The sequence below is a fragment of the Oncorhynchus keta genome, chromosome 13 (assembly GCF_023373465.1).
Source record: "Oncorhynchus keta strain PuntledgeMale-10-30-2019 chromosome 13, Oket_V2, whole genome shotgun sequence".
NCBI classification, from domain to species: Eukaryota; Metazoa; Chordata; class Actinopteri; order Salmoniformes; family Salmonidae; genus Oncorhynchus; species Oncorhynchus keta.
The window spans coordinates 34,112,705-34,184,793 of record NC_068433.1 but is presented as its reverse complement, the minus strand read 5'-3'; the positions used below and the strand labels follow the sequence as shown (position 1 = coordinate 34,184,793).

Genomic DNA, 72,089 nt, shown 5'->3' with positions numbered 1-72,089 from the left:
GCCACCGCCTTGATGTTAGTTGAGAACGACAGGGTGTTGTCCAGGATCACTCCAAGGTTCTTAGCGCTCTGGGAGGAGGACACAATGGAGTTGTCAACCGTGATGGCGAGATCATGGAACGGGCAGTCCTTCCCCGGGAGGAAGAGCAGCTCCGTCTTGCCGAGGTTCAGCTTGAGGTGGTGATCCGTCATCCACACTGATATGTCTGCCAGACATGCAGAGATGCGATTCGCCACCTGGTCATCAGAAGGGGGAAAGGGAGAAGATTAATTGTGTGTCGTCTGCATAGCAATGATAGGAGAGACCATGTGAGGTTATGATAGAGCCAAGTGACTTGGTGTATAGCGAGAATAGGAGAGGGCCTAGAACAGAGCCCTGGGGGACACCAGTGGTGAGAGCGCGTGGTGAGGAGACAGATTCTCGCCACGCCACCTGGTAGGAGCGACCTGTCAGGTAGGACGCAATCCAAGTGTGGGCCGCGCCGGAGATGCCCAACTCGGAGAGGGTGGAGAGGAGGATCTGATGGTTCACAGTATCGAAGGCAGCCGATAGGTCTAGAAGGATGAGAGCAGAGGAGAGAGAGTTAGCTTTAGCAGTGCGGAGCGCCTCCGTGATACAGAGAAGAGCAGTCTCAGTTGAATGACTAGTCTTGAAACCTGACTGATTTGGATCAAGAAGGTCATTCTGAGAGAGATAGCGGGAGAGCTGGCCAAGGACGGCACGTTCAAGAGTTTTGGAGAGAAAAGAAAGAAGGGATACTGGTCTGTAGTTGTTGACATCGGAGGGATCGAGTGTAGGTTTTTTCAGAAGGGTGCAACTCTCGCTCTCTTGAAGACGGAAGGGACGTAGCCAGCGGTCAGGGATGAGTTGATGAGCGAGGTGAGGTAAGGGAGAAGGTCTCCGGAAATGGTCTGGAGAAGAGAGGAGGGGATAGGGTCGAGCGGGCAGGTTGTTGGGCGGCCGGCCGTCACAAGACGCGAGATTTCATCTGGAGAGAGAGGGGAGAAAGAGGTCAGAGCACAGGGTAGGGCAGTGTGAGCAAATCAAATCAAATCAAATTTTATTTGTCACATACACATGGTTAGCAGATGTTAAATGCGAGTGTAGCGAAATGCTTGTGCAGAACCAGCGGTGTCGTTTGACTTAGCAAACGAGGATCGGATGTCGTCGACCTTCTTTTCAAAATGGTTGACGAAGTCATCTGCAGAGAGGGAGGAGGGGGCGGAGGATTCAGGAGGGAGGAGAAGGTGGCAAAGAGCTTCCTAGGGTTAGAGGCAGATGCTTGGAATTTAGAGTGGTAGAAAGTGGCTTTAGCAGCAGAGACAGAGGAGGAAAATGTAGAGAGGAGGGAGCGAAAGGATGCCAGGTCCGCAGGGAGGCGAGTTTTCCTCCATTTCCGCTCGGCTGCCCGGAGCCCTGTTCTGTGAGCTCGCAATGAGTCGTCGAGCCACGGAGCGGGAGGGGAGGACCGAGCCGGCCTGGAAGATAGGGGACATAGAGAGTCAAAGGATGCAGAAAGGGAGGAGAGGAGGGTTGAGGAGGCAGAATCAGGAGATAGGTTGGAGAAGGTTTGAGCAGAGGGAAGAGATGATAGGATGGAAGAGGAGAGAGTAGCGGGGGAGAGAGAGCGAAGGTTGGGACGGCGCGATACCATCCGAGTAGGAGCAGTGTGGGAAGTGTTGGATGAGAGCGAGAGGGAAAAGGATACAAGGTAGTGGTCGGAGACTTGGAGGGGAGTTGCAATGAGGTTAGTGGAAGAACAGCATCTAGTAAAGATGAGGTCGAGCGTATTGCCTGCCTTGTGAGTAGGGGGGAAGGTGAGAGGGTGAGGTCAAGAGAGGAAAGGAGTGGAAAGAAGGAGGCAGAGAGGAATGAGTCAAAGGTAGACGTGACTTGGACTTGACTCGACCCGTTCTACTTGGGTCTCGACTTGAGACTTGGACCTTGTGACTACTGGACTACTGCTGTACATACCTTTTCTATTCATATACAGTGCCTTCAGAAATATTCATACCCCTTGACTTATTTCACATTTTGTTGTGTTAGTCTGAATTCAAAATATATGTATATTTTTCCATCTTTGGCAGCGATCTGTGTGTCTCTAAGAGCTTTGCAAACCTGGATTGAACAATATTTGCATATTTTTAAAATTCTTCAAGCTCTGTCGAGTTGGTTGTTGAACATTTGCTCGATTTAAGTCAATCTAACTTGGCTTAGCGTTCAGGAAAACTCAACGTCTTCTTGGGAATTAACTCCAGTACCTTCGAAAAATATTCAGACTCCTTGACTTTTCCACATTTTGTTTCCACAGCCTTATTCAAAAATGTTTTCCCCTCATCAATCTACACACACTACCCCATAATTTCAAAGCAAAAAAAGGTTTTTAGAAAGTACTTTGTTGAAGCACCTTTGGCAGCGATTACAGCATTGAGTCTTCTTGGATATGATGCTACAAGCTTGGCACACCTGTATTTGGGGAGTTTCTCCCATTCTTCTCTGTAGATGCTCTCAAGCTCTGTTATGTTGGATGGGGAGTGTTGCTGCACAGATATGTTCAGGACTCTCCAGAGATGTTCGATCATGTTCAAGTCCGGGATCTGGCTAGGCCCCTCAAGGAGTCTTGTCCCAAAGCCACTCCTGCATTGTCTTGGCTGTGTGCTTAGGGTCTTTCGCCCCAGTCTGAGGTCCTGAGCCCTCTGGAGCAGGTTCTCTCTGTACTTTACTCCATCTTTCCCTCGATCCTGACTAGTCTCCCAGTCCCTGCCGCTGAAAAATATCTCCACAGCATGATGCTGCCAACACCTTACTTCACAGTAGGGATGGTGCCAGGTTTCCTCCAGGCGTGACGAATGGCATTCAGGCCAAATAATTCAATCTTGGTTCCATCAGACCAGAGAATCTTGTTTCTCAAAACTCCAAGTGGGCTGTCATGTGCCTTTTACAGAGGAGTGGCTTCTGTCTGGCCACTGTACTGTAAAGTCCTGATTTGTGGAGTGCTGTTGAGATGATTGTCCTTCTGGAAGGTTCTGCCATCTTCACAGAGGGACTCTAGAGCTCTATCAGAGGTCATCTCAGGCCCTTCTGTTTCCCCGATTGCTCAGTTTGGCTGGGCGGCCAGCTCTAGGAAGAGTGTTGGTGGTTTCAAACTTCTACCATTTAAGAATGATGGAAGACACTGTGTTCTTTGGTGACCTTCAATGCTGCAGGCATTTTTTCCATACTCTTTCCCAGATCTGTGCCTCGACACAATCCTATCTCTGAGCTCTACGGACAATTAATTCGACCTCATGGCTTGGTTGTTGCTCTGACATGCACTGTCAACTTTGGGACCTTATAAATAAATATATATATATATATAAATAAGAGAAGTGTGCCTTTCCAAATAATTTTGAATCCATTGAGTTCACCATTGGTGGACTCCAAATTGTAAAAACATCTCAAGAATGATCAATGGAAACAGGATGCACCTGAGCTCAAATTCGCGTCTCATAGCAAAGGGTCTGAATACTTATGTGAGTAATGTGTTTCTGTTTTTTATTTTTAATAAATTTGCAAACATTTCTAGACACCTGTTTTTGCTTTGTCATTATGGAGTATTGTTTGAATATTGCTGAGGAACATTTTGTATTTAATACATTTTAGAATAAGGCTGTAACGTAACAAAATGTGGAAAAAGTAAATGGGTATGAATAGTTTCCGAAGGCACTGTATATTTTGCCTTGTGTTTTAGGTTACTGTCTTGCTGAAAGGTGAAAGCCGACAACCAGGTTTTCCTCAAAATTTGCCTGTGCTTAGCTCTATTCCGTTTCTTTTATTCTAAAAAACTCCATAGTCCTTGCCGATGACGAGCATACCCATAACATGATGCAGCCACCACCATGCTTGAAAATATGAAGTGGTACTCAGTGATGTGTTGTGGAGGATTTGCTCCAAACATAACGCTTTGTATTCAGGATATAAAGTGAATTTCTATGCCACGTTTTTGCAGTTTTACTTTAGTGCCTTTTTGCAAAAAGGATGTTTTGGAATATTATTTTATTCTATACAGGCTTCCTTCTTTTCACCGTCATTTAGGATAGTATTCTGGAGTAACTACAATGTTGTCGATCCATCCTCAGTCTTCTCCTATCACAGCCTTTAGAGTCTTGACGCAGTGGTGCATTTATCTAAGTAACATAGTAAAAATATCACCACCAAATACATCAGTTTAAGCTGGGGATGTTTTTTTTGCATGGGCTGCATCTCAATCCACTACAGCCATCTGTGGTGGCCTTCCGCATATACAGTGGAAGGTAGCCAAGCTACAGCGGTGTTTGTCCAGACCATGAGATCCTGAAAATCGGTTTTCTCGCAAAAAAGTATTTAGTGTCCGAACGGTTTGGCCTAATTATTATGACCACTCTATGGAAAGGGGGACTCTCACGGACATGGCAGTGTTCTCCGTTTTTACTCTATGACCCACACAAGTGTCACGGGACTCATCTGAAGGTGACCAGTACTGGTTAAAGTATGGAGGTCGTTTTGTGCCTAACCCAAAAAAGAGGGTAAATATCTGCTTTAAAAAAAACTTTAATATTTTCTGAGCTTTCTTATGCATCAATTCAAAGTTTTATTTGTCACGTGCACCGAGTACAACAGGTCTAGTAGACCTTACAGTGAAGTGCTTACTTACAGGCTCTAACCAATAGTGCAAAAAGGTCTTAGGTGAACAATAGGTAGGTAAAGAAATAAAAACAACAGTAAAAAAGACAGGCTATATACAGGAGCGAGGCTATAAAAGTAGCGAGGTTACATACAGACACCGGTTAGTCAGGCTGATTTGAGGTAGTATGTACATGTAGATATGGTTAAAGTGACTATGCATATATGATGAACAGAGAGTAGCAGTAGTGTAAAAGAGGGGTTGGTGGGTGGGACCCAATGCAGATGGCCCAGTTAGCCAATGTGCGGGAGCACTGGTTGGTCGGCCCAATTGAGGTAGTATGTAAATAAGTGTATAGTTATAGTGACTGCATATATGATAAACCAAGTAGTAGCAGCAGCGTAAAAAGTGGTTGGGGGGGCTCACAATGCAAATTGTCCAGGTAGCCATTTGATTACCTGTTCAGGAGTCTTGTGGCTTGGGGGTAAAAACTGTTGAGAGCATTTTTGTCCTAGATGTTGCACTCCGGTACCGCTTGCCATGCGGTAGGAGAGAGAACAGTCTGACTGGGGTGGCTGGGGTCTTAGACAATTGTTAGGGCCTTTCTCTGACACCGCCTGGTGTAGAGGTCCTGGATGGCAGGCAGCTTAGCCCCAGAGATTTACTGGGCCATACGTACTACACTCTGTAGTGCCTTGCGGTCAGAGGCCGAGCAATTGCCGTACCAGTCAGTGATGCAACCACTCAGGATGCTCTCGATGTTGCAGCTATAGAAACTTCTGAGGATCGCAGGACTCATGACAAATCTTTTTAGTTTCCTGAGGGGGAATGGGCTTTGTCATGTCCTCTTTTCATGGGTGTGTTTGGACCATTCTAGTTTGTTTTTAATGTGGACACCAAGTAACTTGAAGCTCTCAACCTGCTCCACTACAGCCCCGTCGATGAGAATGGGGGCATGCTCGGTCCTCCTTTTCCTGTAGTCCACAATCATCTCCTTAGTCTTGGTTACGTTGAGGGATAGGTTGTTTTTCTGGCACCACCCGGCCACTCTGACCTCCCTATAGGCTGTCTTGTCGTTGTCGGTGATCAGGCCTACCTACCACTGTTGTGTTGTCTCCAAATGTAATGATGGTGTTGGCCATGCAGTCGTGTGTGAACAGGGAGTAAAGGAGGGGACTGAGCATGCACCCCTGGGGTGCTCCACTGTTGAGGATCAGTGTGGCAGATGTGTTGCTACTACCCTCACCAACTGGGGGCGGCCCATCAGGAAGTCCAGAATCCAGCTGCAGAGGGAGGTGTTTAGTCCCAGGATCCTTAGCGTAGTGATGAGCTTTGAGGGTACTATGGTCTTGAATGCAGAGCTGTAATCAGTTAATAACATTCTCACATAAGTGTTCCTTTTGTCCAGTTGGGAAAGGGCAGTGTGGAGTGCAATAGAGATTGCATCATCTGTGGATCAGTTTGGGCGGTATGCAAATTGGAGTGGGTCTCGGGTTTCTGGGATAATGGTGTTGATGTGAGCCATTACCGACCTTTCAAAGTATTTCATGGCCACGGACATGAGTGCTACGGGTCTGTAGTCATTTAGGCAGGTTGCCTTTGTTCTTGGGCACAGGGACTATGTTGGCCTGCTTGAAACATGTTGGTATTACAGACTCAATCAGGGACATGTTGAAAATGTCAGAGAAGACACCTGCCAGTTGGTCAGCACATGCTCAAAGCACACTTCCTGCTAACCCATCTGGCCCCGCAGCCTTGTGTATGTTGACCTGTTTAAAGGTCTTACTCACATCGGCTACGGAGAGCGTGATCACACAGTCGTCCGGAACAGCTGATGCTCTCATGCATTCATCATTGTTGCTTGCCTCGAAGCAAGCATAGAAGTGATTTAGCTCGTATGGTAGGCTCATGTTACTGTGCAGCTCGCGGCTGTGCTTCCCTTTGTAGTCTGTAATAGTTTGCAAGCCCTCCACATAAGACGAGCGTCGGGGCCGGTGTAGTTTGATTCAATCTTAGCCCTGTATTGACGCTTTGCCTATTTTGATGGTTCGTCGCAGGGCATAGCAGGATTTCTTGTAAGCTTCCGGGTTAGAGTCCCGCACCTTGGAAGCGGCAGCTCTACCCTTTAGCTCAGTGCGAATGTTGCCTGTAATCCATGGCTTCTGGTTGGGGTATGTACGTACAGTCACTGTGGGGATGACGTCCTCGATGCAGTTATTGATAAAGCTGATGTGGTGTACTCCTCAATGCCATCGGAAGAATCCCGGGAACATGTTAGCAAAACAGTCCTGTAGTTTAGCATCTGCTTCATCTGACTACTTGTTTTATAGCCTGAGTCACTAGTGCTTCTGCTTTAATTTTTGCTTTTAAGCAGGAATCAGGGGGATAGTTGTGGTCAGATTTACCGAATGGAGGGTGAGTGAGAGCTTTGTACGCGTCTCTGTGTGTGGAGTACAGGTGATCTAGATTTTTTTTTTTCCCCTGGTTGCACATTTTAACATGTTGATGGAAATTTAGTATAACTATATACACAAGTATGTGGACACCCCTTCAAATTGGTGGATTTGGTGATTTCAACCACACCCATTGCTGAATGGTGTATAAAATTGAACACCAAGTCAGTTAGTCAAATTTTTGCCCTGCTAGAGCTGCCCCGGTAAACTGGAAGTGCTGTTATTGTAAAGTGGAAACGTCTAGGACTAACATTGGCTCAGCAGCGAAGTGGTTGTCCACATAGGCTCACAGAAAGTGATCGCCGAGTGCTGAAGTACGTCTGTCCTCAATTAACACTCACTACCAACTTCCAAACTGCCTCTGGAAGCAACGTCAGCACAAGATTTGTTCGTCGGGAGCCTCACTAAATTGGTTTCCATGGCCGAGCAGCCAGACACAAGCCTAAGATCACCATGAACGAAGCCAAGCGTCGGCTGGAGTGGTGTAAAGCTTGCAGTAAGTGGAAATACACTCTTTAGTGATAATTCACGCTCAACCATATGGCAGTCCGATGGATGGATCTGCATTTGGTGGATGCCAGGAGAACGCTACCTGCCCGAATGCATAGTGCCAACTGTAAAGTTTTGTGGAGAAGGAATAATGGTCTGGGGCTGTTTTCCATGGTTCGGGCTAGGTACCTTAGTTCCAGTGAGGGGAAATCTTAACACTACGGCATTCAATGACATTCTAGACGATTCTGTGCTTCCAACTTTATAGCAACAGTTTGGGAATGGCCCTTTCTTGTTTCAGCATGACAATTGTGGGATCCTGTGTTTTACATTTATAGCCATTACCATATATGATTAAATATTATCTGATGTTGGTTGTGTGAGGTATCTGCATTTGTGCACTGGCGCATCAGTGCACAAATGCACAACCGTAAGGCTCTCCAGAGGGTAGTGAGGTCTGCACAACGCATCACCAGGGGGGGCAAACTACCTGCCCTCCAGGACACCTACACCACCCGATGTCACAGGAAGGCCATAAAGATCATCAAGGACAACAACCACCCGAGCCACTGCCTGTTCACCCCGCTATCATCCAGAAGGCGAGGTGCATCAATGCTGGGGCCGAGAGACTGAAAAACAGGTACTATCTCAAGGCCATCAGACTGTTAAACAGCCACCACTAACATTGAGTGGCTGCTGCCAACACACTGACTCAACTCCAGCCACTTTAATAATTACATTTACATTACATTTAAGTCATTTAGCAGACGCTCTTATCCAGAGCGACTTACAAATTGGTGCATTCACCTTATGACATCCAGTGGAACATCCACTTTACAATAGTGCATCAAATCTTTTAAGGGGGGGTGAGAAGGATTACTTTATCCTATCCTAGGTATTCCTTAAAGAGGTGGGGTTTCAGGTGTCTCCGGAAGGTGGTGATTGACTCCGCTGTCCTGGCGTCGTGGGGAGTTTGTTCCACCATTGGGGGCCAGAGCAGCGAACAGTTTTGACTGGGCTGAGCGGGAACTGTACTTGCTCAGTGGTAGGGAGGCGAGCAGGCCAGAGGTGGATGAACGCAGTGCCCTTGTTTGGGTGTAGGGCCTGATCAGAGCCTGGAGGTACTGAGGTGCCGTTCCCCTCACAGCTCCGTAGGCAAGCACCATGGTCTTGTAGCGGATGCGAGCTTCAACTGGAAGCCAGTGGAGAGAGTGGAGGAGCGGGGTGACGTGAGAGAACTTGGGAAGGTTGAACACCAGACGGGCTGCGGCGTTCTGGATGAGTTGTAGGGGTTTAATGGCACAGGCAGGGAGCCCAGCCAACAGCGAGTTGCAGTAATCCAGACGGGAGATGACAAGTGCCTGGATTAGGACCTGCGCCGCTTCCTGTGTGAGGCAGGGTCGTACTCTGCGGATGTTGTAGAGCATGAACCTACAGGAACGGGCCACCGCCTTGATGTTAGTTGAGAACGACAGGGTGTTGTCCAGGATCACTCCAAGGTTCTTAGCGCTCTGGGAGGAGGACACAATGGAGTTATCAACCGTGATGGCGAGATCATGGAACGGGCAGTCCTTCCCGGGAGGAAGAGCAGCTCCGTCTTGCCGAGGTTCAGCTTGAGGTGGTGATCCGTCATCCACACTGATATGTCTGCCAGACATGCAGAGATGCGATTCGCCACCTGGTCATCAGAAGGGGGAAAGGAGAAGATTAATTGTGTGTCGTCTGCATAGCAATGATAGGAGAGACCATGTGAGGTTATGACAGAGCCAAGTGACTTGGTGTATAGCGAGAATAGGAGAGGGCCTAGAACAGAGCCCTGGGGGACACCAGTGGTGAGAGCGCGTGGTGAGGAGACAGATTCTCGCCACGCCACCTGGTAGGAGCGACCTGTCAGGTAGGACGCAATCCAAGTGTGGGCCGCGCCGGAGATGCCCAACTCGGAGAGGGTGGAGAGGAGGATCTGATGGTTCACAGTATCGAAGGCAGCCGATAGGTCTAGAAGGATGAGAGCAGAGGAGAGAGAGTTAGCTTTAGCAGTGCGGAGCGCTCCGTGATACAGAGAAGAGCAGTCTCAGTTGAATGACTAGTCTTGAAACCTGACTGATTTGGATCAAGAAGGTCATTCTGAGAGAGATAGCGGGAGAGCTGGCCAAGGACGGCACGTTCAAGAGTTTTGGAGAGAAAAGAAAGAAGGGATACTGGTCTGTAGTTGTTGACATCGGAGGGATCGAGTGTAGGTTTTTTCAGAAGGGGTGCAACTCTCGCTCTCTTGAAGACGGAAGGGACGTAGCCAGCGTAATAATGGGAATTGATGTCAAATCTATCCCTAGCCACTTTAAACAATGCTACTTAATATAATGTTTACATACCCTACATTATTTCTCATATGTATACATATATACTGTACACTATATCATCTACTGCATCTTTATGTAATACATGTATCACTAGCCACTTTGTTTACATACTCATCTCATATGTATATACTGTACTCGATACCATCTACTGCATCTTTCCTATGCCGCTCTGTACCATCACTCATTCATATATCTTAATGTACATATTCTTTATCCCTTTACACTTGTGTGTATAAGGTAGTAGTTTTGAAATTGTTAGCTAGATTACTCGTTGGTTATTACTGCATTGTCGGAACTAGAAGCACAAGCATTTCGCTACACTCGCATTAACATCTGCTAACCATGTATGTGACAAATAAAATTTGATTTGATAAATATGTATCCCAGACGAGATTAAAGAATGGGACAAAGTGAATATAAGTCAGTGCTTGCGTCCGTAGCAGGTTGTATGGATTTGAGTGGTTACATACAATACATGTTGACAGAATGGCTTCGAGACAGTTGCTGTATACCCAGGTACGGCCCTTGCTACCGGAACCACTAAAGACCCCCAGAATTCAGTCAGGATGCTACATCTAAAATGTAATCCATTTTACATTCAGTATAACAAAGTCAACAGTGTGAATACTTTCTGAAGGCGCCGTACTGTCCACACCATATACAGTTTATTCGGAAAGTATTCAAACCCTTTTGACCTTTAGCCACATTTTGTTACATTACAGCCTTATTCTAAAATGGATTATATAATTTCCCCCCTCAATCTACACACAATACCCCGTAATGACAAAGTAAAACAGAAATACCTTACTTACATAAGTATTCAGACCCTTTGCTATGAGAATTAAAATAGAGCTCAGGTGCATCCTGTTTCCATTGATCATCCTTGAGATGTTTCTACATCTTGATTTGGACAAGATTTGAAAAATTACACACCTGGCTATAGAAGGTCCCAAAGTTGACAGTGCATGTCAGAGCAAAACCCAAGCCATGAGGTCGAAGGAATTGACCGTAGAGCTCAGAGACAGGATTGTGTCGGCACAGATCTGGGGAAGGGTACCAAAACATTTCTGTAGCATTGAAGGTCCCCAAGAAAACAGTGGCCTCCATCATTCTTAAATGGAAGAAGTTTGGAACCACCAAGACTCTTCTTAGAGCTGGCCGCCCAGCCAAACTGAGCAATCGTGGGAGAAGGGTCTTGGTCAGGAGGTGACCAATAACCCAATGCTCACTCTGACAGAGCTCCAGAGTTCCTCTGTGGAGATGGGAGAATCTTCCAGAAGGTCAACATTCTCTACAGCACTCCACAAATCTATCCCTAGCCACTTTAAACAATGCTACTTAATATAATGTTTACATACCCTACATTATTTCTCATATGTATACATATATACTGTACACTATATCATCTACTGCATCTTTATGTAATACATGTATCACTAGCCACTTTGTTTACATACTCATCTCATATGTATATACTGTACTCGATACCATCTACTGCATCTTTCCTATGCCGCTCTGTACCATCACTCATTCATATATCTTAATGTACATATTCTTTATCCCTTTACACTTGTGTGTATAAGGTAGTAGTTTTGAAATTGTTAGCTAGATTACTCGTTGGTTATTACTGCATTGTCGGAACTAGAAGCACAAGCATTTCGCTACACTCGCATTAACATCTGCTAACCATGTATGTGACAAATAAAATTTGATTTGATAAATATGTATCCCAGACGAGATTAAAGAATGGGACAAAGTGAATATAAGTCAGTGCTTGCGTCCGTAGCAGGTTGTATGGATTTGAGTGGTTACATACAATACATGTTGACAGAATGGCTTCGAGACAGTTGCTGTATACCCAGGTACGGCCCTTGCTACCGGAACCACTAAAGACCCCAGAATTCAGTCAGGATGCTACATCTAAATGTAATCCATTTTACATTCAGTATAACAAAGTCAACAGTGTGAATACTTTCTGAAGGCGCCGTACTGTCCACACCATATACAGTTTATTCGGAAAGTATTCAAACCCTTTTGACCTTTAGCCACATTTTGTTACATTACAGCCTTATTCTAAAATGGATTATATAATTTCCCCCCTCAATCTACACACAATACCCCGTAATGACAAAGTAAAACAGAAATACCTTACTTACATAAGTATTCAGACCCTTTGCTATGAGAATTAAAATAGAGCTCAGGTGCATCCTGTTTCCATTGATCATCCTTGAGATGTTTCTACATCTTGATTTGGACAAGATTTGAAAAATTACACACCTGGCTATAGAAGGTCCCAAAGTTGACAGTGCATGTCAGAGCAAAACCCAAGCCATGAGGTCGAAGGAATTGACCGTAGAGCTCAGAGACAGGATTGTGTCGGCACAGATCTGGGGAAGGGTACCAAAACATTTCTGTAGCATTGAAGGTCCCCAAGAAAACAGTGGCCTCCATCATTCTTAAATGGAAGAAGTTTGGAACCACCAAGACTCTTCTTAGAGCTGGCCGCCCAGCCAAACTGAGCAATCGTGGGAGAAGGGTCTTGGTCAGGGAGGTGACCAATAACCCAATGCTCACTCTGACAGAGCTCCAGAGTTCCTCTGTGGAGATGGGAGAATCTTCCAGAAGGTCAACATTCTCTACAGCACTCCACCAATCAGGCCTTTATGGTAGAGTGGCTAGACGGAAGCCACTCCTCAATGAAAGGCACATGACAGCCCGCTTGGAGTTTGCTAAAAGGCACCTGAAGGACAGACCATGAGCAACAAGATTCTCTGGTCTGATGAAACCAAGATTGAACTCTTTGGCCTGAATGCTAATCGTCACGTCTGGAGGAAACCTGGCACCATCCCTACTGTGTTGGCAGCATCATGCAGTGGGGATGTTTTTTAGCAGCAGGGATTGGGAGACTAGTCAGGATCGAGGGAAAGATGAAAGGAGCAAAGTACAGAGAAATCCTTGATGAAAACCTGCTCCAGAGCACTCAGGACCTCAGACTGGGGCAAAGGTTCACCTCCCAACAGGACAACGACCCTAAGCACACAGCCAAGACAACGCAGGAGTGGCTTCAGGACAAGTCTCCGAATGTTCTTGAGTGACCGAGCCAGAGCCCGGACTTGAAGCCGATCAAAGATCTCTGGAGAGACCTGAAAATAGCTGTGCAGTGGCGCCTCCCATCCAACCTGATCTGCAGAGAAGAATGGGAGAAACCAAATATAGGTGTGCCAAGCTTGTAGCGTCATACCCAAGAAGACTCAAGGCTGTAATCGCTGCCAAAGGTGATTCACCAAAGTACTGAGTAAAGAGTCTGAATACTTATGTAAATGTGATATTTGGCAGCCCCCCGCACCCTCTCTGATTCAGAGGGGTTGGGTTAAATTGGGGAAGACACATTTCAGTTGTACAAGTGACTAAGTAACCCCCTTTCCCTAGTTACATACTATTTTTTTTAAACATTTGCAACATTTTTTGTCATTGTGGGGTATTGTGTGTGTGTGTGTAGATTGATGGAAAAACTATTTGTTCCATTTTAGAATATGGCTGTAACGTAACAAAATGTGGAAAAGGTCAAGGGGTCTGAACACTTTCTGAATGCACTATATTCATAAAGCATGTTGAGTTGTTTTTATGCATGCCTGCATCCTGGGGAATAGGGGAGCGCATACTTACCTTTTGGCCTTGCATGCTCGTCTTCAAGTCCTTTTCATGCACTAAGAGAGGTCGGCATATTTTTCTTCCGAAAAAATGTATGTAATAAGCACAAACGTCACGACACACAGTATTTTGTTCATGAATATTGGTGTATATTTGGTGTTTACTCAAGGTTGTGGTCAAGATTCAGTTATAATTGTATTTTTTAGGATGATATTAACAAGCTTGCTAATCTTTTATATGTGTGAATGATGGCTATCTCCTTGACTGATCCCTGTCCTTTGTATTGTGTGTAGAGAGAGGCGACAACTTGGCCAAACATATTTGTGCTCTACAAATGTTTTGTCTTTTCTTTTGGATGGATTCTGATACATTAAAACAGCCTGATCTCTGAAGTCCAAGTCTTCGGGCCCAATCCATCACACACACAACGCAGAGCTACGGCGGTGCAGTAGTACAGTACCGACTACATTGGTGCCTTCTAGACCCGGATTCATCGCTGAGCAATGTCAGCTCAATCACTGCGGCATTATTGCTCTGGAGACTATTTACATGATTGAGTTACTCATATCGCCATGTGGCGAAAAGTGGAACTGCAGTATATTTTATTTCTGGTTTCATTTATTTCATTTAAACGATGTATTGTGAGGGATGTTTATATTTAACAAACATAAACATGAGCGTACCTTAGAGAAAAGCATACCACCTGTAATGGTTTCACAGACACAAGCCAAGGCGCCATCTTTCCCTGCCCAGCCCTTCAGGCATAGGGAATGCAGGGTTTGTGGCTCAACAGATCACTCCACTGTGATGCACTGTAGACATGGGAACCTATGCCTCTGGTGATTTCCCCCAGATCATTGGAAGTCAAATTGTTCAAAACAGGAGGAAATCTATGCCAAAACCAATGGTGCCCAACACAGTAGCAGAAGAAACCCACCACAGCAGTAACCGTTAAACTGACACGCCCACAAGTGAAAGTGGTAAATGTGAGTGTTCAATTGTCTGCCGCCAAGAAAGAAAACATGAGTTTGTGCACTGATGAAAAAAAAAAAAAAAACTGAACATTTTTACATTAGATTGACAAGAGGTTGAGGTTTTACATGGGAAAGTGCAGCTTAAAGGGGAAAGTGCAGCTTAAAGGGGCATGCTTGACATTGAATCTATGGACTGTAGATTGAGTGAAATCACTGTGCAGATGTGAAATGGCTAGCTAGTTAGTGGGGTGCGCACTAATAACATTTCAATCGGTGACGTCACTCGCTCTGAGACCTTGAAGTAGTTGTTCCCCTAGCTCTGCAAGGGCCGCAGCTTTTGTGGCGCGATGGGTAATGATGCTTCGAGGGTGGCTGTTGTCGATGTGTGCAGAGGGTCCCTGGTTCGAGCCCAGGTAGGGGCAAGGAGAGGGACGGACGGAAGCTATACTGTTACACAGAGAGCCCTTACTCGGTATTATTAAGCAGGTTCCCTTACTCGGTATTAATCAGGCCACTCGTTAGTGGGTTGTGGGGGGAAGAAAATGCACTTACATCGGGTGGATGGTACACACCCTTTACCACACCAATGGACTGTGCACAATTCCTGGAAGCTGAAAATGTCCCAGTCCTTCCTGCATGAGTACCAGACATGGTACTTCCTTCCTGGTGAGTACCAGACATGTCACCACCCGTTGAGCATGTTTGGAATGCTCTGGATTGACGTGTATGACAGCGTGTTCCAATTCCTGCCAAAATACAGCAACTTTGCACAGCCATTGAAGAGGAGTGGACAACATTCCACAGGCCACAATCAACAGCCTGATCAACTATATGCAAAGGAGATGTGTCGTGCTGCATAAGGGAAATGGTGGTGACACCATATACTGACTGGTTTTCTGATCCACGCCCATACATTTTTTGAAAGTTATCTGTGACCAACAGATGCATATCTGTATTCCCAGTCATGTAAAATCCATAGACTAGGGCCTAATGAATTCATTTAAACTGACTGATTTCCTTTTATGAACTGTAACTCGGCAAAATCTTTGAAATTGTTGACTGTTGAAGGTCTATATTTTTGTTCAGTGTCTACATTTCTCAAGTCTTCTTTGCTACCTGGACAACTTGGTCTTTGCACCCACCGAGGAAATGGCTCTGCAGCACCTTGAAGTTGTGTTTCGCCGTCTACGTGCCAAAATCTCGAACTAGCACCCAACGAGAACAGTGTGCCGGGGGACCCTGAAAAGGTGGAGGCCATTACCAAGATGAGCCAAGCTCAGCTGATGAAAGTGGAATGATGTACTCACTCTGCGCGGAGCCTGAAATCCTTCTTGAGTATAGTATTATTGTCACGCCCTGACCATAGAGAGCCTTTATTTTCTATGGTAGAGTAGGTCAGGGCATGACTGGGGGGTTAGTCTAGTTTATATTTTCTATGCAGGGTTTTAGTTTTGTTTTCTATAATGGTGATTAGTATGATTCCCAATTAGAGGCAGCTGGTAGTCGTTGTCTCTAATGGGTGATCATATTTAGGTAGCCTTTTTCCACCTGTGTGTTATGGGATATTGTCTTGAGTTAGTGCACGTAGCATCTCGTTAGTCACGGTTCGTTATTTGTTTTGTTCTAAGTTTTCACTTTAATAAATTATGTGGAAACCATATCGCGGTGCAGCTTGGTCCAACCATTATTCTGACGTACGTGACAATTATATTACCAGCATTTTATTCCTAACCGTTCTGCCATAGCTAAGCCCTCATTTGTAACTCAATGGGGGTCAAAAGAAAAGCAGAAGAGATGGGAAGAAGGACAACAGTGGGATTTTCCGCAAGTTAACACAATCGGATTGAACTGAGGAGTGTGTCGTTGCATTCCAGAAGCTGAAGGATGCTCTTCTGAACTGTCATGCTGCTTCACCCTGACTTTGAAAGGCTCTTCATTCTCTTCAGGGACACCTCTTTGGATGGTCTCGAAGCTGTGCTTTGTCAATTGCCCAGAGAAGCAAGTCCCATACAGTACCATTCGTAAGCAGACCCTGAGCAAGTAGCAGAGAAGTTATCCAGTACACAGACTTTAATTTCTAGCACTGAAATGGAGTGTGTGTGAGATATTCCGTCACTGGCTTAAAGGGCAACGAGTTCACTATCTGGACAGATCGTAACAATTTAACATGCATCATGATGAAAGAAACCAAACTGGATGCTTTTGAGCAAACTTTGATCTGAAGTGCATCCCAGGCATCAAGAATACAGTAGCAGATGCTCTGAGCCGCGCAGAGACTGATGAGTGAGTCGTAGCAAGAGCACTTTTGCGCGAGGCTGTTGGAATGGTGAATGATGATGTCCAAGATGCCTTCTGGTGAGTTTCATAACCCCAGGAGATAACCTCCTTGACCACTGCTAGGCAAGTTTAGTGAAGCGGTCAGTCACCACCAGAACATAAACTGAGTTCTTCTTACGGTCTTCCACTGTCCAAAAATCCAAACACACCAACTCCATGGGAGAGCAGGTATTAATGATCTCTGATGGGGTCTGGCTGCTGGCTCTGGAGTCTTTGTTAGAACTTATCTCTGGCAGCATTGTACATACTCCTTGATGTCTCTCTCCATTGCAGGCCAGAAAAACACCTGTCTGGCTTGGGCTAGAGTTCTAGCTTGGCCTTGATGTTCTGCAAGGTTGCTTTGAGTCTCAATGCCTCTGGTAAGATGTACTGGAAATATATCCGGTTGTGTGGCTCTCCCTAATGACACGGTACAGAGCTCCCTCTCTTAGGATCAAGTGGTCCCACTGCTTCATCAGTAACAATACTTTGGAAGAAACAGCATATCAGTCACGTCTAGTGGGCCGTTTCTTGTTGAAGATGACAGAGATAACCTTGTATATCACAGGGTCTTGCAGCTGGAGATCTCAAAATTCCTCATGTTCAGGCAAAGTATCAATATCAGGAGGTATCAGCTTTTGGATGATGGAACAAAGCTGGATTGTTTGCATCTCAGTTGAGCATTCCCAGTCGGTGCTGACATAGCTATACTCTATCACTTCAGCAGCAGCCACTCAATGTTAGTGATTGCTGTTCAACAGTCTGATGGCCTTGCTTTGATGCACCTGTACTAACCTCGCCTTCTGGATGATAGTGGGGTGAACAGGCAGTGGCTCAGGTGGTTGTTGTCCTTGATGATCCTTTTGGCCTTCCTGTGACATCGGGTGGTGTAGGTGTCATGGAGGGCAGGTTGTTTGACCCCGGTGATGCGTTGTGCAGACCTCACTACCCTCTGGAGAACCTTACAGTTGTGGGCGGAGCAGTTGCCATACCAGGCGATGATACAGCCCGAGAGGATGCTCTCGATTGTGCATCTGTAGAAGTTTGTGAGGGATTTAGGTGACAAGCCAAATTTCTTCAGCCTCCTGAGGTTGAAAAGGCGCTGTTGCGCCTTTTTCACCACGCTGTCTGTGTGAGTGGACCAATTCAGTTTGTCTGTGATGTGCATGCCGAGGAACTTAAAACTTACTACCCTCTCCACTACTGTCCCGTCGATGTGGATGGGGGGGTGCTCCCTCTGCAGTTTCCTAAAATCCACGATCATCTCCTTTGTTTTGTTGAGGTTATTTTCCTGACGCCACATTCCGAGGGCCCTCACCTCCTCCCTGTAGGCCGTCTCGCCGTTGTTGGTAATCAAGCCTACCACTGTAGTGTCGTCTGCAAACTTGATGATTGAGTTGGAGGCGTGCATGGCCACGCAGTCATGGGTGAACAGAGAGTACAGGAGAGGGCTGACAATGCACCCTTGTGGGGCCCCAGTGTTGAGGAACAGCGGAGATGTTGTTTCCTACCCTCACCACCTTGGGGCGTCCCGTCAGAAAGTCCTGGACCCAGTTGCACAGGGCGTGGTCGAGACGCAGGGTCTTAGCTTAATGACGAGTTTGGAGGGTATTATGGTTTTAAATGCTGAGCTGTAGTCGATGAACAGCATTCGTACATAGTTATTCCTCTTGTCCAGATGGGTTAGGGCTGTGTGATTGCGATTGTGTCATCTGTGGACCTATTGGGGCGGTACGCAAATTAGAGTGGGTCTAGGGTGTCAGGTAAGATGGAGGTCATATGATCCTTGACTAGTCTCTCAAAGCACTTCATGATGATGGAGGTGAGGAGTTGGGGTGATAGTCGTTTAGCTCAGTTACCTAAGCTTTCTTGGGAACAGGAAGAATGGTGGCCCTCTTGAAGCATGTGGGAACAGCAGACTGGGATAGCGATTGATTGAATATGTCCATAAATACACCAGCCAGCTGGTCTGCGCATGCTCTGAGGACGCGGCTAGGAATGCAGTCTGGGCCGGCAGTCGTGCGAAGGTTAACACATTTAAATGTTTTACTCACGTTGGCTGCGGTGAAGGAGAGCCCACAGGTTTTGGTAGCGGGCCGTGTCGGTGGTACTTTATTGTCCTCAAAGCGAACAAAGAAGCTGCTTAGTTAGTCTGGTCCTGTCATGTGGATGCATTTTCTTGGCAAAGGAGAAATATTTATTAACAGGGATGTAAACAAATTTGTGCACAATATTTTAGAGAAATAAGCTTTTGTGCATATGGAAATTTCCAGGATCTTTTATTTCAGCTCATGAAACATGGAACCAACAATTTACATGTTGCCTTCATACACACGTATCTATCTATCTATATACATTACCAGTCAAAAGTTTGGACACACCTACTCATTCAAAGGTTTTTCTTAATTTTTACTATTTTCTACATTGCAGAATAATAGTGAAGACATCAAAACTATGAAATAACACATGTGGAATCATGTAGTAAACAAAAATATGTTAAACAAATCAAAATATATTCAAAGTAGCCACACTTTGCCTTGATGACAGCTTTGCACTCTTGGCATTCTCTCAGCCAGCATCATGAGGTATTCACCTGGAATGCATTTTAATTAACGTGTCTTCAAAAGCAATAAGGAAAGAAATTCCACAAATTAACTTTTAACAAGGCACACCTGTTAATTGAAATGCATTCCAGGTGACTACCCATTGATGCTGGTTGAGAGAATGCCGAGAGTGTGCAAAGCTGTCATCAAGGCAAAGGGTGGCAACTTTGAAGAATCTCATATTTTGATCGAACACTTTTTTGGTTACTACATGATTCCATATGTATTATCTCTCAGGTATCTGCTGTGCGGTGGCGTCTTGTGTCTTCTCTCCCACTGTCCACCCCCAGTGGCCGAGTGTGGGACCCTTGTGGGGTCGGCCCCGGGGTGGCTCGGAGGCGCCTCAGCTCCCTGACGTACTCCCTCTCCAGTAGGAGCTGCTGCCTCTGGGCCTGGAGCTGGTCTTGAAGTCCCCTCAGGGAGTGGGCTCTCTGGATCAATCAATCAACCAACCAACCAACCACTGAATCAAACCAATCGATCAATCCATCAATGAATCAATGCATTCATCCATCTTTTGGCTATACCTGGATCAGCTGCTGCAGCTCCTCCCTCAGATGCTGGTTTTCCAGGGACACAGCTCTAGTGTGGGACATTAGGCAGCGAGATGCCTCCTAGGGGGAGGAGAGGGGGTGGGTATGGAGGTGTGTGTTTGTGTACACATGTTCTTGTGGCTGTGCGTACGCATGCATGCATGTCTATGCATGTGTGTGTGTTACTCACCCTATTAGCAGCGAGGGCCAGGGCCTGTATTTTTTGTTTGGCCTGTGCTTCGTACCTATAATAATAAAAATAATACATTTACAAAGGAATTTACAGTCATGCACACACACTTTTTCCATTTACCTCTCTTTCTCACTGAGGAAGCCAGCCTTCAGGGCCTGCAGGGATTCAGAGTGACGACAGTGCATACTGGTCACCTCCCTCTCTAGCTCTGCTATACGCCCCAGCTGCTGCTGCTGCAAGCTCTGTCACACACACACAATATTAAAGCACACACATGAATAGCCATGTCTATACAGTATACACACACACTCACATATGCATATAGCCATGCAAAGGGTACTAATATAAAATAACATTATAATAAAATGTGTAATATTAGTAGATCATATATTCTGTACACTAAGTTGTTGTGTGTGAGGAGAGGAAAGGAGAAGTAAGAGGAGATGAGAAGGCAGAGGAGAGAATGAGAAGATGGGTGGGGGGTAGGAGGAAAGGGTGAGGAAGTGTCATACTTTAAATTCCCGGAGCTCAGCAATCTCAATATTTAACAGCGCCAGTTCATTCTCCTTCTCCAGAATCTCCTTCTTCAGCTCTGTTAGGATAGGTTAGATTAGAGTTAGCTTCCTGCTCTCTGCTCATTGGCCCCTGGCACTTCCTGCTGACTCACCATTGGCCTGTTCCTGGTATTTGTCCAGATTCTCCTCCCTCTGTCTCTTCAGGTTCTCCTGCGCCTGGTGGTTTTGGTCGCTAAGGGTGACGATGGCACTCTGACGCTTCTGGGTCCGCTTGGACATGTACGACATGTACTCTTGCTGAGAAGGCGAGAGATAGGGTCAGGAGGAGAGGGATAAGGAATTATATGCATTGTCACTTTACCCCTACCTACATGTACAAATGACCTCAACTAACCTGTACCCCTGCACATTGACTCGGTACCGGTACCTCCTGTATATAGCCTCGTTATTGTGTTACTTTTTAGTTTTTATTTCATTTTATTTAGTAAATATTTTTTTAACTCTATTTCTTGAACTGCATTGTTAGTTAAGGGCTTGTCAAGTAAGAATTTCACAGTAAGGTCTACTAGACCTGTGGTATTCGGCACGTGACAAATCAAATTTGATTTGATTTTATAGGGAGGGAGATGGGAAAGAGAGAGATGGGGAGAAAGAGAGTGTCAGCCTTTACTGTCACTCACGCTCTCCATGCGAGTCTGGTTGGCCTCATTCTGTAGGAACTCATTCTCACGCCGTCTGGTACAGCAGCCGCAGTTAAGGGAAGTGAGGAAAGTATTCTTGAGAAGCTATCGCTATCACATGAACAGGGGTGGGTCAATTCTAATTGACGGCAGTTAATTCAGGAGGTAAAATGAAATTCAAAATTCCCATTATTAAAGAAGGGCATTTTTACAATTATTTTCAATGATAACTGAAATGTAGAAGCTATTTATTTCAAAAGTTTTTAATTCAAGACTACTTCCTGATTTAAATACTTTCAATTCTAATTGTCCCAAATACTGGAACGGAGGGTAACTATTTTAAAAGGGCCCTTCACTTAAACAAAAATGGATGCAGATTAATTAACAGTTTACAATTTAGCGGACTTGTGTGTGTCTGTGACAACTAAATCCTGGCTGTCTACCTGCAGTGTACAAAGTGAAAGCTTTGGGAATCGTCCTGGACTGGGACGCCATCTGCCAGACCTTCTGAACAGGTGGTCTTGTGCAGACAACTTCCAGGAATAGTGTTCATTATGTGGCTTCATCAGTGCCTGCTCTAGTAAGGCAGAAACAGACTGCTTGAACTGCATTTGTCTTTATGGCCAAATGTCACATGTTCTGGTTATCATTTGCCCAGTGGGCCTGTATAAATTGAATTGGCAGATGTGTTAGAAATGCCTGGGCCGATTTCTGGTTCCACTCTGTCACTGTTGTGAAGTCTGGGATTTAAAGGATACAACTTTTCCACTTTCCTCTTGAGGTTGTTCAAGGTGTCGGTTAGCTTGTCGTACCTGTAGGTTACAGGAAGTGAAGTACAGAGTCACATGATGACAGGCAAGCAGACAGACGGGTAGGCATAGAGAGAGAGAGACAGGCAGATAGGCTAGCAGGCAGACAGACAGACATGTCTCACTCTCTCTGAAGCAGAGCCTCACTGTCAGACCCAGGGTGTTCTGAGTCCTCTACTCCTTGTCCAGCTGTATCCTGCTTAAGGGCAGACTCTCCTTTCTTCTTAGGGGGCATTCTAGTTGCCTACACACACACACACACACACACACACACACACACACACACACGTCATCTATAGGGATCATTCTTTGCAGAAACAGTGACATTTGATTGAATGGCATCATCATGTTCCATATCGCTGCTTTACCGCTCACCACATCTCACCAGTAGCCTATGTAACGTTAGCCAAGCATGAGTCCACCATACCGCCGCCCACGCTTGTTAACAACCCGGTTACAAGAGAGCACTGGGGCACCGAAAGCGCTGCGAGTTAGTTAGCTAGCTAACCGCATCAGTAATGATCACTGATCAGACTACACTCAACGCTGGCTGTGCTGTTCGCATTTGTTGGCTCAGCTCTCTATCAACTTTCCATTGGGTGTAAATATAGCTTTGAATACATCTCTAGTTATAAAGTGTAATTTGATAGCTACAAAAGTAGCAAACATCTAGTTATGTCTCACCTTCACGTTTGTTTAAAACGCTCCCTTGTTGCCAAGACAACTACATTGACAACACATTTCTACAGGGAAGTCACGTTCCCTAAAAATGAAAACAATCAAGGTCCTAAAGACCGCATTTATATAAAAACACGGATCAGTCCGAGCATGGAGTTACAATGTTACATATGTTCCACTGACCGCATTTGCCCCGCTGCCGAACTTGACCCATCATTACCACGGTTCGGTGATCTGATTTCACATTGCATTACCGTAAAGATCTGCTCAAAAGGGCAACGGACAGACAATCGCTCTACTATCATGCTTCCAGCGGGCGGCTTTGCCTTGCCTGACAGCCGTTTACTTTGGCAATAAACGTCAACATTTGTATTACAATACAGCTCGTTTATATAAATAAAACATATCTCCTATAAATAACAAATAGCTCGGCATTTTGAAGATTACAACGTTTCATATCAACACAGACGAGGAAATTAGTATCCTCCATTCCTCACATCTTGCATTTGCGTGCAGGAGGTGAGTGCGCCTGTGCGGGGGTTGAACTAGCTGAGCCAGCCGTGGCGGCACAGATGGAAAGGATGGAAATGGAGAACTACTCCGGCGCTTGACCTGAGACGGTACTAGGAAACGTTCGGTAGGCTAGGCTACTGCTCCGGTCGGTTGGATTGCTGGAGAGAGGCGAGGCGCACGGTGAAAGCAGGGGCGACACAGACAGAAAAGATGGACGGGAGAAGCGAGTTCCTTTGCGGGGTTGTGGAAGGTAAGGACAACGGTCGTCTGGTTATCTGATCTTTTAATGTTCACGGAGAAGTTCATATGAAATACCATGCATAAAAAACAATATTTTCAGTGTTTGTAAAGCTTTTAAATGTGGTTGCTATTGTAGCCCTATGATCAATCAGACATAACCTCACATTCATCTTTTATTCTCGTGATCTTCATTTTCTCATCATTGGTGTCCCAGTTAGTTTGCCATCTATCAAGCCTGCTACTCCAGTTTTCGAGTATCACCAAAAGCACACATTTTTGTTGTAGCCTCTGACAAAAAAAACACCTGAGGTGCGTTCAGTTCACTTCAACGTTTGCTACCTTGCAGAGCGGTTTGTACTGACAGACACGTTTATCCAAAACGTTCTTGAACAGACTTTGAGGTACGTTTGCTCCCGTTTGGTGAGTGTGTCTTAAAGCAACGAGTGACATATTTAAAGGGCAGTGGCCATGCTAAAATCCTACCTCAACCCACAAACCAACCTTCCCTATGTTCAATTGATCATTCAGTACAGCACCTTTTCCATTCAATTGAATGTTCCATAACCTAAAAACTTACTGAACGCAGCCCTGATTCAATTCATTGTGGGCCTAATGTTTATTTGACAAGTTGAATCGGGTGTGCTTGTCCAGGGTTAAAAAGGTGTACTGTTGGGGGTACTTGTGGACTGGAATTGGGAACCACTGAGCTAGTCAGTCAGTCTCTCTCTTGTGTTCTAAGGTGAGAGATAGAGACAATCTGAAAGGAGCATGGAGAAAAACATTGATAGAAAAGATAATGATGTGACTGCACACAGCTGGATCCAGAATACCCCCTCCTCACTACTGACCAGTAGCGGTGCATGGGTAAAATCACTGTGGAACCACAGAGATTTAGAACCACAGAGAGTTACTGCAAGTCGCAAAGAAAAACAGGAGCTGCTTCCACTATTCCAGGACCATTTAAATTTCAACATCAATATAATTAATATAACCTCTGCTTTTTAAAAATGTTTTATTTCACCTTTTATTTAACCAGGTAGGCTAATTGAGAACAAGTTCTCATTTACAACTGCAACCTGGCCAAGATGAAGCAAAATAGTGCGACACAAGCAACACAGAGTTACACATGGAATAAACATTTACATTTACATTTAAGTCATTTAGCAGACGCTCTTATCCAGGGCGACTTACAAATTGGTGCATTCACCTTATGACATCCAGTGAAACAGCCACTTTACAATAGTGCATCTAAATCTTTTAAGGGGGGTGAGAAGGATTACTTTATCCTATCCTAGGTATTCCTTAAAGAGGTGGGGTTTCAGGTGTCTCCGGAAGGTGGTGATTGACTCCGCTGTCCTGGCGTCGTGAGGGAGTGTGTTCCACCATTGGGGAGCCAGAGCAGCGAACAGTTTTGACTGGGCTGAGCGGGAACTGTACTTCCTCAGTGGTAGGGAGGCGAGCAGGCCAGAGGTGGATGAACGCAGTGCCCTTGTTTGGGTGTAGGGCCTGATCAGAGCCTGGAGGTACTGAGGTGCCGTTCCCTCACAGCTCCGTAGGCAAGCACCATGGTCTTGTAGCGGATGCGAGCTTCAACTGGAAGCCAGTGGAGAGAGCGGAGGAGCGGGGTGACGTGAGAGAACTTGGGAAGGTTGAAACCAGACGGGCTGCGGCGTTCTGGATGAGTTGTAGGGTTTAATGGCACAGGCAGGGAGCCCAGCCAACAGCGAGTTGCAGTAATCCAGACGGGAGATGACAAGTGCCTGGATTAGGACCTGCGCCGCTTCCTGTGTGAGGCAGGGTCGTACTCTGCGGATGTTGTAGAGCATGAACCTACAGGAACGGGCCACCGCCTTGATGTTAGTTGAGAACGACAGGGTGTTGTCCAGGATCACGCCAAGGTTCTTAGCGCTCTGGGAGGAGGACACAATGGAGTTGTCAACCGTGATGGCGAGATCATGGAACGGGCAGTCCTTCCCCGGGAGGAAGAGCAGCTCCGTCTTGCCGAGGTTCAGCTTGAGGTGGTGATCCGTCATCCACACTGATATGTCTGCCAGACATGCAGAGATGCGATTCACCACCTGGTCATCAGAAGGAGGAAAGGAGAAGATTAATTGTGTGTCGTCTGCATAGCAATGATAGGAGAGACCATGTGAGGTTATGACAGAGCCAAGTGACTTGGTGTATAGCGAGAATAAACAAACATACAGTCAATAACGCAATATATACAGTGGGTGCAAATGAGGTATGATAAGGGAGGTAAGGCAATAAATAGGCCATAGTGGCGAAATAATTACAATGAAGCAATTAAACACGAGTGAAAGATGTGCAGAAGATAAATGTACAAGTAGAGATACTGGGGTGCAAAGAAGCAAACAATAAAATAACTAAATAACAGTATGGGGATGAGGTATTTGGATGGGCTATTTACAGATGGGCTAGGTGCAGTGATCTGTGAGCTGCTCTGACAGCTGGTGCTTACAGTTAGTGAGGGAGATATGAGTCTCCAGCTTCAGTGGATTAAAAATTATATATTTTTTGTCTGGAGCAGTTTGGGTCTAGAGTGTCTCCCCCTTTTGAAGAGGGGGATGACAGTGGCAGATTTCCAATCTTCGGGGATCTCAGACGATACCAAAGTGAGGTTGAACAGGCTAGTAATAGGGGTTGCAAATTACTGTTTGAAAAAGCTAGCCTTTGCTTTCCTAACTGCCTGTGTATATATTGGTTCCTAACTTCCCTGAAAAGTTGCATATTGTGGGAGCTATTTGATACTAATGCAGTACGCCACAGGATGTGTTTGTGCTGGTCAAGAGCAGTCAGGTCTGGAGTGAACCAAGGGCAATATCTGTTGCTGGTTCTATTTTTTTTAATGGGGCAAGCTTATTTAACTTCTTATGGCTGGGGGGCAGTATTGAGTAGCTTGGATGAATAAGGTGTCCAGAGTAAACTGCCTGCTACTCTGGCCCAGAAGCTAAGATATGCATATTATTAGTAGATTTGGATAGAAAAACACAAATCCAACCAGGAAGTGGGAAATCCTGAGGTTTGTAGTTTTTCAACTCTTTGCCTATCCAAGATGCAGTGTAAATTTGGTCCGATTGCACTTCCTAAGGCTTCCACTAGATGACAACAGTCTTTAGAACCTTGTTTGAGGCTTCTACTGTGAAGGGGGAGAGAATGAGTGCTGTTTCAACCAGAGGTCTGGCAGTGCCATGAGCTCAGTCTCGCGCACGACCGTGAGAGTTAGCTGCTTTATCGAACAAAACATGCATGTATTGTGTAACATGAAGTCCTACGAGTGTCATCTGATGAAGATCATCAAAGGTTAGTGATTCATTTTATCTCTATTTCTGCTTTTTGTGACCCCTCTCTTTGGCTGGAAAAATTGATGTGTTTTTCTGTGACTAGGTGCTGACCTATTATATTTGTTTGGTGTGCTTTCGTCGTAAAGCCTTTTTGAAATTGGACACAATGGTGGGATTAACAACAAGTTTATCTTTAAAATAGTGTAAAATACTTGTATGTTTGAGGAATTTTAATTATGAGATTTCTGTTGTTTGAATTTGGCGCCCTGCACTTTCACTGGCTGTTGTCATATCGATCCCGTTAACGGGATTTCAGACGTAAGACGTTTTAAGATGATGAGGAAAGCACTTTTTAAAGAACAATCAGACATTCTCTACTGATGGAATGAGGTCAATATCCTTCCAGGATACCCGGGCCAGGTCGATTAGAAAGGCCTGCTCACTGAAGTGATTTAGGGAGCGTTTGACAGTGATGAGGGGTGGTCGTTTGACCGCAGACCCATTACGGATGCAGGCAATGAGGCAGTGATTGCTGATATCCTGGTTGAAGACATCAGAGGTGTATTTGGAGGGCAGGTTGGTTAGGATGGTATCTATGAGGGTGCCCGTGTTTACGGATTTGGGGTTGTACCTGGTAGATTCATTGATAATTTGTGTGAGATTGAGGGCATCAAGCTTAGATTGTAGGATGGCCGGGGTGTTAAGCATGTACCAGTTTAGGTCACCTAACAGCACAAGCTCTGAAGATAGATGGGGGGGGGGGCAATCAATTCACATATGGTGTCCAGGGCAGAGGGAGGTCTATTGCAAGCCGCAACAGTGAGAGACTTGTTTCTGGAAAGGTGGATTTTTTTAAAAAGTAGAAGCTCAAATTGTTTGGGAAACAGACCTGGATGGTATAAGACAGAACTCTGCAGGCTATCTCTCCAGTAGATTGAAACTCCGCCCCCTTTGGCAGTTCTATCTTGTCATTTTTGTTGTTGTTGGCCTTCCTAAACCAGGATTCAGACACGGCTAGGACATCCGTGTTGGCAGAGTGTGCTAAAAGCACTAAATAAAACAAACTTAGGGAGGAGGCTTCTTATGTTAACATGCATGAAACCAAGGCTTTTACGGTTACAGAAGTCAACAAATGAGAGTGCCTGGGGAATGGGAGTGGAGCTAGTCACTGCAGGTCCTGGATTAACCTCTACATCACCAGAGGAGGAGTAGGATAAGGGTACGGCTAAAGGCTATAAGAACCCGTCTTCTAGTATGTTCGGAGCAGAGAGTGAAAGGAGAAAGTTTCTGGGTTTGTTAGAATAGATTCAAGGAATAATGTACAGACAACGGTATGGTAGGATGTGAATACAGCAGAGGTAAACCTAGGCATTGAGTGACGATGAGAGAGGTATTGTCTCTAGAGACACCATTTGAACCAGGTGAGGTCACCGCATGTGTGGGAGGTGGAACAAAAGGGTTAGCTAAGGCATATTGAGCAGGGCAGGAGGCTCTACAGTGAAATAAGACAATCACTAACCAAAACAGCAATGTACAAGGCATATTGACATTAGGGAGATGCATGCGTAGCCAAGTGATCATAGGGTCCAGTGAGTTGCTAGGTGACCTGGAGGCACGGTGATTCGGACAGCTAGCAGATGGGCATTCAGGGGATGTTGCGATGGAGGAGGCTATTGAAAAAAAAAACCTTGGGCGGATTACGTCGGTAGTCCAGTCGTGATGAATCGGCGGGGCTCCATTTCAGCAATGAAAGGGGTCCAGGCCAATTTGCAAAATAGGTATTGTGGCCCAAGGAGTGGCTGATGGACCTCTTCAGCTCGCCGGGAGATGGGCCTAGCATAGGATAGCTCCAGGCTAATTGGTGCTTGCTTCGGAACAGAGATGTTATCCAGGAGTAGCCAATCGGATAGCAGCTAGCTAGCTGCGATGATCCAGGTGGAAAGGTTCAAAGCTTGCGGTAGGAATCCGGAGATATGGAGAAGAAGTCCTATGGGTTGAATCGCACTGTGCAGACTGGCAGGAGTTGTCCGGCCTAAAGGTTAGCTGATGACCGCTAGCAGTGGTTAGCTGACTACTAGCTTGTAGCCAGCTAGTTAGCTTCTTTTGGGGGTTCCGGTTCTAAAGTAAAGAAAATAGCAGATCCATACCACATTGGGTTAGGCGGCTTTCATGTTACGGTATGTTGAGGTTAAGAAAAATGTGAAGAAAAAATATATAAAAAGATGTATACATGGGACACGACAAAGACGCCTGACTGCTAAGCCATCTTGGATTTTGATTAGTCTAATACAGTGATAGCTAAAATATACCAAAAACAATTTAGTCCAATCAATGTAAGCTAAATATGATGTGGCTGTCCATAGTTCTGATTTCTGTGTGCGTGCAAGTAGAAAAACATGTTGACTCACCCTACTTGTAGGGAAACACCAATGCCATCCTCCGCTCTTTCATTTTGACCAAACGGTCTATCACTCTGTCATACAGTACAAGCTTACATTTGGTTGTCCTAGGCTACCTGGCTAAAATGCAAAATAGGTATTGCCAACTTCCATTCATGGGCAACATTAGCTAGTTAACATTGGCCTTCTACATATAAGCTACATATTGTACGTCCATCCTCTCAGGCCAGCATCACAACAACGTATGAATTAATGGTTGGATCAGAATCTCTGTTATAATCATTGGCCAGTACAGATAAGTCCAAATCCCTATATCCGTCCATGACCAATTTAGGAACGGGCTAATTTTAGCTAGCTAGCTAGCCACCGGAAGACAACAACACAATGAGATGCAACAATTCAAGTTTTTCTGTCAATGATGTGTGCTCTCAATGGAATTTGATAGGAGTGATGCCAAATCCAAGCTGGCTTCCCTTGACACATTTTTTTGGTGCACCAGGACTATTCACAGTTGAACTCTGCTGATTGGCAAAAAAAAAATAAGTTGTCAAAAGTTGTCCAGATGCTCGCTAGCTTCTCTTCAATACAACCAGTGGTAACATACTCGTTTGGACCAGACAGCTTCAGATAGATGGCCTACACGTAGAGAGACAGAGGGGCGCTATTTCGCTCGCTTGGATGCTTTCCCCTGTGAGATACATTCAGCCTCTTGTGAATTTAATGATAATTCTGAAACACAGAGTGATGAAAGATACATTTTTTTTTCTTTCTAAATCTTCTTGGTAATTTTTTGGGGGAAGCCTGGCTTCCCTTGGTATTCATGCATACACGCTACTGACCCACTTACCTTCTTACACACAAGCATGCACTCAGTCAAAGTTAAAGGTGCTGCATGGTCAATCCGCCATCTGCATTGTCCTTGCAGCATTTACTGTGACATGGCATCTGCAGAAGTCAGGGCATTCCTACTTCTTGCGCTCCGCAGAGCAGCGCATAGCTGTTGTGAAGAAACTTGTCAAGGAGGTGAGTTTGTGTTTATACAGGACTTCCTGCCCTCACCTACCATCAACCAATCATGTTAATGCTGAGCTATACGGCTCCCTCAGCATTGTTACAATATTTTAGAGGCGCATAGCAATGCGTTACTGAGCTCAATTTGGCCTCTGCATGCCTCCGGAGGCTCCGCAATTGCGTCACACCATCCATATGGCGCCTCCGAACACAATTTTGGATCAAGCATAACATGGCTCTTTTAATCACACTACCCAACTAGCACATGTGGTTCTTTTGAAGTTATGGGAAGCTATGTTTTTGGTTTCACATTGGTTGTGAGAACGAAGTCATAGGTTCCCTGACCTGTAAAACGTAACTTATTAAAAACGTTACAAGAACAGAAGTGAAAACTTTGTCTGTTATTTTTAGGTTGCAGGGAGGTTCTGAGACTGTTTTACTCCGGTTCCTTAAGTTTTCCTGGGAGGTTTTATTAACACTCTGAGAACGGAAATTATAGGTTACTTTTAATGACTGACTTTCTTAACTTTAAATGAATGTTTCAGTAAGACTTTTAGCATGTTACTATCTTAATATGGTTAACTTTTTTAAACTCCAAGCACAGATGGGAAACATTATTCATTCGAACACATTTATTTTTTATTTTGACACGGCATCAGTGAGATTCGAGACCCCATTTCAAAGAAACAAGCACTCATTAAGATCAGGTATGGCTAATTAGTGGGCGTGGCCAACACACGTAAACACACTTATGGCCTAAACTCACCATAGGTGAGCGTGCAAGTGATTTTATTTTAGAATACATTGTTTTGAATTATAATGACCCAACCGAAGCTGGGCGGAGGGTTGTCTGCTTTGACCTATCGTTCAATTAGAACATGTTTCTATTTTTGCGTTTTACTGCTGGTGCTGTAGTCACACAAAATATTCTAAATGTTGTCATTTTTTTATTTATTTCTAGCTCATTTGAATTGGAAGAGGTAGCTAAGGGTTGAGGCTTTACATACATGCTAAAATGAAACAATTCATTCACTTATGGAAACACAACATCGCAATCAGCAAAAATGATTGGAGATATGGACTATCCTGCTAGCAAAAAGTTACTGCTCCGCCTGGCTGGTCCTTTCCACCTGCCTCACTCTGCTTGCTCCGCCCGCCTGCTTCTTGTGAGTTTTTCATTTTAACGAGACAGAGGATACAGAGTTTTGTTGACGCTGAGAACAGGATGTATACGTCACAGTCTTAACTTTCCATGAACGTTCTTTCTTCATGTTATTAGAATGTAATTTAGAGCTTATTGATGTAATGTGTACAATCCGTTTTTTTTATTCACAGAATATTAAACAGAACCATACATTCTGAGAACATCGATCAAGCCACATTTTTTTTAGTATGTTCCCAGAATCTAATAAAAATGTGACATTAAATAAGAACCACATGGGAACTTGTGGAAGTACTGAAATTCCCACGGAAGAATGTTGTTTCTTAAAACCTCTTAAGGTTAGGCGGGACGCAAATGTCTGAACTGGCCAATTGCCAGGTGAAATGAAGAGCACCAGATTAAAATAAAATTCTAACTTTCATAAAATCACACATCTAAGATACTCAATTCAAGCTACACTCATTGTGAATCCAGCCAACATGTCCGATTTAAAAAATGCTTTTCGGCGAAAGCATAAGAAGCTATTATCTGATAGCCTGCACCAGCAGTGAACAAAGGAGCTAGCATATTACAACACTGCAGGCGCTACACAAAACGCTGAAATAAAATGCATTACCTTTGACAAGCTTCTTTTGTTGGCACTCCAATATGTCCCATAAACATCACAATTGGTCCTTTTGTTCGATTAATTCCGTCCAAATATCTCCAAAATGTCCATTTATAAAGCGCGTTTGATCCAGAAAAAAACAGCTTACAAAAACGCAACGTCACTACAAAATATTTCAAAAGTTGCCTATAAACTTTGCCAAAATATTTCAAACTACTTTTGTAATACAACGTTAGGTATTTTTAAACGTTAATAATCGATCAAATTGTAGACAAATTGTAGGGCAATCTGTGTTCAATACAGGAAAGAAAACATACCAGCGCTGCTTTTCACGTCTTGCGCAACTCACAAAAGTGTCCCCAGTTCCGAGTTAGCCTACTTCTTCATTGCACAAAGGAACCAAATTTCAAAGACTGGCGACATCCAGTGGAAGCGGTAGGAACTGAAAATAGGTTCCTATGAAATATCCCATGGCAAAGACAATACAGGGAACAGAGAGGGGAAAAAAATCTAATATTCTGAACAGTTAGTCCTCTGACTTTTGCCTGCTACATAAGTTATGTTATACTCAGACATAATTCAAACAGTTTTACAGACTTCAGTATGTTTTCTATCCAAATCTATGAATAATATGCTTATCTTATATTCTTGGCACGAGTAGTAGGATGTTGAACTATGGCACGCTATTTATCCAAAAGTGAAAATTCTGCCCCCTAGCTTCAAGCGGTTTTAATGTTCTCTGAACAATTTGAGAACATGACCTTAATCAGAACCATGACGAACCAGTAGGAACCTTTTTATCATGAAGTACTGAAAATCCCAGAGAAGAATGTTGTTTCTTAACGTTCTCTGAACTATTTGAGAACATTCCCATGTCAATCCAGTTGGAGAACATTCTTAGAACATTACCAAAATAGAAATTAAATGCATCCATGTTTGAACTTTTTGGAAACTTTCTGTTAAAGTAATGAGATTAAGTTATTTGTTAAAGGGCAACTTTAGGCATGAAAAACTGTCAAACCGCCTCTTTCTCAATTTTGAAACAGAAATGCGTGTGCCTTTGGTGGTTTATGTGACGACGATAATTTACTCCCACTCGCCAGAAAAAGCAACTGTATTAGTTGACACTGGAGGTTCTCAGAATGTTATGTGCTAGCTGGCTATGGACAATGGCGATGCTCCCATTTCTATATGAACAATTGTATGGCATGCTCTGCTGTATTTGCAGATGAGGGGTTGCCTCATAGGCAGGAATTTGTTAGTGTGGTGGAACTGGCCTGAACACTATGTTCATCATTCCATTTCACTTCACCAGTCTGGCATTCCTCCTCATTGAAACGGTCTGTAATGAGGGACACTATTCAAAACGAACTTATCTGCAATCGGAACCAATCACAGGATGAACAACCCAATTCAAAGCATAGTGATTGGCCATGTGGGATTTTGTCCTAAACCCATTGTTTCTGAGGATGCTGATTGGACCGGTCCATTACTATTTAGGATAGGATAAAGTAATCCTTCTCACCCCCCTTAAAAGATTTAGATGCACTATTGTAAAGTGGCTGTTCCACTGGATGTCATAAGGTGAATGCACCAATTTGTAAGTCGCTCTGGATAAGAGCGTCTGCTAAATGACTTAAATGTAAATGTAAATGTTTACTAACTTATTCCAAACCCCCATCTATTGGGGAAAGGTCATACCTTTACGCCAAGTGAAATAGAATGGTGAATGCAGAGATCAGGCTGGTTCCACCAGGGTATGGCCACTTCACCAATACGTGTCCATGAACAAATACTGTGCATGTACTAACATGAATATAGGTCTGAATGGCAACACTGCTTAATTGTACACTAGCATTAATGTCTCTCTCTTTCGTGTGCTTGTCTGTGTCTCAGGGTTCTATGGGAGGCCCTGGTCTATGGAGCAGAGGAAGGTCCTTTTCCAGTGGTGAGTACTTGGTGACAAACAGAAAGGTAACATACAGATGTAGGATTTTAATTTGATCACCCTGTTGCAGGATAACTTTCCTGCAATGCATGACATCTTAAACCTGCTGTGTACTAGAGGTTTAAAAAGGCTTCTGAAGATTGTAATGTCAGACTTTTATCAATCTATACAAAAATGTCAATTTTAATTTTATCTACATAGTTAACATTTCCGGTTGCTGCAGGTTTATTTTCCTTCTGTAGCAAACTGGCTCAAATTAAGATCCTAAATATGTATGGTTGACATAGGAGGACATGGAAAGGGATTAGGAGGGAGTGAGTATGATCTGCAGTTGAAACAAAAACAAAGCGGTGGTTGACTTTGTTTTGGTAAATTGCTGAGGGATGGGCCTGGAGAAATGTATCAACTCTCAAATGTATAGACAGAGCTATTGGTGCAATGAGTTGACTCACCATGATATCAAAATGATTTCCAGAAACTGACACTAGCTCAATATCACTGTAAAGAACTCTCTCCCTTTCTCTCTGTTAGGATGCAGAGGTGGGAGTTGAACACCTATCTGTACGGTCCTAAAGATGATCTGAAACACAGACTACTCTGGAGAGAGGTCTACTCCCCTGAAGAGGAGGGTAAGGGATCTCCCCATCCCTCACACATCCTTCTCTTCATCCCTTCATTTATTTGTTAACAGCTCTCTTTTAGTCCACCTTCACACCCCTCCATCTCCCCATACCCTCATCTCACCTTCTCTCCTCACTCTGTCCTTTTCCCTCCATCTCTCACTTTTGCTTTAAACTAAATGTATCTCTCCTGGTGCTGTCCTTGTTTTCTCCACTCCTCCTCACTCCTCTCTTGCAGGTCAGTTGCGTACTTTGATAGTAGAGTCAGAGAAGAGAGGTCTGAGGTTTGTGTACTCTCTCTCTCCTGGTCAAGACATTGTCTTCTCTTCTTCCTGCGACCTCTCCCTGCTTAAACGCAAGCTACGACAGGTACATACATGCACCTACACACACTTGCATGCTCACACAGGCATGCACACGCATACCTCCACCCCTGCCTTACTATCTCTCCTCTCTGTAGGTGTCAAAGTTGGGTTGCCAGGCATTTGCGATCCTTTTTGATGACATAGACCACTCCCTGTGTCAAGCTGACAGTCAAGCCTTCTCCTCATTCGCTCACGCCCAGGTTTCAGTTGCCAATGAGATCTACCGATTCCTGGGAGAGCCACCCGTCTTCCTGTTTTGTCCAACAGGTGTGTAGTTGAGATGTGTGTAGTGTCCTTTCTCTCTCTCACACACACACACACACACACACACACACACACACACACACACACACACACACACACACACACACACACACACACACACACACACACACACACACACACACACACACCAACAACAAAGTTCCAAAAGAAATAGAGACATTGCAAATGTCATATTATGGCCATATACAGTGTTGTAATGATGTGCAAGAAGTACACCCCTGATAACATGTAAACACAGTTAATGTTCATAGCAGCCACATTTAAAATGTATTTATTTTATTTTACATTTATTTAACCAGGCAAGTCAGTTAAGAACAAATTCTTATTTACAAAGGCAGCCTACGAAAAGGCAAAAGGCCTCCTGCGGGGATGGGGGCTGGAATGTATATTTATATATCCATACCAACCCCCATCCCCGCAGGAGGCCTTTTGGTAGGCTGACTGTTCAAAAGTTTGGGGTCACATAGAAATGTCCATGTTTTTGAAAGAAAATCACTTATTTTTTGTCCATTAAAATAACATCAAATTGATCAGAAATAGAGTGAAGACATTGTTCATGTTGTAAATGACTATTGTAGCTGGACACGGCTGATTAAAAAATATATATATATTTTGTATATCTTAGGTGCGCAGAGGCCCATTTATCAGCAATCATAACTCCTGTGTTCCAATGACATGTTGTGTTAGCTAATCCAAGTTTATAATTTGAAAAGGCTAATTGATCATTAGATAACTCTTTTGCAATTATGTTAGCACAGCTGAAAACTGTTGCCCTGATTAAAGAATAATAGAACTGGCCTTTAGAATAGTTGACTATCTGGAGCATCAGCATTTGTGGGTTCGATTACAGGCTCAAAATGGGCAGAAACAAAGACCTTTCTTCTGAAACTAGTCAGTCTATTCTCGCTCTGAGAAATGAAGGCTATTCCATGCAAGAAATTGCCAAGAAACTGGCCCGCATCTCAGTCGCCTCTTTACTGTTGACATTGAGACTTGTGAGGCGTCTGTTTCTCAAACTAGACAATCTAGTATACTTGTGCACCGGTGCCTCCCACTCCTCTTTCTAATCTGGTTAGGGCCAGTTTGCGCTGTTCTGTGAAGGTACTGATAGTACTACACAGCGTTGGATGAGATGTTCAGTTTCTTGGCAATTTCTCACATGGAATAGAAGAAAGTACTTTGTTTCTGGCTATTTTGAACCTGTAGTCAAATGCTGATCAGGCGAAACAAAACTTTCCAAGCCAGACCGCTACACATAACCGCTACACACAGCCTACATCATTGTCACCACATTAGCTGAAGTAACATCATAGAACTAACATGTTAGTAAACCCACTATAATCATGCAGTAACGTTAGTGTACAGTCAGTAAGCAGTTTAGCATTTACACCGGCGGGGGCCCTGTGGCAATAAGTTAGTAAAACCAAAAGGATACCTTGACTTGGAAGAGTTCCAGTGTTGTGTTGGATAGTCATAGCCAGCTAGCTAACATAGCATCCCTCTGTTTGAGCAGGGTGTCTGAGTAGGCTAAACTAGCTTGCTGCATTTGCTAGCTAAGTAAGTGAAACTGAAAGTGAAAAAAATGACTCTTGCTTTTCCTTCATTTTGAATTAAATTCTTCCTTCAATACTTGATTAATTCTCTGAACCTTTGATTGTTTGGACAACATCTCAGTTCATGCTGCAAGAGCTCTGATAGGTTGGAGGACGTCCTCAGGAAGTTATCATAATTACTATGTAAGTCTATGGAAGTGGGTGAGAACCATGAGCCTCCAAGGTTTTGTATTGAAGTCAATGTACCCTGAGGAGGATACACCATGGTGCTACCCTACAGAGTGCTGTTGAGGCAACTGTAGACCTTCATTGCAAAACATAGTGTTTTCATTTCTTACAGATACGTGGGACGGTAGCGTTCCCACCTGGCCAACATCCGGTGAAATGGCAGAGTGCCAAATTCAAATTTAATTACTATAAATCTTAAACTTCCATGAAGTCACAAGTGCAATACATCAAAATAAAGCTTAACTTGATGTTAATGCAGCCGCCGTGTCAGATTTCAAAAGGGCTTTACGGCGAAAGCAAAACCATACGATTATCTGAGGACAGCGCCCAGCACACAAATGCATAACAAAACATTTTCAACCAGGGAGTTGTGACACAAAAGTCAGAAATAGCTATATAATATATGCCTTTCCTTTGAAGATCTTCTGTTGGCACTCAAAGGTCCCAGTTACATTACAAATGGTAATTTTGTTCGCTAGTCCTCTATATCCATAAAAACTCAGTTTAGCTGGCGCGCTTCAGTCAATAATCCACTCGGTTTCCCTCCTTCAAAATGCATACAAAATTAATCCCAAACGTTACCAATTAATTTATACAAACAAGTCAATCAAAATGTATAATCAAACCTTAGGTACCCTAATACGCAAATAAACAATACAATTTAAGACGGAGAATCGTTATTGTCTTCGCCGTAGAAGAATACCAAAGAACGCCTTCCCATTCACACGCTTGGAGACACTACAGCCAAAATAGAAGCCACCTAGAAAAACTACAATTCCTGTCTTATTTTTCCAAAACCACATCTAGTGAAAGCCCTAGGAACTGCAATCGGGCATGATTTCGCCCTATTATAAAAGTGCCAGCCATTGAAATCAGTGGTAGGAAGATTTTCTTTTGGGGGGGGTCGTTTGTCCTCGGGGTTTCGCCTGCCATTTCAGTTCTGTTATACTCACAGACATTATCTTAACAGTTTTAGAAACTTTAGAGCGTTTTCTATCCATATCTACCAATTATATGCATATGTTTGCTTCTGGGCCTGAGTAGCAGGCAGTTTACTTTGGGCACGCTTTTCATCCGGACGTCAAAATACCATCCCCTATCCCAAAGAAGTGAATCAATTATTTGCTGACATGAATATATTAAGTATAGTTTAATCTAAAAATGAAAAACGTAAAAATATTTTACAATTTAAAACATTCTGAAAATCACTGAGGATGATGTACCTCCTCTGAAGAGTCTCCACTGCTTCTCTTCTAATTAAGTAATTGCATACTGATATTATGTTACTCTCCTCTTTCCCTCGCTCACCCTCCCTCCCTCTCTCCACTCCTCTCTCTAGAGTACTGTGGCTCTCTATGTTCTCCCAGTGTATCTAAGTCTCCATATTTGATGACTGTTGGAGAGGACCTGCTGCCTAACATCTCTATCATATGGACAGGTGAGACACAGACAAGCTTTCTATCCTTTAGATTAAAAAAAAAATGTTTATATTCTGTAAATTACAATGATATGGCATGATAATTCCCAATCTCTATCTCCCTCTTTCGCTCTCCCACTACCTTCCCTCTCTCGCTCTCCCTCCCTCTATGGTCAGATGACATGAAAATAGGGCTTTGGCCATGCACACCAGTGGTGGGTCTGGTGTTGAAAGACAGAAGCATATGCAGAAAAGTACCTCATACCTATGGTAAAATATGGTGGTGGATCTTTGATGTTATGGGGCTATTTTGCTTCCACTGGCCCTAGGGCGCTTGCTAAGGTCAACGGTGTCATTAACTTTACCAAGTAGCAGGACATTTTAGCCAAAAAACCTGGTTTCCTCTGCCATGTGGCTGGCACTTGGCTGCAGTTGTATCTTCCAGCAAGACAATAACCCCAAGCATTAATCAAAATCCGCAAAGAAATTGTTAATTGACCACTCAGTCTCCATACATGAACCCCATTGAAAACCTGTGTTTTGAATCGCATAAGAGCAGACAAAGGATATCAAGGATCTGGAAAGATTCTGTATGGAGGAATAGTTTAAGATCCCTCACAACATGCTCTACACATTTTACAAAAAGCCACAGGATCAGTGGAAGCAAAAAGAGCTCTATATCCATGTAATCTGACCATAGCACCAGTTAAAATTCAAGTGCCAATGCCATTTAGCAATCTCCAGTCGTGGGCAGGAAATAATCTTTATCAGGAATGATCTAAAGGATCAGACATACCAAGGATACTGAATGCCGAGAGGTACTTAGATGTAGTCTTGTCACGATACCAGAATTTAGACTTTGATACCAATACCAGGATTAGTATTGTGATTCTCGTTACCATAACGATACTCAATACCAAAATGATACCACTGCAAGAAGGCACATTAACCAAAGTCACAGAATGGGACTTGATCCAAACAGAAACTCAGCTACGGCTCTGTTCAATCGTTGGGCAGCTAATGAGTTCATTATCATTGCATTTGACATTTTTTCAGACAGCCGTGTATGCATTCACTTCTTTGGGACTGGGGGGCAGTATTGAGTAGCTTGGATGAATAAGGTGCCCAGAGTAAACTGCCTGCTACTCAGGCCCAGTTGCTAATATATGCATATTATTAGTAGATTTGGATAGAAAACACTCTGAAGTTTCTAAAACTGTTTGAATGATGTCTCTGAGTATAACAGAACTCGTATGGAAGGCAAAAACCTGAGAAAAAATCCAACCAGGAAGTGGGAAATCTGAGCTTTGTAGTTTTTCATGTCATTGCCTATCGAATATACAATGTCTATGGGGTCATATTGCTCTTCCTAAGGCTTCCACTAGATGTCAATAGTCTTTAAAACATTGTTTGAGGCTTCTACTGTGAAGGAGGGGAGAATGAGAGCTGATTGAGTCAGGGGTCTGGCTGAGTGCCATGAGCTGATCATGCATGCTCACGTGAGTGTTAGCTTGCGTACCATTGCATTTCTACAGACAAAGGAATTCTCCGTTTGGAACATTATTGAAGATTTATGATAAAAACATCCTAAAGATTGATTCTATACTTCATTTGACATGTTTCTACGAACTGTAGTATGACTTTTCTTCTGAACTTTCACCTGGACTTGCCCGCACCTCGTGAGTTTGGATTGTGTACTAAACGCGCAAACAAAAAGGAGGTATTTGGACATTAATGATGGACTTTATTGAACAAATCAAACATTTATTGTGGAACTGGGATTCCTGGGAGTGCATTCTGATGAAGATCATCAAAGGTAAGTGAATATTTATAATGCTATTTCTGACTTCAGTTGACTCTACAACATGGCGGATATCTGTATGGCTTGTTTTGTTGTCTGAGCGCTGTACTCAGATTATTGCATGGTGTGCTTTTTCGGTAAAGCTTTTTTTGAAATCTGGCACAGCGGTTGCATTAAGGCGAAGTTTATCTAAAGGTCCATGCATAACACTTGTATTTTCATCAAATTTTATGATGAGTATTTCTGTAAATTGATGTGGCTCTCTGCAAAATCACCAGATGTTTTGGTAGCAAAACATTACCGAACGTAACGCGCCAATGTAAACTGAGATTTTGGGATATAAATATGAACTTTATCGAACAAAACATAAATGTATTGTGTAACATGAAGTCCTATGAGTGTCATCTGCTGAATATCATCAAAGGTTAGTGATTCATTTTATCTCTATTTGTGCTTTTTGTGACTCTCTTTTGGCTGGAAAAATGGCTGTGTTTTTCTGTGACTAGGTACTGACCTAACATAATCGTTTGGTGTGCTTTCGTCGTAAAGCCTTTTTGAAATCGGACACTGTGGCTGGATTTACAACAAGTTTATCTTTAAAATGGTGTAAAATACTTGTATGTTTGAGGAAGTTTAATTATGGGATTTCTGTTGTTTTGGAATTTGGCGCCCTGCAATTTCACTGGCTGTTGTTGAGGTGGGACACTACCGTCCCACATATCCCAGAGAGGTTAATTAATCAATTGTATAATCAGACTTTGGTTAAAAAAAAATCTAACTATATAACAACATAATGGTAATCATTTATGATTTTTTTTTTATAAAAGCCTTTCGTGAACTAACACTCGCACTTGAGTCTTTTCCTTCTTGCTAGCTCTGACATTGCTGATAGCTACCTTTTTATTGAGGAACAATTTTCTTACTATGACTGTGGTAGGTGGTTGTTTCACCTAGCTGTCTTCAGATGAATGCATTAACTGGAAGTCGCTCTAGAGAAGTGTTTGCTATATGACTCAAATGTAATGATAAATCTCTACTGATAAAGTGGGTAAATAAAGATGTAGCCTTGGCTTATTCACATGACTGCACAGTGTGCGCTGTCTCTTTAATGAGGAATGACGTCATTACTGGGTAGTGAATTGTGTAGCCCAGGGTAGTGAATTGATGATTGCTTCAACTGTAAGATGGCAGCAAAATCGCACCGGAGAAGATGGATGACGTTTCACATGCTCCTATCCAACTGTGCTATTTTGTTCGTTTTTTTGGGTTGTTTGTAACTTTTTACTTATTTTGTACATCATGTTGCTGCTACCGTGTCTTATGACCGAAAATAACTTCTATACATCAGAACAGTGACTACTCACGTCAAACTGGAAGAAGCTTTTTCCTTTAACGAGTCCATGAGTCCGAGTCCATCTATAGTTACCACCACAAACCGATAATGGCATTAAGACCGCACTCAACGAGCTATATAAGGCCATAAGCAAACAAGAAAATGCTCATCCAGAAGCGTCACTCCTAGTGGCCGGGGACTTTAATGTAGGCAAACTTAAATCCGTTTAACCTCATTTCTACCAGCATGTCACATGTGCAACCAGAGGAGAAAAACAAACTTGAGACCACCCTTAATCCACACACAGAGATTCATACAAGTCTCTCCCCTGCCCTCCATGGCAAATCTGACCATAATGCTATCCTCCTGATTCCTGCTTACAAGCAAAAACTAAAACCGGAAGTACCAGTGACTCGCTCAATACGGAATTGGTCAGATGATGTGGATGCTACGCTACAGGACTGTTTTGCTAGCACAGACTGGAATATGTTCCGGGATTCATCTAATGGCATTGAGGAATATACCATCTCAGTCACGGGCTTCATCAATAAGTGCATTGACGTCATCATCCCCACAGTGACCGTACGTACATATCACAACCAGAAGCCATAGATTACAGGCAACATCCGCATCGAGGCTAGAGCTGCCTCTTTTTCAAGGAGCAGGACACTAATCCAGACGCTTATAAGAAATCCTGCTTTGCCCTCAGACGAACCATCAAACAAACAAAGCGTCAATACAGGATTAAGATTGAATCCTACTACGCCGGCTCTGACGCTCGTCAGATGTGGCAGGGCTTGAAAACTATTACAGGCTACAAAGGGAAACCCAGCCACAAGCTCCCCAGTGACGCAAGCCTACCAGACGAGCTAAATGCCTTTTATGCTCGCTTCGAGGCAAGCACCACTGAAGCATACACGAGAGCACCAGCTGTTCTGGACGACTGTGTGATAACGCTTTCTGTAGCCGATGTGAGCAAGACCTTATACAGGTCAACATTCACAAAGCCAGACAGATTACCAAGACGTGTACTCAAAGCATACGCGGACAAACTGGCAAGTGTCTTCACTGTCATTTTAAACCTCTCCCTGTCTGAGTCTGTAATACCGACATGTTTCAAGCAGACCACCATAGTCCCTGTGCCCAAGGAAGCGAAGGTAACCTGCCTAAATGATTACCGCCCCGTAGCACTCGCATCGGTAGCCATGAAGGGCTTTGAAAGGCTTGTCATGGCTCACATTAGCAGTATCCTCCCGGATACCCTAGACCCACTCCAATTCGCATACTGCCCCTACAGAACCACAGATAACAATCTATCTTGCATTCCACACTGTCCTTTCCCACTTGGAGAAAGGGAACACCTATGTGAGAATGCTGTTCATTGACTACAGCTCAGCTTTCAACCCCATAGTGCCATCCCAGCTCATCACTAAGCTAAGGACCCTGGGACTGAACACCTCCCTCTGTAACAGGATCCTGTAATTCCTGATGCGACATCCCAGGTTGTGAGGGCAGGCAACAACACATTCCCCACGCTGACCCTCGATACTTAGTCCACTCCTGTACTTCCTGTTCACCCATGACTGTGTGGCCGAGCATGACTCCAACACCATCATTAAGTTTGCCGAATACACGACGATGCTAGACCTGATCACCGACTACGATGAACAGCCTATAGCAAGGAGGCCTGGCAGTGTGGTGCCAAAAAACAACCTCACCCTCAACTCCAGCAAGACAAAGGAGCTGATCATGGACTACAGGTAACGGAGGCCCAAGCACGCCCCAATCTCCATTAACGGAGCTGAAGTTGAGCGTGTCGAGAGCTTCAAGATCTTCGGTGTCTACATCACTAAGGATCTATCATGTTCCATACACGCCAATGCAGTTGTGAAGAGGGCATGGCAATTCCTCTTCCCCCCAAAAAAAATATTTGTCATGGGCACTCATATATCCTCAAAGTTCTACAACTGCACAATTGAGAGCATCTTGACTGGATGCTTCACCGCTCGGTATGGCAACCGCTTGGTATCCGACTTCAAGATGTTACAGAGGGTAGTGCGTACTTGGCCGAGCTCCCTGCCATTCAAGACGTCTATACAAAGGCGCTGTCAGACGAAGGCCATAAAAATTGTCAGACTCCAGCCACCCAAGTCATAGACTGTTCTCTCTGCTGCCACACAGCAAGTGGTACTGATGCACAAAGTCTGGAACCAACAGGACCCTGAAAAGCTTCTACCCCCAAGTCATAAGCCTGCTAAATAGTTGGTCGGTAGCTATTTGGTTAACTATTTTACTGTCTGCGTGAACCCTTTTTGAAACATTTTTGACTCATCACAAACAGTTGAAGTTGGAAGTTTACATACACTTAGGTTGGAGTCATTAGACTAGTTTTTCAACCACTCCACAAATTTCTTGTTAACAAACTATAGTTTTGACAAGTCGGTTAGGACATCTACTTTGTGCAATACACAAGTAATTTTTCCAACAATTGTTTACAGACAGATTATTTCACTGTATCACAATTCCAGTGGGTCAGAAGTTTACATGCACTAAGTTGACTGTGCCTTTAAACAGCTTGGAAAATTCCAGAAAATTATGTCATGGCTTTAGACGCTTCTGATTGGATAATTGACATCATTTGAGTCAATTGGAGGTCTACCTGTGGATGTATTTCAAGGCCTGCCTTCAAACTCAGTGCCTCTTAAGAAATCAGCCAAGACTCCAGAAAAAAATTGTAGACCTCCACAAGTCTGGTTCATCATTGGGAGCAATTTCCAAATGCCTGAAGGTACCACGTTCATCTTTACAAACAATAGTACGCAAGTATAAACACCATGAGACCACTCAGCCATCATACTGCTCAGGAGAGAGACGCGTTCTGTCTCCTAGAGATGAACGTACTTTGGTTCAAAAAGTAAATCGATCCCAGAACAACAGCAAAGGACTTTGTGAAGATGCTGGAGGATACCGGTACAAAAGTATCTATGTCCACAGTAAAACGAGTCCTATATCAACATATCCTGAAAGACCGCTCAGCAAGGAAGAAGCCACTGCTCCAAATCCGCCATAAAGCCAGACTATGGTTTGCAACTGCACATGGGGACAAAGATCGTACTTTTTTGAGAAATGTCCTCTGGTCTGATGAAACAAAAATAGAACTGTCTAGCCATAATGACCATCGTTCTGTTTAGAGGATAAAGGGGAGGCTTGCAAGCCGAAGAACACCATCCCAATCGTGAAGAATGGGGGTGGCAGCATCATGTTGTGTGGGGTGCTTTGCTGCAGGAGGGACTGGTGCACTTCACAAAATAGATGGTGCATCATGAGGAAGGACAATTATGTTGAAGCAACATATCAAGACATCAGTCAGGAAGTTAAATCTTGGTCGCAAATGGGTCTTCCAAATGGACAATGACCCCAAGCATACTTCCAAAGTTGTGGCAAAATGGCTTAAGGACAACAAAGTCAAGGTATTTTGGAGTGGCCATCACAAAGCACGGACCTCAATCCCATAAAATGTGTGTGGGCAGAACTGAAAAAGTGTTTGCTAGCAGGGAGGCCTACAAACCTGACTCAGTTACCCCAGCTCTGTCAGGAGGAATGCGACATAATTCACCCAACTTATTATGGGAAGCTTGTGGAAGGCTTCCCAAAACGTGTGACCCAAGTTAAACAATTTTAAAGGCAATGCTACCAAATTCCAATTGAGTGTATGTTTCTTACTTACTTACAAGCTGAAATAAATAATTTTCTCTACTATTATTCTGACATTTTACAGTATATAAACATTACTGAAGCTACCAGTGTTCAATGATTATGTACTGTACAGGTTTTTCAGTCTCTTGTTCCCAGTTTTGATGCACCTGTACTGTCTCGGCATATATTATTATTATTATAGATGGTAGCAGGGTGAATAGGCTGTGGCTTCGGTGACTGAGGTCCTTGATCATCTTCTTGGCCTTCCTGTGACACTGGGTGCTGTAGATGTCGTGGAGGGTAGGCAGTGTACCCCTGGTGATTCATTGGGCTGACCGCACCACCCTCTGTACCAGGCGGTGATACAGCCCGACAGAATGCTCTCAATGGTGGATAAGTAGAACTTTGTGAGGGTCTTAGGGGTCAAGCCAAATTTCTTCTGCCTCTTGAGGTTGAAGAGGCACTGTTGCACCTTCTTCACCACACTGTGTGGATGGACCATTTCAGGTTGTCGGTAATGTGCACACCAAGGAACTTGAGGGCCCTGACCTCTCCTTCAACGTCAACAAAACAAAATAACTGATTGTGGACCTCAGGAGAGAGCAAAGAGAGCATGCTCCACCCACACTGATGAGTCTGCAGTGGAGAAGGTGAAACGCTTCACCTTCTCCCTGTAGACTGTCCTATCGTTTTTCGTGATCAGGCCCACCACTTTTGTGTCATCTGCAAACTTGAGGCTTGAGTTGGAGACATGTGTTGCCACGCATTCATGGGTGAACAGGGAGTACAGGGGAGCTGAGCACACATCGTTGTGGGGCCCCTATTTTGAAATCAGACCTACCTCAAATTTTAGTGGGTCTAGGCTCGTGTGTCGGGTAACAGCAAGCTAGCTAAATAGGACAAATTAGCTAGCAACTGCAAGCTAGATAGCTAAATTGCCATAAATGTTTAATTCTTTTTGACCTGTCCCCAAATGTAATATGGGGACATCAGTCAGGAAGAGTTTGTTTTGATATTTTAACCTGCGTGTCTTGATCATTTGGTGTAGGGGGACAAAATCAATTTGCACACAATGGCACGTGGCCGGTTTGGGTACAGTGTAACAGGACAGAAATATCCTCATATTTGTATTAATTGCTAATTATTTATATCAAACAAATCGGGTAATTTTTCCATCACACATGTTTACCTTGGATCAGCCTCTCCGAATGGTACTAAAAACAAACAAGAAAAATAAACAAGAAAAATATTTCCCATATTAACATGGTGTATTCAGACCCTACAACTTTTTCCACATTTTGTTACGTTACAGCCTTATTCATAAATGGATTCAATAAAAAAAATGTTCCTCATCAATCTACACACAATACCCCATAATGACAAAGCAAATAGTTAAAAATATATATTTTGTAAATTTAGGAAAAAGTACAGAACCTTAATTACAGAGGTATTCAGACCCTTTGCTATGAGACTCAGGAAAAATTGAGCTCAGGTGCATCTTGTTTCAATTTATCATCCTTTACATGTTTCTACAACTTGATTGGAGTCCACCTGTGGTAAATTCAATTGATTGGACATGATTTGGAAAAGCATACACCTGTCTACATAAGGTCCCACAGTTGACAATGCATGTCTGCACCAAGCCATGAGGTTAAAGAAATTGAACAATCGGGGGAGAAGGGCCTTGGTCAGGGAGGTGACCAAGAACCCGATGGTCACTCTGACAGGGCTCCAGAGTTCCTCTGTGAAGATGGGAGAACCTTCCAGAAGGACAACCATCTCTGCAGCAGTCAGGCCTTTTATGGTAGAGTGGCCAGATGGAGCCACTCCACAGTGAAAGGCACATGACAGCCTGCTCAAGATTTTCTGGTCTGATGAATCCAAGATTAAACTATTTTGTGCATTTCAGGTAAAATAACAACTCAATCTTTATATCCCAGGACAAATTAGCTAGCAACAGCAAGCTAGCTAAATAGGACAAATTGGTTCAGAGTTTTTTATATTTTAACCTGTGTGTTGTGATTGTGTTTGGTGTGGGGGAACAAAATCAATTCATGCACGATGGCTCACGCGCGCAGCTGGTTTAGGTTCAGTGTTAGAGGATCTCATGTCAGATGTCTACAGGTTAATCTGCCTCCCCTAAAGCCTATTCGCATAGGAAGTTGCTATAGACCACTGAATGCTAAACGTCAGTATTTGGACTATGTGTGAAATACTCGATAATGTATGTGACCTCAACAGAGGGGTATATTGTCTGGGTGACCAAAAGATTGACTGGTTGTCACCAAGTTGTCCACTCAAGCAGTAAATATTACTTGCAATCTGGTTCAGGTTATCAGTCAACATACCAGGGTATTTACAAACAGAACTGGAACTAAGTCATCCACATGGATTGACCACATCTTTGCTAATGCGCCCAAAATCTTCCCTAAAGCAGTATCCAGACCCATTGGATAGTGATCCATAGTGATCATAATATAATAGCCATATCTAGAAAAAACTAAGTTCCAAAGACTGGACCTAAAGTGGAGTATAAGCAATCATAAAGAGGTTTTGCGATGTCATAGTTGTGAAAAATATTTGTTGGTCTGATGTGTGTGATGAGGAACAACCTGACTCCACAATTGAAGTATTTAGGAAATTGGTTTCTTCTGGTTACTTATAGGCATGCGCCCATCAAGAAACTGACTGTTAGAACTGCCAAATCCCCATGCATAGATGAAGAATTTTAAAACTGTATGGCTGAGAGGAATGAGGCAAAGGGAATAGCAAATAAGTCTGACAACACAGCAGATTGGCAAACATACTGTATATTTTGTCAATTTACTGTGTCTTCAGAAGGTTTACAAATGTAATTAATTAAATAAAAAATGAAAAACTGAAATCTTGAGTCAATAAGTATTCAACTCTTGTGTTATGGCAAGCCTTAATAAGCTCAGGAGTAAACATTTTATTAGGTTAAGAACTAAGTTGCATGGACTCACACTGTGCAATAATAGTGTTTCACATGATTTTGAATGACTACCTCATCTTTGTACCCAACTCATACAATTATCTGTAAGGTCCTTAAGTCGAGCAGTGAATTTGAAACGCTGATTAAACCACAAAGACCAAGGAGGTTTTCCAATGTCTCGCAAAGAAGGGCACCTATTGGTAGATGGGTAAAAATAAAAAAGCAGATATTGAATATCCCTTTGAGCATGGTGGTTATTAATTACGCGTTGGATGGTGTATCAATACACAAGTCACTACAACGATACAGGTGTCCTTCCTAACTCAGTTGCCGGAGAGGAAGGAAACCTCTCAGGGATTTTACCATCTGGTTTAATGGCTGTGATAGGAGAGAACTGAGGATAGATCAACAACATTGTAGTTACTCCACAATACTAACCTAATTGAGTGAAAAGAAGGAAGCCTGTTGAAAATACAATTATTCCAAAACATGATTCCTATTTGCAACAAGGCTTTAAAGTAAAACTGCAAAAAAAATGTGACAAAGCAATTCACTTTTTGTTGTGAACACAAAGTGTTATGTTTGGGGCTAATCCAATACAACACGTTACTGACTACCACTCTCCATATTTTCAAGCATAGTAGTGGCTGCATCATGTTATGGGTATGCTTGTAATCGTTAAGGACTGGGGAGTTTTTCAGGATAAAAAAGAAATTGAACTAAGTACAGGCAAAATCCTAGAGGAACATCTGGTTCTTTCCACTAGAAATTAAGAGATTAATTCACCTTTCAGCAGGACAATAACCTAAAACACAAGGCCAAATATACACTGGAGTTGCATGCCAAGAAGACGCTTAATGTTCCTGTGTGACCGAGTTACAGTTTTGACTTAAATCTACTTACAAATCTATGGCAAAACCTGAAAATGATTGTCTAGCAATGGTTAACAACTCATTTGACAGAGTTTGAAGAATTAAAAAAATTATAATTGGTGCTTCTGCAAAGTATTGACTCAGGTGTGAATACTTATGTAAATTTGATTTCTGTATTTCATTTTTCATAAACGTGGCACCATTTTTTATTTAATAAAACATTTTATTTCTTTTTTTTCCAAATTTTGTGATATCCAATTGCAATCCTGTCTCATCGCTGCAACTACCCAACAGGCTTTGGAGAGGCGACGGTTGAGTCATGCGTTCTACAAAACATCACCCGCCAAACTGCGCTTCTTAACACCCGCCCACTTAACCCGGAAGCCAGCTGCACCAATGTGTCGGACGAAACACCATTCAACTGACGACCAAACCCTCACGACGCCTATGGGACTCCCGGTCACTGCCAGTTGTGACACAGCCTGGGATCGAACCAGGAGTCTGTAGTGACGCCTCAAGCACTGCGACGCATTGACTTAGCACTGCACCACTCGGGAGGCCATATGCAAAAATGTCACGTTTTCACGTTGAAAAAATGCTGTAACACAACAAAATGTGGGGAAGGGGTCTGAATAGTTCCCCAATTCACTGTAAATCAAAGGGTATGAATAGTTTCTGATGGCATTGTAACTAAACAAAAAGAAGAAGAAAGTATTCTATGGAACAAAGAAAATATATAAAGAATGATAGTAAAAAGATTTGGAGTACCTTAAATGAAATTCTAGGCAAATAAGCCAACTTGGCTCCGTCTTCCATTGAGGCAGACTTGGTCATAACAAAACCCTTTGATATTGCCAACCACTTTTAATAACTTTATTTGTTGACAAGATATGCAGACTTAAGCATGACATGCAAGCAAAAAAGCTGAGCCTTCATATTTATGCATAACGAACTAAATAATGAAATACAAGCGCTGTAGTTTTGAGTTCCGCGAAGTTGGTGTGGAAGAGGTAACGAAATTGTTATCTATAAATAAGGACAAGCCACCTAGTACTGACAATCTGGATGGTACATTTCTGAAGTTGGTAGTATACATTGCGACTCCTTTTTGCACCATCTTCAATTTAAGCCTGGAATACGGTGTGTGACCTCAGGCATGGGAGAAGGCAAAGGTCATTACGCTGCCCAAGAATAGCAAAGCACCCTTTAATAGTTCAAACAGCCAACCAAACAGCCTCTTGCCGGTGCTTGGAAAACTTTTTGAAAAAAGCTTCTCTATTGCAAATTTGGTTGAGTGGGGTGTACCGCAGGGCAGCCGGCTTTGCCCATTTATTGTTTTCTGTTTCTACTAATGACCTTCCACTGACCTGTGGCTAATTGAGCAAGTTGAGGAGACAACTCCTGAGTGTAACCCTAGATAGCAAGCTACCATGGTCAAAACATATAGATAGACACAATGGTTGCTAAAATGGGAAGAGGTCTGTCCATGATAAGGCGGTGTTCTGCTTTCTAAACATCTAAATCAACCAGGCATGTCCTACAGGACCTTGTTTTGGCACACATGGACTACTGTCCAGTTGTGCGGTCATGTGAGGGCAAAGAAGGACATAGTAAAATTGCCGTTGGTCCAGAACAGAGCATCACATATTGCACTTAGATGTACACGGAGGGCGAATGTCAGTGGTATGCATGTCAATCTCTCCTGGCTCAAAGTTGAGGAGAGATTGACTGCATCACTATTGGTCTTGTGTGTGAGGTGTTGATAGGTTAAAGGTACCAAACTGTCTGTTCAAGCAGTTGGCACACAGCCCGGACACTCATCAGTACTACACAAGTCTTGCAGCCAGAGGTCTCTTCACAGTCCCCAGGTCCAGAACAGAGGCTGGAAAATGCACAGTATTAAATAGAGCCATGACCACATGGAACTCTCTGCCACAGAGAGATATTTGGAATTCACATGTGAAAAGGTTAAGCTTCTGCTCTTAGGAGGGGAGGAGGAAAGGGGAGGCATGATTTGATTTGCCTTGTAGCTGTCCCAGAAGGGTGTGTAGCAATGGTCAAGAGTGCTTGATGAGCGATTAGCACAGGAGATGTTGATACAATTTTGGTAGTATTTTTTTCCCTCAGATTTTCTTTATTAAAGTCTCCAGCTACAATAAATGCAGCCTCAGGATATACATTTTTCAGTTAGCATTTCCAGTGTAGTTCCTTGAGAGCCATCACGGTGTCTGCTTGAGGGGATATATACAGGGACGATCATTTGTTTTTGAATGAAGCAGCTGTCTGTTCTAGCTAGCTATGTTGTGCTAACTGGCAAATGGCGACGCTAACATTAGCTAGCAAGCAAACTGGTTGTGTGCATTGTGCTGGATTTGCCACCCCATTCGTTTCATGTGAAGTGTAGCTTGCTAGCTAACAAACTAGTGCACATTCATCAAACCTGACAAAAGAATCCTTCTTCAAGCATTAAACTCCTTAGCTAGATGTAAAGACTTGGCTCTAGAAAACATCTATGTATTATGTAGCTTTATTGTTTTAGCAATTGTACTAAGCCCTGTCAGTGAGAAGAAGAAAAAAACAGGCCAGGCTAATCCATTCCCTCGTTATTTTTCTTCCGTTCCCTTTTTTTTTCTCAATATAAAAATATATTCCCCCAACATAAAAACCATGCTCTCAATATAAAAATGTGTTCCCTCAACATAATATTTACATTTACATTACATTTAAGTCATTTAGCAGACGCTCTTATCCAGAGCGACTTACAAATTGGTGCATACACCTTATGACAACCAGTGGAACAGCCACTTGCATCTAAATCTTGTTGGGGGGTCCCTCCTGCCAGTTTATTCATGCGCATGTCCTTATCATGGATTGATCACAGTTAAATGAATTCTACTTCAATCTGGGCTTGAAATAGAAAGATTTTCTTTATTGTTTGAATATGTTACTGAGAGATCTATTTCCAGTTTCAGTGTTTTCATATGCCTCTGAATCATAAGAGCAAATAATGGGTCACGGGCGTGCAAAACCACTCAATTAGGTGCAATGATGCACTCGCATCCCTGCGCTAGGCAGGTATTCCATCTGGCTCTGCTTCATTACCTTAGCTGTTCTACAGTATATCTATACTTTGGGGGAGTTCATTGACTACCTATCCTTCTGATGAAATGGATGGGATTACACTGAGAAGTGCCTTTTTTCCCCTTTTTGTTGTCACTCCTGTCGGCTCTCATGTGGAGGTTTTTGGCTCAGTCAATTTATCTGCCACTAACGAGCATTGCGATTCTGCAAGTAGAAACGACAGGTTCGTCAGTACCAGGTTGGTACGCAGCACAGTACGTCTTTTGTTCTAGCAAGAGAAGGAACGGCCTCCTACTGTGCTAAGTACCGATCAGCAGTGAGATTTTTCAATCTTAGATTGCTCACAGTGTTCTCCAATCTCAAAAAAACATTTTAGAGAATGTGCCATTATCCTCGCAAGGTGGGGTATTGAAACTATACTTTTGACCTATCTTTTTTATTGTTTACACATTTTGGGGGGCATACAATATAGCTCAGTATTTGTATTATTTATTTTATCATCTTTTTTGCTAATATTTTTGAAGGGTGCCACTAATTATGGACCTGGCTGTATATGTAATATACACTGCTCAAAAAAATAAAGGGAACACTAAAATAACACATCCTATATCTGAATGAAGGAAATATTCTTATTAAATACTTTTTTCTTTACATAGTTGAATGTGCTGACAACAAAATCACACAACAATTATCAATGAAAATCTAATTTATCAACCCATGGAGGTCTGGATTTGGAGTCACACTCAAAATTAAAGTGGAAAACCACACGACAGGCTGATCCAACTTTGATGTAATGTCCTTAAAACAAGTCAAAATGAGGCTCAGTAGTGTGTGTGGCCTCCACGTGCCTGTATGACCTCCCTACAACGCCTGGGCATGGTCCTGATGAGGTGGCGGATGGTCTCCTGAGGGATCTCCTCCCAGACCTGGACTAAAGCATCCGCCAACTCCTGGACAGTCTGTGGTGCAATGTGGCGTTGGTGGATGGAGCGAGACAAGATGTCCCAGATGTGCTCAATTGGATTCAGGTCTGGGGAACGGGCGGGCCAGTCCATAGCATCAATGCCTTCCTCTTGCAGGAACTGCTGACACACTCCAGCCACATGAGGTCCAGCATTGTCTTGCATTAGGAGGAACCCAGGGCCAATCGCACCAGCATATGGTCTCACAAGGGGTCTGAGGATCTCATCTCGGTACCTAATGGCAGTCAGGCTACCTATGGCGAGCACATGGATGGCTGTGCGGCCCCCCAAAGAAATGCCACCCCACACCATGATTGACCCACCGCCAAACCGGTCATGCTGGAGGATGTTGCAGGCAGCAGAACTTTCTCCACGGTGTCTCCAGACTGTCACGTCTGTCACATGTGCTCAGTGTGAACCTGCTTTCATCTGAAGAGCACAGGGCGCCAGTGGCGAATTTGCCAATCTTGGTGTTCTCTGGCAAATGCCAAACGTCCTGCACGGTGTTGGGCTGTAAGCACAACTCCCACCTGTGGACGTCGAGCCCTCATACCACCCTCATGGAGTCTGTTTCTGATCGTTTAGGCAGACACATGCACATTTGTGGCCTGCTGGAGGTAATTTTGCAGGGCTCACCTGCAGAACCACTCCTTTATTGGGGGTGTCTTGCTAATCGCCTATAATTTCCACCTGTTGTCTATTCCATTTGCACAACAGCATGTGAAATTTATTGTCAATCAATGTTGCTTCCTAAGTGGACAGTTTGATTTCACAGAAGTGTGATTGACTTGGAGTTACATTGTGTTGTTTAAGTGTTCCCTTTATTTTTTTTGAGCCGTGTATTTTATAATATATAATTTATTTTGCTTCTCTCCCCCCAGGTAGTAAGGTAATCTCTAGAGAGCTGAGTGTGGAGGGTCTGTCTGAAGTACAGTCTGTCCTACAGCGCCCTCCTCTGGTGTGGGACAACCTGCATGCAAATGACTACGACTCCAGGTAGGATAAGATGAAATGAGATGAGAAGATAATGTAAGGTCTTCTATATTTTGTCTGTATATTTTGTTTATTGTAAGACATTGTCAGCACCATTTCATCAGGTCAAATTATTGGTACATGCCAATGTACTTGGTGAATAAGGTTATTGTGATTCTGATTCCAGACGTCTCTTCCTGGGTCCCTTCAAGGGTCGCTACCCCCAGCTTGCCACCCAACTCCGGGGCTTGCTACTTAACCCCAACTGTGAGTTCGAGGCCAACTACATACCCCTGCACACGCTGGGGACTTGGTACCGCACTGGGAGGGAGGAGAAGAAGGGTAAGAAAAGGGGTGAGGCAGGAAGGAGGGGAGTGGATGAGGGATGGGGGAGGAAGGGAGGGAGAGGAAAGAGATGAGGGGGAAGGAGGCAGAGGGATGATAGTGGGTGAGGGAGGGAGGAGGCAAGGAACATTTTGGACAGATAAGTGACATGGTGTTAGAGAAAAACACACACACACTGGGTACACTGACACTATCAGAGCAGCAGACCCGTAGACTAGCGCTACCCACAGTGACAACATCATAGAGGGATTGGGGGGAGGAAGGAAGGGGGGCAGGGAGGAATGATAGATGCGAGAGAGGAGGAAGGTTGATGTCAACTAAATATTTTTGGACAGATAAGCGACAGGGTGTTATAGATAAACACACACTGGGTCCACTGACACTATCAGAGCAGTAGACCCTTAGACTGATGTTATCCACAGTGACAACATCATAGAGGAATTAGGGAGAGAGGGAAAGGAGAAGGGAGAGAGAAGGAAAGAGGGATGCATTCAAGAGGGGAAAGAGAATTTAAGCGCAAAAGCATAAGATCAAAAAGACAAGTGAGGGGTGAAAAAAAGAAGACATGAAGTGAGTGAGGTCAGAAAGGAAGGATGGAAGAGTGATGTACAGTAAAGGAGAAAGAGAAGGATAAAGAGACAATTGAGGGGGTGAGTGTGAGAGGGGGTGAGTGAGGAAGGAGTGAGAGAGATAAAGAGAGGACTGGAGCGTGTGAGTGGGCTGAGAATCAGAACACTCAGTGCCTCCACACCCCTAGGGGTAACCGCTATCACCAGGGTTACGATATAATGTTGGGGGTCAGGCCAGTGTGATACATGATCTGAGTGGCTCATTATATTTGCTTTGCAAAAAATGTATACATTTTACTCAAGTTCTGACTGAACTACTTTTCACATACATTTTGACAAACCATGCGTGTCATATCAAATCAAAATGGTTAGCAGCGTAGCGAAATGCTTGTGAGTCTAGTTCCGACAGTGCAGCAATATCTAACAAGTAATCTAACAATTCCACAACAACTACCTAATACACACAAATCTAAGTAAAGGATTTGTCTGTATCATCATATATGGATGCACAATGACCGAGCAGCATAGGCAAAAGATGCAATAGATGGTATAAAATACAGTATATACATATGAGATGAGTATTGCAAGATATCTAAACATTTATTAAAGTGGCATTATGAAAGTGACTAGTGATCCATTAGTTTTTTTTTGTGTGTGTGTGTGAGTGAATGTGTATTTCTCAGCATAGTGTATGTGTTTCTAACAATGATGTGTGTGTGAGTGAATGTGTATTCTTCATCTTGGTTTGTGTGTTCCTAACCATGGTGTGTGTACATATATGGTGTGTGTAGATGACGAGCACCAGTACTGTCCAGAGATGGCGCTGTCTACTGCACTGCACGACTGGATGGAAGAGCTCAGCCAACCACTGCAGCCAGGTTGTGTGTGTGTGTGTGTGTGTGTGTGTGTGTGTGTGTGTGTGTGTGTGTGTGTGTGTGGTACTCAAAAGATCTCAACTCAGCTTGATCTCAACTGTTCATCCTGATGTGGATTCAGATCTGTGTCAATTCTAATTCTACCAATCTACTCATTCGAATTCTATAATTCTCATTTTAATTCTACTCATTCAAATTCTATACTTGTAATTCTATAATTCTACTCATTCTAGTTTTATAATTTGAATCATTCAAATTCTATAATTCTACTCATTCTAGTTCTATATGTGTGACTTCTCCACAGGTCGCCAGAGCAGACAGGCAGACCAGAGGTCATCGGGTCGAAAGTCGGGGACCCTAGAGAGTGAAAACTGTCACCCCACCACCAGAGAAGGTCGCCCTAAACCCCCTAGAGAACCTCCGCAGGGGGACAGCCCTCCCCCCTCCAGCCCTGAGGGAGAGGAAGGGGTGAGGAGGGGGGAGAAAGAAGGAAGGAGTGAGGGAGGAGACGGAGAGGAGAGAGAGAGGAAACTCCACAACAACCAGTTCCAACAAGGGCCAGGCCAGCCAAGGAGTCCAGGGGGGGTGCTTTGTGTTGGGAAGGCTCCTCTAAGCGAGTCCCAAATCCGTCTGCTGGTAGGTCTCCACTACCTTCCCCATGAGCACGGCCCATCAGCCCAGAGATTGTTACAGGACCTCACCTGGCTCAAAGAACACTGCCACCTGGTCAGCGCCAATGACAAGAAGGGACCGCCGCAGAAGGTCTGTGTGTCTGTGTGTGTGTGTGCCCATTTACTGAATCTGACGGCATCTAAACTGTATGTGTGTGTACACTATGTCAAAAAATAACATTGTATTTGTGGCACAGCGGTCTAAGGCACTGCATCTCAGTGCTAGAGGTGGGAGTCCCATAGGGCGGCGCACAATTGGCCCAGCATCGTTGTAAATAAGAAGTAACTTCTTAACTGACTTGCCTAGTTAAATAAAGGATAAAAAATAAAAAAGAATTGTTCACATGCATCGCAAACAACAGGTGTAGACTATCAGTGGTGCTTACTGATGGGGCGTTCCCAACAATGCAGAGAGAAAAATAGAAAAGAATAGAAAGATAATAACATTGGGAATAAATACACAATGAGTAACGATAACATGGCTATATACACAGTAGACCAGTACCGAGTCGATGTGCAAGGGTACGAGGTAATGTGTGTGCACCTGTGTGTGTGTGTGTGTCTGCATGCTTGTGTGTGTGTGTGTGTGTGTGTGTGTGTGTGTTGCAGGCGGAGGAGTGGCGTGGCCGAGCGGCTGGGTTCCTAGGTGTGTGTGAGGAGATTGCAGCGCTGCACAGTAGTGTTGTGAGTGGAGTGAGCAAGGCCGTGCTGTATGACCTTTACCCTTACGTATGGGACCTCAGAAACACTGCACTGGTGGCCAAGGCCTTCATCTGCTGGCTCGGTGAGTAGAGGGGGGAGGGAGGGAGAAGGAGAGCGAGAGAGGGGCTAAGGACAGAAAAAAACATTTTAAACTTGGATAAAGCATACACTGTAAGATTTACTATACTCTCTTTCTCTCCACCTCTCCCTTTATCTGTCCTCCCCCCTCTCTCTCTTTTTGTCTAAGATGGGCGTGTGTTGAGTGACAGCTCTCCGTTGGGTTCCTGGAGGAACTGCTTCCACTGTGAGTAGATGTGACTCCTGACCCCTCAACCCTGATCCCTCAACCCCAAACCCTGACCCCTCCACTGTCTTTGACCCCTGATCCTTCAACCCTGAACCCTCATTGGGTCGTTATGGAATTGGGCATGGTCTTCCTTAAATGCTGTGAGATTGACAGGCGGGTTCTCATCTATGATAGGGTGCGGGACGACCACGGGGGCAGAGTTACTGGGAGTGGAGTCAGAACCCTGGGTGTTCAAAGGGGGAGTGTCCGGAGAGTTGCAGGTAGGACCGTGTGTGTGTGTGTGTCTGTATGTGTGTGTGTGTGTCTGTATGTGTATGTGTGTGTCTGTATGTGTCAAACAAATCTTATGTCACATGAACGTCTTTAGCAGATGTTATTGTGGGTGTAGCAAAATGCTTGTGTTTCTAGCTCCAACAGTGCAGTAATATCTAACAATACACACAAGGAATGGAATTAAGAATATATAAATATTTGGATGAGCAATGTCAGAGCGGCATAGACTAAGATATAGTGAAATAAGATCCAGTATATATGACTGATGCAAAATATGTTAACATTATTAAAGTGGCCAGTGATTTCAAGTCAATGTATATAGGACAGCATCCTCTAATGTGCTAGTGATGGCTATTTAACAGCCTGATGGCCTTGAGATAGAAGCTCTTCAGTCTCTCGGTCCCATTTTGATGCTCCTGTACTGACCTCGCCTTCTGGATGATAGCAAGTTGAACAGGCAGTTGCTCGGGTGTTTGTTGTCCTTGATGATCTTTTTGGCCTTCCTGTGACATCGGATGCTGTAGGTGTCCTGGAGGGCAGGTACCTTGCCCCCGGTGATGTGTTGGGCAGACCGCACCACCCTCTGGAGGGCCCTGCGGTTGCGTGCGCTGCTTTTGCCGTACCAGGCGGTGATACAGCCTGCCAGGATGCTCTCAATTATGCATCTGTAAAAGTTTGAGGGTTTTAGGTTTCAAGCCAAATTCTTCAGCCTCCTGTTTTATTTTTATTCATTTTTTAAACCTTTATTTAAGTAGGCAAATCGGTTAAGAACAAATTCATATTTTACAATCAGGCCTACGCCGGCAAAACCAGGACGACGCTGGGCCAATTGTGCGCCGCCCTATGGGACTCCCAATCACAGTCGGTTGTGATACAGCCTTCTTCACCACACTGTCTGTGTGGGTGGACCATTTCAGTTTGTCAGTGATGTGTACGCTGAGAAACTTGAAACTTTCCACCTTCTACACTATGGTCCCGTTGATGTGGATGGGGGGTGCTCCCTCTGCTGTTTCCTGAAGTCCACGATTCACTCCTTAGTTTTGTTGCTGTTGGGTGAGCGTTTATTTTCCTGGCACCACACTCCCAGGTCTCGTCATTTTTGGTAATCAGGACTACTACTGTTGTGTCGTCTGCAAACTTGATGATTGAGTTGGAGGTGTGTGTGGCCACGCAATCATGAGTGAACAGGGAGTACAGGAGGGGGCTGAGCACACATCCTTGTGGGGCCCCAGTCTTGAGGATCAGCACAGTGGAGGTGTTGTTTCCTACCTTCACCACCTGGGGGTGGCCCGTCAGGATGTCCAGGACCTAGTTGTACAGGGCGGGGTTCAGATCCAGGGCCTTGAGCTTAATGATGAGCTTGGGGGGTACTATGGTGTTGAATGCTGAGCTATAGTCAATGAACAGCATTCTTATTCTGATTGGTCAGACCAGCGTTGAATAGTCCTTAACACGGGTACTTCCTGTTTGAGTTTCTGCCTATAGGAAGGGAGGAGCAAAATGGAGTCGTGATCAGATTTGCCAAAGGGAGGGCGGGGGAGGGCCTTGTAGATATCCCGGAAGTTGGAGTAGCAGTGGTTGAGTGTTTTAGCAGCACGAGTACTACAGTCAATGTGTTGATAGAACTTCGGTAAAGTTTTCCTCAAATTTGCTTTCTAAAATTCCCAGCGACAATAAATTTGGCCTCAGGATATGTGGTTTCCAGTTTGCATAAAGTCCAGTCTGTGTGTATTAAGCGCATGTATAAGAGAATATATTAATTTAAAATACATTAATTTTCCATGTATTGTGTCTTGCTTACTTTCACGAGCTTGTTTGACATTTTATGTCTGTCCTACAGATGCTTCTACCTATAGGCAGTAACAGTGAACTGTTCAGCCACCCTCCTCCTCTCTTCCCCACCTCACGACTCTACAACATACGACCCTACCACAACAAGGACAAGGTGAGAGCACACACACACACACACACACACACACACACACACACACACACACACACACACACGTCGTTCTGTCAGCTAACTGACTCTGTATTGTATGGTGACTTTCTGTGTGTATACATTATTTTTGTTATATATTATTATGTTATATATTAAGCCCATGACGGTTCTATGGTCGAGAGCTGCCAATACCCTAGACCAGGCACTTGCAATTCCAGTTCTCAGGGGCCTGATTGGTGTCACACTTTTGCCCCAGCCCCAGCTAACACACCTGACTCCAAAAATCAACTAATCATGATCTTCAGTTTAGAATGCAATTAGTTTAAATCAGCTGTGTTTGCTAGGGATGGGGAAAAGGTTAAACACCACTCGTATTATACCTCCTGTCCCCTAGGCGGAGCTGTATTGTATGGTGCGCCAGCTTCAACAGGGAGCCCAGGGGAGCCCTGATTCCAGTCCAGCACATCCTGACCTCATCGGAGACAGGTGTGTGTGTGTGTGTGTGTGTCTGTTCCTATGCTATGAGTCGAGCCAAGCTGTACTGAGCTGGCTTTGTTATGCATGGTTCAGGTCGGCAGAATAGTGTCAAAAGGGTATGTGTCTCTGAGCGTGCAAGCTTGAGGACAAATTATCAACAGTTTGTGTGCCTGTGTATTTATATGCATGTGTGTCCCTGCAGGTGTCTGGGGCCCTGCCTGGCTTTGTGTCCTGAGTACAGCATGGTGCTGGAGGATGAGCTAGGTGTGTGTGGGTGTGTGTTGGGTGTCGTAGATGTTCGTTCCTTTGCCAAGCGCTGCCAGACTTGCTGGATGCCCGCCATGAGAGATAAATACCCACCACGTACCGGACATGCCAACTCACAGGTTAGAACAAACAAACACACACACGCAGGTAAGAACACACACATAACACACACTCATTCTCTCCCCGATCCCGCACTCTATCCCTCTCCCCTTCCCTCTCTCCATCTCTCTCTCTCCAACCCGCTCTCCACCCCATCCCCATCCCTCTTTCTTATGTATTATCCTGTACCTCCTGTCCTTTAGGAGGTGTTGCAGCAGATGGAGGAGGACCAAGGGGAATACCCAGACTCTCTTCTCTACCACTTTCCCTCCCAGCTCCGTCTGGACGCTTTGCCTGACCTGGTGGACATCAGTGTGACCCGCTGCCTGCTAACCGCTCTCCTCACTGCCCTTAAAGCCAATGGTGAGAGTGTGTATGTGGTGGTGGGTTGAGTGTGTGTGTGTGTGTGTGTGTGTGTGTAAGTGGACGTCAGTGTGAACCCGCTGCCTGCTGACAGCTTTATTTACTGCACTGAAAGCCCACTGTGTGTGTGTGTGTGGGTGAGTGTGGTACATGCAGACATTGCCCTTTGAGGATAACTGTCTGTCCTCGCTGGTTTTAGGCCCAGGTATAAAAAGTTACAATGATTTATTGAATTATTTATTGGTTATAGACTCCCCTGTGTATATATTTGGACAGTGAAGCTAAAACGTATAATTTGGCTCTATACTCCAGCATTTTGGATTTGAGATCAAATGTTTCATATTAACACCTTTTTATTTTAGGATATTTTCATGCAAATCTGTTTTACTATTTAGAAATGAAAGCACTTTATGTATCTAGTCCCCCTATTTGAACGTGTCATCAGTTCAAATTCACTTATGTAAGGGAAAAACGCAGACATTCTGTACATTACCTTGGAAATAATGGACGACGTAGCGGCACATGGTCGGAGCCGAGTCCTTTTGCGGGGCCAAATACATTTAAACTCTGTTTTTCACAATTCCTGGTATTTAATCCTAGTAAAGATTCCCTGTTTTAGGTCAGTTAGGATCACCACTTTATTTTAAGAATGTGAAATGTCAGAATAATAGTAGAGAGAATGATTTATTTATTTCAGGTTTTATTTCTTTCATCAAATTCCCAGTGGGTCAGAAGTTTACAAATACTCAATTAGTATTTGGTAGCATTGCCTTTAAATTGTTTAACTTGGGTCACATGTTTTGGGTAGCCTTCCACAAGCTTCCCACAATAAGTTGGGTGAATTTTGGCCCATTCCTCCTGACAGAGCTTTTGTAGGCCTCCTTGCTTGCACACGCTTTTTCAGTTCTGCCTGCAAATGTTCTATGGGATTGAGGTCAGGGCTTTGTGATGGCCACTCCAATACCTTGACTTTGTTGTCCTTAAGCCATTTTTCCACAACTTTGGAAGTGTGCTTGGTGGTCATTGTCCATTTGGAAGACCCATTTGCGACCAAGCTTTAACTTCCTGACTGATGTCTTGAGATGTTGCTTCAATATATCCACATACTTTTCCTACCTCATGATACTATCTATTTTGTGAAGTGCACCCTCCTGCAGCAAAGCACCCCCACAACATGATACTGACACCCCCGGTTCTTCACGGTTGGGATGGTGTTTTTCGGCTTGCAAGACCCTCCCAAGCCTCCCCTTTTTTCCTCCAAACATAATTATGGTAATTATAGCCAAACAGTTCTATTTTTGTTTCATCAGACCAGAGGACATTTCTCCAAAAGTACAATCTTTGTCCCCATGTGCAGTTTCAAACCGTAGTCAGGCTTTTTTATGGCGATATATTCACATGGCCATACCATCCTCATTTACATACATTTAAAATATTATTTTCTGTTTTTTTTTTTGTTGAAAGCTCTCAAGTGTTTTAACTTTACTAACTTTACTATTTACTACTAGTATTCATACTCCTTAACTTGCCCTGGTCTACTAACTCCTAGCCCATGCTAACTGCTTGCTTGCTAACCCGACCTGCTAACTGCTAGCTTGCCCTGGTCTACTAGTTGCTAGCTTGTTTAGCTCCGGCCTACTAACTGTTAGCTTGTTAGCCTGCTAAGTGTCTGAATCGCCATGACCCCAGCCAGCCCAACCACTCACTGGATCCATATGTTCACTTGGCTGCGCATGCCTCTCTCTAATTATTATTATTTTTTACCTTTATTTAACCAGGCAAGTCAGTTAAGAACATATTCTTATTTTCAATGACGGCCTGGGAACAGTGGGTTAACTGCCTATTCAGGGGCAGAACGACAGATTTGTACCTTGTCAGCTCGGGGGTTTGAACTCGCAACCTTCCGGTTACTAGTCCAACGCTAATATCAATATGCCTTGTCCATTACTGTCATGGTTAGTGATTACTGTCTTATTTCACTGTAGAGCCTCTGGCCCTGCTCAATATGCCTTAACCAACAATGTTGTTCCACCTCCAACATATGCGATGACATCACCTGGTTTAAACATCTCTAGAGACCATATCTCTCTCTTCATTATTCAATGCCTAGGTTTACCTACAATGTACTCACCTTACCTTTGTCTGTACACTATGCCTTGAATCTATGCTATATCGTGCCCAGAAACCTGCTCCTTTTACTCTCTGTTCTGAACGTGCTAGACAGCCAGTTCGTATAGTCTTTAGCCGTACCCTTATCCTACTTCTCCTCTGTTCCTCTGGTGATGTGGAGGTTAATCCAGGTCCTGCAGTGCCTATCTCCACTCCCAGGTGCTCTCATTTGTTGACTTCTGTAAACGGAAAAGCCTTGGTTTCATGCATGTTAACATTAGAAGCCTACTCCCTAAGTTTGTTTTACTCATTGGTTTAGCACACTCTGCCAACCCATATGTCTTAGCCGTGTCTGAATCATGGCTTAGGAAAACCCCCAAAAACCCTGAAAACATTTTCCGCCAAGATAGAACTGCCAAAGGGGGCGGTGTTGCAATCTACTGCAAAGATAGTAATACAGAACCCTGCAGGCTATCTAAGTCTGTACCCAAACAATTTGAGCTTCTCCTTCTAAAAATTCACCTTTCCAGAAACAAGTCTCTCACTGTTGCCGCTTGCTATAGACCTCCCTCTGCCCCCAGCTGTGCCCTCGATACCATATGTGAACTGATTGCCCCCCATCTATCTTCTGAGCTCGTGCTACTAGGTGACCTAAACTGGGACATGCTTAACACCCCGGCCATCCTACAATCTAAGCTTGATGCTCTCAATCTCACACAAATGATCAATGAACCTACCAGGTACAACCCCAAATCAGTAAACACGGGCACCCTCATAGATGTCATCCTAACTAATTCGCCCTCCAAATACACCTCTGCTGTTTTCAATCAAGATCTCAGTGATCATCTAGCCTCATTGCCTGCATCCGTAATGGGTCTGCGACCAAACGACCACCCCTCATCACTGTCAAACACTCCCTGAAACACTTCTGCGAGCAGACCTTTCTAATCGACGTGGCCGGGGTATCCTGGAATAACATTGACCTCATCCCGTCAGTAGATGATGCCTGGCTATTCTTTAAAAGTGCCTTCCTCACCATCTTAATAAATAAGCATGCCCCCCTCAAAAAATGTAGAACTAGGAATAGATATAGTCCTTGGTTCACGCCAGACCTGTCTGCCCTTGACCAGCACAAAAACATGCTGTGGCGTTCTGCATTAGCATCGAGTAGCCCCCGTGATATGCAACTTTTCAGGGAAGTTAGGAACAAATATATACAGGCAGTTAGAAAAGCTCAGGCAAGATTTTTAAAACAGAAATTTGCATCCTGTAGTACTAACTCAAAATAGTTCTGGGACACTGTAAAGTCCATAAGAGCACCTCCTCCCAGCTGCCCAATGCTCTGAGGCTAGGAAACACTGTCACCACTGATAAATCCACTATAATTGAGAATTTCAATAAGCATTTCTCTACGGCTGGCAATGCTTTCCACATGGCTACCCCTACCCCGGTCAACTGCCCGGCACCCTCCACAGCAACCCGCCATAACCCCCACCATTTCTCCTTTACCCAAATCCAGATAGCTGATGTTCTGAAAGAGCTGCAAAATCTGGACCCCAACAAATCAGCCGGGCTAGACAATCTGGACCCTCTCTTTCTAAAATGATCTGTCGAAATTGTTGCAACCCCTATTACTAGCCTGTTCAACCACTCTTTCATATCGTCTGAGATTCCCAAAGATTGGAAAGCTGCCGCGGTCATCCCCCTCTTCAAAGGGGGTGACACTCTAGACCCAAACTGCTACAGACCTATGTCTATCCTACACTGTCTTTCTAAGGTCTTCGAAAGCCAAGTTAACAAACAGATTACTGACCATTTCGAATCCCACCATACCTTCTCCGCTATGCAATCTGGTTTCAGAGCTGGTCATGGGTGCACTTCAGCCACGCTCAAGGTTCTAAACGACATCATAACCACCATCGATAAGAGACATTACTGCGCAGCCGTATTCATCGACCTGGCCAAGGCTTTCGACTCTGTCAATCACAACATTCTTATTGGCAGACTCGACAGCCTTGGTTTCTCAAATGATTGCCTCGCCAGATTTACCAACTACTTCTCTGATAGAGTTCAGTGTGTCAAATCGGACGGCCTGTTGTCCGGACCTCTGAAAGTCTCTATGGGTGTGCCACAGGGTTCAATTCTCAGGCCGACTCTCTTTTCTGTATATATCAATGATGTTGCTCTTGGTGCTGGTGATTCTCTGATCCACCTCTACGCAGACGACACCATTCTGCATACTTCTGGCCCCTCCTTGGACACTGTGTTAACTAACCTCCAGACGAGCTTCAATGCCATACAACTCTCCTTCCGTGGCCTCCAACTGCTCTTAAACGCAAGTAAAACTAAATGCATGCTTTTCAATCGATCACTGCCCGCACCTGCTCGCCCGTCCAGCATCACTACTCTGGACGGCTCTGACTTAGAATACATAGACAACTACAAATATCTGGGTGTCTGGTTAGACTGTAAACTCTCCTTCCAGACTCACATTAAGCATCTCCAATCCAAAATTAAATCTAAAATTGGCTTCCTATATCGCAACAAAGCATCCTTCTCTCATGCTGCCAAACATACCCTCGTAAAACTGACCATCCTACCCATCCTCGACTTTGGTGATGTAATCTATAAAATAGCCTCCAACACTCTACTCAACAAACTGGATGTAGTCTATCTCAGTGCCATCCGTTTTGTCACCAAAGCCCCATACACTATCCACCATTGCGACCTGTACTCTCTCGTTGGTTGGCCCTCGCTTCATACTCGTCGCCATATCCACTGGCTACAGGTTATCTACAAGTCTCTGCTAGGTAAAGCCCCGCCTTATCTCAGCTCACTGGTCACCATAGCAGCACCCACTCGTAGCACGCGCTCCAGCAGGTATATCTCACTGGTCACCCCCAAAGCCAATTCTTCATTTGGTCGTCTTTCCTTCCAATTCTCTGCTGCCCGTGATTTGAACAAATTGCAAAAATCTCTGAAGCTGGAGACTCACATCTCCCTCACTAGCTTTAAGCACCAGCTGTCACACCAGCTTACAGATCACTGCACCTGTACATAGCCTATCTGTAAAATGTCCATCTATCTACCTACCTCATCCCCATACTGGTATTTATTTATTTTGCTCCTTTGCACCCCAGTATCTCTACCTGCACATTCATCTTCTGCCAATCTACCATTCCAGTGTTTAATTGCTATATTGTAACTACTTCGCCACCATGGCCTATGTATTTCCTTAACTTACCTCATTTGCACTCACTGTATATAGACTTTTTGTTTTCTTTTGTTATACTGTATTATTGACTGTATGTTTTGTTTATTCCATGTGTAACTCTGTGTTGTTGTATGTGTCGAATTGCTACGCTTTATCTTGGCCAGGTCGCAGTTGCAAATGAGAACTTGTTCTCAACTAGCCTACCTGGTTAAATAAAGGTGAAATAAATTTGTAAAAACTTATTCCACATTTTATTTTGTTAAAACCTGAATTCCAAATGGATTAAATAGATTTTTAATCTGACCTACAGTACCAGTCAAACGTTTGGACACACCTACTCATTCAAGGGTTTTTCTTTATTTGTACTACTTTCTACATTGTAAAAATGTAGAATACTAGTGAAGACATAACTATGAAATAACACATATGGAATCATATAGTAACCAAAAAAGTGTTAAACAAATAAAAATATAAGGGCTTAAAAATGTACCGACTGCAGCCACCCAAGTCATAGACTGTTTTCTCTGTTACTGCATGGTAAGCGTTACCGATGCACCAAGTCAGGAACCAACAACAGCTTCTACCCCCAAGCCATAAGTCTGATAAATATTTAGTTAAATAGTCCGGGTAGCTATTTGGTTAACTATCTGCATTGACCCCAGTCCTACCTACCTACAAGTTATGTAAATATGCTATTTTTTTAGTATTTCTCCAGTAGGTTTCCTCAAGTAGAAAACCTTCACTTCTATGTCAAAGATAATAAATCAAAAATACTATAGTAAATACTACAGTATACTACAATCTGCAAAAACACTACATTAATTACTATAGTATATACTACAGTTTTATTTTACTACTATATTTATACTATAGTTCACTGTAGTATGTAGAACCCTTCATAGAAGGTTCTAGGAAGAAACGTAAGATGATAAAATGGTTCCTGGTAGAATCGTTTTATAGAGGGTTCTTGGAAGAACTCTTCAAAAGGTTCTACCTAGCACCAAAAAGGTTCCCCCATGGGGACAAACCGAAAAAACCTAGAGTGTAGGGCGGCAGGTAGCCTATTGGTTAGACCGTTGGAGAGTAACCGCAAGATTGCTAATTTGAATCCCAGAGCCGACTAGGTGAAAAATATATCGATCTGCCCTTGAGCAAGGCACATAACCCTAATTGCTCCAGGGTCGGCGTCAATAATGGCTGATTCCTGGCAGATTTCCATTTCAGATTTGCATTTCACACCACAGACTTGTACAGGTTACACACTTGTACATGTGTGAAACAGGAAAATTTTAATATGGTGCCATTTGGGAGGTAACCTTTGTCTTTCTGGTTGTTCTAGTTCAGGGGTGTCAAACTCATTCCACGGATGGCTGACATTTTTTATTTTGTTTTTTCCTTCATGGAATGAGTTTGACACATGTTCTACTTTCTCTTCTCTGCTCGCTCTCATATTTCTATCAACGATCATCTTATTCACTCTTTGTCTCTCTCTGTGTGTGTGTGTTACAGGTTCTCATGGTGTGTTCTGTGAGATGCAGCCTACAGATCGCATGAGGCTGGACTTCCTGACTAAACTAGGCTTCCTGGAGATCATCAGAGGAGAGGCACGACACAGAGAGGGAGTGGTACTGGGCAGGCTGCTCTGAACACACTCACACACACACACACAGAAATGTACACACAAGAGGTGTAATGGTTTACCAAACCCACGGTTCGGTATACACATGATTACTCATCAAAACTACATTTAAAATAAAGTGCAATATGCGTGTGAAATCAATGTGTAAAAATGGCTAAGACATTGTATAGGTCTATGCTAATAATGTTTTTCTTACAAAGAGAAAAAGATGTTCACTTGTGTGACTCTCATAAAGAGAGCATGTCTGTAGCACAGTACTTCTCATCTCCCACTCCGAGGTAATGTGATGGGCTGTCACTGTTAAGTAGCTCTGTATACCTGGAGGTCCATTCATCTGTGGTAAGCATAACAGAGTGTGAATTGGCAAATTAATTTGTCGACCTCACCACCTGCCATTGTACAGAACTAGTTCCCGGCTGCGCCTCACAAAATGACCGTTTTTAAGTGCACCAATTAAGATCACAATTTTGATTACAACGTTGCGCATAGGCTGTCGTTGTTTTAAGGGAATAGCCAGAAATGTTTTTTTTTTCAGTACAGAATTACTCGAGACATACATCGCAGCGTAGGCATAGCATATATATTTCAATAAATGTATTCATTAAAGTTCACAGTACGACCCGAGGTCCCTGTACTGCCACCGTTACACCCCAATACACACCCATACATGCACGCGCTCACCCATTCATTTGCATGCATGCACGCACACACACACAGCACATGCTCAAAAACACACATATACTCATATAAACACTGTGGAGTACAAAATGAACAATATAACTACTGTAAGCTTAATCACACACAGGTGATACAGGGTAATGGATTACACAGTGCTGTCTTTACACACACGAAAACACATGAAAAGACAGAGGGCAAACATTCACACGAACACACAAACACATATGCGAACACAGATATGAACACACAAGGTTGAGGGTTATATGGATGATGAAGCCAGGCACAAAACCAATATGTGCATCAGATGGCACACAGACACAAACACACACACTGATAAATCCTACTCAGCGTAGGACATATAGCATCATTCATCACGCCCTTTTATTTCTATCTTCTAGAAGCACAAGAACAACAACGCATCCTTTAAACGTTTTATACCTGAGACATGTCTTCACTAGAAACCAAGAATGTCCTTTTCTATTGAGGAGACTTGGGCTGGGATTCAATCCGATCCTGCTTGTAGACAATGCAGCTTTTAAAGGCAATATCCCCACGTTTGCGGAGATCGCATTCAAGGGATTAGCACGGACCCTGTAACTGACCATATATGTAGCTTTATTACTTTCTTGTGTGTTTTTGTTCTACTTGACTTTTTTTATAGTACTACTAACTTGAGGAAAAAGCTGCAACATGGAAATGACTTTTAAACAACAACCACGCTGCAACAAGTTTCGGATTGAATCCGGCCTTGGTTGAGAAGACTGTCATCGGTCTGTCTTTTACCTTTATTCAATTTAATGAGAATAATACACTATTTATAGAGTTAGGTCACAGATGGAAGGGATTTAGTTATCAAAATCTTTGGCTAGGTGAGTGCTTGAGAACACTACAAACATGTCAGGTTTTTTCTCTCGATCAATTTCTAACCATTCGTCTCCTATCTGTGTGACTACTTTTCTAGAACAGCAGTGCTTACTATTCATTGTCCTTGTATCACTGTCTCTGTCCCAAATGACACCCTATTCCATATTTAGTGCACTATGGTCAAAAGTAGTGTACTATGTAGGGAATAGGGGGCCATTGGGACAGAGCCTTTGTCTTTGCTTCAGTGAACAATGTTTGTTGTTAGATGTGTATAGCCAATGTTCATTCCATTTAAAGGCAATGGTCCCAGAGATCACATTCATGGTAAAAGCTGCAGAGGTTGGTTCAATGAGAAATTACCTTTAAATGTCAAACGTGCTACAACGCAGTTTCGGACTGAATCCCGACCTGACTGTTCATTCAGGGTGTGTGAGGGTTAAACTATCATGTTACTGTGTACAAAGAAGTCTGTGTTTACAAATTACTGCAGTAATACCAATGTTTTAAAATGTAACATTTTATAAAAACGTTTTTTTGTGTTGACACTATTAAAATATTTTTCCCTCTCCTTGTGCCTTTCAGTGTCTTGTGCCTTTTTGTCTTCCATCATGTCTTTAAGAAATGTATTTTTTTGTCATTTTTTTTTTCACATCTACAGTTCCTTCACAAATTCTTCATACCTCTTATTGCACATTTTCAGCAAGGACTCCCAAGCATACACATAACATGATACAGCCACCTCCATGCTTGAAAATATGAAGTGGTATTCAGTGACGTGTAGTGTTGAATTTTCCCCAAACATAACGCTTTGTATTCAAGACAAAATGTGTATTTCTTTGCCACATTTTTAGCAGTATTACGTAAGTGACTTGTTGCAAACTGGGTGCATGTTTTGGAATATGTTTCATTCAGTGCAGGCTTTCTTTTCACTCTGTCATTTAGGTTAGTATTGTGTAGTAACTACAATGTTGTTGATCCATCCTCAGTTTGATCATATCACAACCATTAAACTGTAACTGTTTTAAAATCACCATAGACCTCATTGTGAAATCTCTGAGTAGTTTCTTTCCTCTCTGTCAACTGAGTTAAGAAAGACGCATGTATCTTTGTAGTGACTGAGTGTATTGACACACCTTCCAAAGACCAATAACTTCCCTATTAATGGGATATTCAACGTCTGCTTTTTAAAATGTTAAACATCTACCAATTTGTGCCCTTCTTTGTGAGGCATTGAAAACCTCCCTGGGGGGCTGGGGCAGTCGCTTGGCCAGGAGCTAGGGCTGGCTCCAAGGCTGGGTCCAGGGGAGAGAGTTTCTGTGGAGGTATCAGCATGGCTGTCTGAGGAGGGGGTAGGAGTGGACATGGTGGAACTGGAAGAACATCTGGTGTAGCCCAGAGGGGCTGTGGGGACTCAGCAGAGAGCTGGAAGAAGAAGAAGAAGAAATGATCAAGAAGTCATTATTTACATTATATCTGTCGGTCTGTGTGGCTATAACTGTCTGGCTGGCTGGCTGGCTGGCTGATTGATGCAGTCGGTCTGTGTCTGTCTTCTAAAGTTACGAAGTGATATAAATTCTGTGTTGGCTGTGTGGGGAAAAAATTGAAGAATTAGTCTGGTAGATGATTGTATCTGGTAGATTTAAATATAACTTAATGCTTTATATTGTGTGATTTAAGTCATCCCTTCCACCACTTGTGTATCACCCACATGTAGAGGAGCAGGAGAGCCAGGGAGAATGAGCGAGTCAAAACAACCAGCCTGAAGACACGAGGCATGGGGAGGAATATCCTAATACAGCTTAAAGGGATGGAGGGGAGGGGACAGGAAAACATAGTAATAGATGCCATTTAGCAGATGCTTTTATCCATAGTGCCTTTCAGTCATACGTGCATACATTTTACATATGGGTGGTCCTGGGAATCAAACTCACTATCTTGGTAATGTAAGCACCATGCTCTACCAACTGAATTAGTGGACGTCACTTAGCTACTGAGGAGGGAGACAGGTATGGATTGAGGGAGTGTATTTGGGAGAGATACGGGTTAGGGTCAATTCCATCACAATTTCTCTTTGTTCCTGAATTGAATTTGAATTGACTCTAACCTACGGTGAGTCCAGTGAAATATCATACATTTACATTTTGATATTAAGGGAGTGGGTGTTTAGATGACAGTAAACAATAGTAGCTTCCCAGTGAGCACTGTTTCAGTATGATATGTTAGATAAAGGAATAAAGACAGACACCAATGTCAGGTTCAATAGCCTTGTTTGTGCAATGTGCAAATCTCTACAACTGGAGTCCCATGGAACAGTCCGGCTAGTCGATTACCTATCAACTAGGCTCCGTAACATCATCCTTTTCAATAGAAAGTGCAAACATAAAGACATAACATGACATAAGTTCTTAACAGTCAGGTCATAACAATAGAAAAAGAATTACAATTTATTTTTTACTTCAGTTATCTTCCTTTTTTAATTTAA

The 72,089-nt window shown here is 43.7% G+C and overlaps 2 protein-coding genes across 6 annotated transcripts; one reads left to right on the top strand and one right to left on the bottom strand.

Annotated features, from left to right (window-relative positions):
• Positions 1-19,144: 19,144 nt before the first annotated feature.
• Positions 19,145-23,948, bottom strand: ccdc166 (coiled-coil domain containing 166). Of its 4 annotated transcripts, none has more exons than XM_035784002.2 (10): positions 23,811-23,948; positions 22,341-22,459; positions 22,165-22,218; positions 21,407-21,461; positions 20,879-21,023; positions 20,724-20,803; positions 20,332-20,453; positions 20,209-20,263; positions 20,013-20,099; positions 19,145-19,916 (listed from the first exon to the last, which is right to left on the bottom strand). In XM_035784002.2, exons 1-10 carry the CDS (start codon positions 23,814-23,816, stop codon positions 19,719-19,721), a joined length of 921 nt encoding a protein of 306 aa, XP_035639895.1. In that variant the 5' UTR covers positions 23,817-23,948; the 3' UTR covers positions 19,145-19,718. The 4 variants fall into 4 exon arrangements, with proteins under 4 accessions (XP_035639895.1, XP_035639894.1, XP_035639897.1 ...); XM_035784001.2 differs by lacking the exon at positions 23,811-23,948 and adding an exon at positions 23,391-23,414; XM_035784004.2 differs by lacking the exon at positions 23,811-23,948 and adding an exon at positions 23,077-23,214.
• On the top strand, positions 23,201-70,175 carry si:dkey-183c6.8 (protein O-GlcNAcase). 2 transcript variants are annotated; one of them, XM_035784000.2, is made up of 18 exons: positions 23,201-23,656; positions 34,024-34,075; positions 34,607-34,704; positions 35,009-35,064; positions 35,156-35,327; positions 38,466-38,564; positions 54,123-54,237; positions 54,401-54,555; positions 55,919-56,005; positions 56,307-56,764; positions 57,283-57,457; positions 57,623-57,679; positions 57,857-57,942; positions 59,796-59,900; positions 60,292-60,383; positions 60,577-60,760; positions 60,944-61,103; positions 67,936-70,175. In XM_035784000.2, the coding sequence occupies exons 1-18, from the start codon at positions 23,617-23,619 to the stop codon at positions 68,070-68,072; spliced, it is 2,328 nt and encodes a 775-aa protein (XP_035639893.1). In that variant the 5' UTR covers positions 23,201-23,616; the 3' UTR covers positions 68,073-70,175. The 2 variants fall into 2 exon arrangements, with proteins under 2 accessions (XP_035639893.1, XP_035639891.1); XM_035783998.2 differs by having other exon boundaries at positions 34,934-35,064.
• Positions 70,176-72,089: the final 1,914 nt, after the last annotated feature.

What these genes read in the sequence shown, in the direction of transcription:
- si:dkey-183c6.8 (XM_035783998.2), top strand. Translation starts at nt 23,617, where the DNA reads ATGGACGGGAGAAGCGAGTTCCTTTGCGGGGTTGTGGAAG. An exon ending in TTAAACGCAAGCTACGACAG is followed by an intron (nt 35,065 to 35,155) that starts GTACATACATGC and finishes TCCTCTCTGTAG; the next exon opens with GTGTCAAAGTTGGGTTGCCA. An exon ending in CCTACCACAACAAGGACAAG is followed by an intron (nt 59,901 to 60,291) that starts GTGAGAGCACAC and finishes CCTGTCCCCTAG; the next exon opens with GCGGAGCTGTATTGTATGGT.
- ccdc166 (XM_035784001.2), bottom strand. An exon ending in GAGGCTCTGCTTCAGAGAGA is followed by an intron (nt 22,219 to 22,340) that starts GTGAGACATGTC and finishes TGTAACCTACAG; the next exon opens with GTACGACAAGCTAACCGACA. An exon ending in TGGCCCTCGCTGCTAATAGG is followed by an intron (nt 20,100 to 20,208) that starts GTGAGTAACACA and finishes TCCTCCCCCTAG; the next exon opens with GAGGCATCTCGCTGCCTAAT.